The sequence below is a fragment of the Oryctolagus cuniculus genome, chromosome 8 (genome assembly GCF_964237555.1).
Source record: "Oryctolagus cuniculus chromosome 8, mOryCun1.1, whole genome shotgun sequence".
In the NCBI taxonomy this organism is placed as follows: Eukaryota; Metazoa; Chordata; class Mammalia; order Lagomorpha; family Leporidae; genus Oryctolagus; species Oryctolagus cuniculus.
In genome coordinates, this window is record NC_091439.1 from 101773034 (window position 1) to 101845122 (window position 72089).

Here is a 72089-nt window from a genome sequence, read left to right on the forward strand (position 1 = left end):
AAAATTGGTAACATATGTGTGCATATATCTAAAATAATGAGGGTATGTACTCTAAGTAACATGAATAAAAAATCATGTCACTGCTATATTTCCAATCATCATTTTTACTAACAATAAAATATATACATTGATACTTATTATATGTAGTGTAATCCTTTCATTATTATTAGCTATTATTCATAATGACTTTTGGGTGAAAAATATACAACTGGTGACATAAATTCAAAATATATTTTATTATCATAATAATTATTTTATATGCATACTTGAATGAATGTTCAATAAATATTTCAAAAGACATTTTAAAAAAATCTAATATTGAGGGGTTGGCATTATAGCATAGAAGGTTATGCCACCTCCTACATTGCCAGCTTCCCCTATGGGCACTGCTTCAAATCCCAGCTGCTCCACTTTTGATTCAGCTCCCTACTAATGCACTTGAGAAAGCAGCATCCGATGTTCCCAGTGCTTCAGCTCCTGCATCATGTGGGACATCCGGAAGAAGCTCTGGGCTCATGGCTTTGACCTGGCCCAGCCCCTGCCCTTGTAGTCATTTGGAGAGTGAACCAGAAGAAGAAAGATATTCCCTCTCTCTCTCTCTCTCTTTATCTCTCTCTTCTCCTTCTTCTTCTTCCTTTTCTCTCTGTAACCCTACCTTTCAAGTGAATACAAAATAAGTCTTTTAAAAAATTATGCCCTTAGAAAATCATTGATGATGGTGAAAATATGGTCTGTGACAGTGAAGTGAACTTTAATCTGTTTTAGATTTCTTAAGTAATTTGTAACACTAACCATTCTAATTATAATCAGTGCTCAATATTTTCAGCTCTTGTTTCTTTTCACACATTTGTATTAAGTTAAATTATGTTTTTGGTGTTCAATATTAATTTTTAAAAATTCTGAAGGAAAACAGAATTCTTTAGTGTGGCCAAGTCTGTAGAATTATGACTCATACCCGGAAAACCTTTAATAAAAAGTTTCATAAAGTTGACTACATATACAAATTGCCAAAGAAGAACAAATTCTAGGCATATAATGACAACAAACGTCACAGTTGAGGGGGGCATACACATTGGTCATGGTGCTATGATTGTGATTCTCCTGTTAGCCCTTGCCAGTGTATTCTTCAGTCACATGATAATCTTGAATCAATATTTAAACTCCATGTAGTTTTTCTTTTTCCATTCTTGGTAACTGGAATCCAGTCTACTTTAACCTGAGATATAATAACAAGCAATATTGGTAGTACTCCAGTCTAGTGTACACACCTTGGAACTTATCTTATAGTTCTAAAACATAGTTCTATCACTGAAAATTGACATTCATCTGCTAAAAATAAAAGCTTAAAACTATCAATATCAAAGTGAGATGATTAAAGAAAAGTCCAGTTTTTAGCTGTATCCTCTTTATCATTTATTTTGTTAGAATGTAAACATTTTTGAATTACAAACTAAAGGAAACTAAAGGAAAACCTAGTGATTCTGACACAGAATTGATGCAATACTTAAGTAAACCACTATGTTAGTACATTAAATTTAAATTAATGTATTAAATTAATGTTAATACATTAAATTAAATACAGAAATCTACCAACAACAGATGCTGGCAAGGATGTGGGGAAAAAGGACACTAACCCACTGTTGGTGGGAATGCAAACTGGTTAAGCCTCTATGGAGGTCAGTCTGGAGATTCCTCAGAAACCAGAATATATCCCTACAATACAACCCAGCTATTCCACTCCTTGGAATTTACCAAAGGAAATGAAATTGACAAACAAACAAGCTGTCTGCACCTTAATGTTTATTGCAGCTCAATTCACAATAGCTAAGACCTGGAATCAACCCAAATGCCCATCAACAGTAGACTGGATAAAGAAATTATGGGACATGCACTCTATAGAATACTATACAGCAGTCAAAAACAATGAAACCCGGTCATTTGCAACAAAATGGAGGAATCTGGAACACATCATGCTGAGTGAAATAAGCCAGTCCCAGAGGGACAAATATCATATGTTCTCCCTGATCCATGACAACTAACCGAGCACCAAAATGAAAACATGTTGAAGTGAAATGGACACTGTGAGAAACAATGACTTCATCAGCTCTTGTCCTGACTGTTGATGAACAACTTAATACTTTATCCCTTTTAGTATTTTTTTGTCCTACTTAATACTATTGGTTGAACTCTTTAATTAACACACAATTATTCTTAGTCGTTTAAATTTAACTGAAAAGTGATCCCTGTAAAATATAAGAGTGGGAATAAGAGAGGGAGATGTACAATTTGGGACATGTTCAATCAGACTTGCCCCAAATGGTAAAGTTAGAAACATGCCAGGGGATTCCAATTCAATCCCATCAAGGTGGCATGTACCAATGCCATCTCACTAGTCAAAGTGATCAGTTTCAGTTCACAACTGATCATACTGATAGGTTTAAGAGTCAAAGGGATCACAGAAACAAGACTAGTGTCTGCGAATACTAACTGATAGAATAAAAAAGGGAGAGAACGATCCAACATGGGAAGCGGGATACACAGCAGACTCATAGAATGGCAGATGTCCTAAACAGCACTCTGGCCTCAGAATCAGCCTTTAAGGCATTCGTATCTGGCTGAAGAACCCATGAGAGTATTTTAGGCATGGAAAGCCAAGACACTCTGGAAAAAAAAAAAAAAAAAAAAAAAAACCACCTAAATGAAAGATCTCTTGTGAGTAAGATCCCAGTGGAATGAATGGGCCATTAAAGAAGGAGTTACCTTTCTCTGAAGGGAGGAGAGAACTTCCACTTTGACTATGACCCTGTCTGAATAAGATTGTAGATGGTGAAGTCAAAAGGCTTCCACAGCCTTGGCAACTCATGACAAGAGCCTAGGGAGATTACTGATGCCATAAACAAGAGTGTCAATTTGTTAAGTCAACAACAAGTCACTGTGAACTTACTCCCCATGTAAGATCTCTATCCTTAATGTGTTGTACAATGTGAATTAATGCTATAACTAGTACTCAAACAGTACTTTACACTTTGTGTTTCTGTGTGGGTGCAAACTGTTGAAATCTTTACTTAAAGTATACTAAATTGATCTTCTGTATATAAAGGTAATTGAAAATGAATATTGATGTGAATGGAATGGAAGAGGGAGTGAAAGATGGGAGGGTTGCTGGTCGGAGGGAATTTATGTGGGGGAAAAGCCACTATAATCCAAAATCTGTACTTTGGAAATTTATATTTATTAAATAAAAGTTAAAAATAAATAAATAAATAAACAGATTACAACAAAAGAGAATGAAATAGCTCACTAGTGTATGCACTTACTATTGTCCTTGTATATTCTGCAATGGAATAAACTTAGCAGCCGACTAGTGTGCCTAGCGCATTAAATGAAATCTTGCCCAATGTTTTTCACTGCTTCCTTAGGCCTTTTTTTTCCTATTTTACCTTCAAGTATTAAAAGATAATTTAACATTTTTTTTTTTACTTCTTGATCTGTAATAAGAGCAAATGTTCTTTAAAACTTTTGATTCTATTTTGTTGCAGATGGAGGGAAGGAGTAATGTACTACACTGCCATGCAAGATTGTGTTTCTTACCCTAAAGTCTGATTGAAAAGCAAATTGAAAGTCAATGGTTTGTGTAATCCTCCCCCAAAACAAGTCCCTTTAGAATGGAAACTCATGGGGCTGGTGCTTTGGCATGGAGAGTAAAGCCACCCCCTTGCCAGCATCCCATTTGGGTGTGGGTTCTAATCCCGGCAGCTCCTCATCCAATCCAGCTCTCTGCTATGGCCTGGGAAAGCAGTGGAAGATGGCCCAAGTCCTTTGGCCCCTGCACCCACATGGGAGACCCTGAAGGATCTCCTGGCTCCTGGCTTTGGATAGGCTCAGCTCTGGCCATTGCAGCCAATTGGAGAGTGAACCATCAGATGGAAGACCTCTCTCTCTCTTGCCTCTCCTCTCTCTGTGTAACTCTGACTTTCAAATAAATATATGTCTTCAAAAATTTTTTTGATGTAGAAAAGTTATGAAATAGTGTATAAAATGGTTAAAAACAGGGAAATAATGTGAAATTCAATCTATCAGAAAAATAATAGGGATATTAATTCAAATTATTTTAAATAAGTTACTTAAATTCTTATATGTATTTATCTGATGGCAGTATGAATATAAATATGAGATCAAAATGAAATTTATTATGTTGCAAAATACTGAACTATTTCATTTTTTATTCATCATTTTATTTTTACAAATGTGCAAAAAATTTCATCAACAGGATCATTTTTGACTATAATAGCACCTCCCTATAAACAAAGTTTCTTCTGCATATGAAGTGAAAGATTTTAGCTTTGTTTTATAAAACCAAATTTTGTGGATAAGATATTTAAAATCAATGGAAAAGAATTGGACAATGGTTATATTATTCATGGCAATGCATTTCTAATTTGTAAGAACTTTGAGTGTCATTTAAATTACTATTCCACCAATTAAGCCAATTTAATTAATGACAGTGATAATTCTACTTTGTCAGAGAACGATTCAGATTCAGTGGTTTACAATTGAAAAGGCAAAATGTACTACTTATTCTTTGTGCTCTTTAAAAGTGCTTTCAGTTTTAAAAATAATTTCCTGTAATTTTCTCTTCAGTGACCATCAAATATATGTTGTAAAAGTATTCAATTTCATTATTGCAATCTTTAATTGTGTTATATTACTGTGTGTATATAAATCTAAATATTACATATTTAAAAATACCCTTTTAGTGAAATACTGATATTACTTCTACAGATTAAGTTTTATGTTTTAAAAAATATTAAAATATGAAATATTTGTGGTAATGTGAATGTTGGGATCATATGTCATATCCTTAATCACATTTGAAATTGTTCCTGAATTCCCAATAAGCACTTCTATCAATAAACTTTAATATTACTTATTGAATGAATTTATTTTCTGATAATTATGAGATAATTTACCAAGGGATATAATATGATTTCTAATCTTGTAAAAACTATGTAATAGGGACTGACACAATGGATTAGTATGCTGAACCTATGCCTGCAGTGCTGACACCCCATATGGGCACTGGTTCTAGTCCCTGCTGCTCCACTTCCAGTCCAAATCTCTGCTGTGGCCCAAGTGCTTGGGCCCCTGCACCCATGTGGGAGATGTGGGAGACCTGGGAGAAGCTTCAGATCAGCCAGCTCTTGTTGTCTTGGCCACCTGGACCTTTCTCCCTGTCTCTCTGCTTATTGTCTCAAATAAATAAAGAAAATCTTTATAAAAACTAAAACACTGTGTAATATTAACCTGAAGGAAGACTTCATGTTTACCTGTGTGGAGCCTCTAAGAATGTTTTTTAATACTTAACATCTCTATGCTTTATTAATTGTTCAGAGAAATATTATCTTTGAAAATAAAAACGAACTGTGTCAGTTTAGGAGGAAGTAATTTTTAATCCATTAATTATGTTAACTGCTAGGACTGAACTCTTGTATAAGGTGCTGCATAGGAACTGCTGCAATATTCATACAAAAACGCAGATTAAATGGAAAAAGAAAGCCCTAAGCACATTAGACTGAGTCCCGTGGAATTGCAGCACTACTTTTTTTAATCTGCAAGAATGGCAATTATGTGTGGTTTAACCTATTACAATATTGAAAATATAAATTTGACATGCTAAATTTCAAGTATTGGTAAGCATTAGTGTACGAAAGAATAAAAGTTTTTCTTTTGCTGTATTTCAAAATTAGCTGATAAGAGAATGATGTTAGGTATTAACAGTTTTTAATATGTATCATGCAACTGAGTAGGTAGATACCAGAATGACTTCTGACAACTGTCTATAGTCTAACTTTCTCACACTGTATCATAAAACGACTACCAACTGACACCTCCTCATATTCAGCTGTCACTATTGCCTATTATGGGACAACAGACCAATAAAATCATATTTACAGTATGAAATGAAATATAATGACTCTGCCAATTTAAAAATCCCTATGAGGAGTTGTTTATACTTCTGGTGTTTATAGATAATTACAAGATAATTTCCTTAAGGCTGTGTCATTAAATAAAAGCACAGGTTGGGCATCTCTAATGAATGAAATTCCCTCAAATACAAAACGTTTTGAGCCCTGAATGATGTCACAAGTGAAAATCCCACTCCTGGATGCACCCAAAATGCGGATTTACTAGAAGTATTGCAAAACATTACATGTAGGCTGCACGTTTAAATGTGTATGAAACATAAATAGACTTCGTGTGAACATGGGTCCCATCCCCAAGATGTCTCATTATGATTATGCAAGTATTCCAAAATCTGAAATGTTCTGGTCTGAAGCATTCCAAATAAGGAATACTCAGCCTACAGCAGGTTTCTTTTTAAAAAATGATGTGGTTATTCATAAAATACTCACCAGGATATCATGAACTGTAGTCACCCAACAGAGCTGTGGAGCCCCAGAATTTATTTCTTCATCTGGTCATGTGTTGGTACCTGTTATCCAGTCTCCCTACATATCCTTCCCCACATCTCAATCTCTGGTGATCACTACCCATATTCAGCATAACCCTTTTTTTAAACTTCAACATGTGAGAAAGAACGTGCAGCATTTGTCTCAGCATGTCTGACTCACTGTTTCTAATGTCCTGCAGATCCACACATTTTACATCCAATGACAGGCAGCTTACCTGCTCCAAGCATAAAGTAATAATGAATAGGAGATGGAAATGTTAATTACCCTGATTGATCAGTGACACATTCTATATATGTACTGAAATCTCATACTGAACCCCAGAAAATATGCAATTGTTATATGTTAATCATTTTTTAAAGTTTGAGATGAAAATGTTAACTACTTTGTTGATCATTACATGTATCAAATTATCACATTGTAGCCAATAAATATGTACAATTAAAATTAAAAAGGGAAAAAAAACTTACTGGGTTTCTGCCGTTTTCAGTATTAGGCAGAATAATGTTTTTAGGTACTTGTAGGGTTTAGGTTTAATTACTCATACAGTGTTCCCCCTATTTTACATAATTATTGTAGATTAATAATAGCTGCTTTCTGAAAATTCGACATGATGGAAATTACCAGTTATTTAGAACAGATAATGAAAATTAACTTAGGAATTATTCATTTGCTGGCATATTCTGTAGAAATAAAAATTTTCTATTTCCCACGTGGCAAAAAAGCATTATAACCAAAATCATTCAAACTCATAGATTTTACTGCAGGTATCAAAGAACTAAATTGAGGTCCTGGTCAGTCTAAAAATAAAAGTATCGATGATATGGAACTTTATACTTGATCAAAAATGCAAGATGGAGAGAGCAATGTCAATGTCAAGATATTTCTGGACTCATTATTATAAATCAAGTAATAAAGAAGCACCTTGTCTGAAAATACCTCCAATTATATAGGACATGACTTCTCTTTGTCAGAATGACTGTGATGCTAATTTATACCAGTTTCTGAACCTGCTATCTGTAAGTATAGTGGATACCTTGGACTTGTCAGTGGTAAAATAGGGACAGTGAGAGACGTGTCCGTGAAGTTTCTACCTCTAAGCTCACACAGCTATATGAGTGAATTCATAAATTTTCTTTTATCTTTTATGTTCTCATTATACTGATAGACCAAAGCTGTAACAGCTCAGGAGTTTTTAAAAATTTAATAAAAATATCACAGTGGGCTTATTAAGTCATAAACAAAAATTAGAAACCTGGGAACACCTGTTTGCCATAGCAGCCGATACCATGCAGGATGTCCATGCCTATATCACAGTGCCTGGGCTTGAGTTCCTGCTTTGCTCCTCACTCCAGTTTCTTGCTAATGTGCACCCTGTGAGGCAGCAAATAGCTCACATAATTGGTTCCTTGCCACACACGTAAGTAGACTTATGTTGAGTAATTGGCCTCTGGCTTTGGCCTGGCCCAGCCACAATACAGTAGGCATTTGGGGTATGCACCAATGAATGCAATGGGAATACTCTCTCTCTCTCTTCCTCTCTCTCTCTTCCATTTCCTCTCTCTCTTGCTCTCCTCCTCTCTCCCTTTCTCCCCTTTTGAAATAATTTTCTTAAAGAACATGTGTTTTATAGTTTGTAAGTTATTTGCTTAAAACTATGGTTTCAAATAATGCCTATAATAATTTATTTCCAAGTAAGCCTTAGAGCCTGTTTTATATGTATTATGCATTCCTAGTATACTTTTTTGGTTGAAAAACAATGCTAGATGATTTCTAATCTCTCTAATTTAGATGGCCTTCTCTTGATTCTCTAAAGAGTTTGGGTCAATATGCAATATTCTGACTTCTGCAGTTTAAATATATGATGATTATTTTCAAACATTGTGTTGGATACAACTGGAATGTCATTCATGGTAAGAAACATAATACAAAAACCAAAAATACTATTCCTTTTAAAGAAATTTAAAAGTTATGTCACAAATAACAAAAACTAGAACACTGTTGGAAAATTACCCACAATTAATAAGAAAAATAAATTATTTATTCTAGAGCATTATCATATATAAAATAATTTATATCTGGATGGATTTTCTTGAGTCCTGTTTGGGAAAACAAGCTACATCAGTAGGCAAAGTATGCATAGATACTTGCCCTTTTCACCATAAAGGGTTCAATAAAATGGAAGAAAGACATAAGAAGCAAAACATCTATGCAAAACAATAGCACATAACATGTGTTGGGTCTTTGATTTTCAACACTGTAGCGGCATACCTCAAACTAGGCAACATATAAAGAACAGGCATTATTTAGCTTATCATACTACAGGGTAGAAGTCCAAAGGCATGGTGATGGCATCCACTGAGCATCTGGTGGAGGTCTGCTTGTTGCATCAGAATATGATAAGGGGCATCAATGGTGAGGCATAGCAAGCTTGGTTCTCCTGTGTTAGCCCTCAACCCATGATTCCATGATTGGGTCAATCTGTCCCTGAGAATAGAAAATTTTTAAAAATATTTATTTGTTTATTTAAAAGGCAGAGCTACAGGGAGTAGGGGATTAGAAAGTGAGAGAGAAAGAGAGAATCTTCCATCAATTGGTTCAGTCCCCAAAGGGCAGAAACAGTCAGGCTGGGCCAGACCAAAGCCAGGAGCCAGGAACTGAACTCCATCCACGTCTACCACCTGGGTCCCAAACATTTGAGTCATCTGCTGCTGCCTTATCAGGGTGCTGGACCAGAAGCAGAGCATCTGGAACTCTGATATAGGACGCCAGGTGTCACCAGTGGTGGAATAACCTGCTGTACCACACCATTTCATTGTGCAGAGTTGGAATATACCAATCTTTTCCTAGACTGGCTCTCAACCCTGCTACTCTGTGCACCTAGTTTCCAACACATGAACTGTTAAGGGAAAATTCAAGCCATGTCATACACATACCAGAGTAGAGACATTATGCAGGAGCAGAAATGTGCACGTTCCAGATAGCAGAAGGACAGCTAACAGTAGAACAGTGGGCTGCTTGTTCAAAAACATTGACCATACTCATTGTCTTGCAAACTCATTCGCAGAAACAGCATGCTATGCCTTTAAGTGTGGTTTCACCTCGTGGCTGATGCTACTCACCGAACATAGCTCTCCAGCTCTCATAGACTAACCAAAAGCACCAGTGAGCTTTCTTACCAAACACCTTCATAGCTTTTCTCTTTTCCAAGGCAAACTCAATGTTTCCTGTCCCTTGGGCATGCCAGAGGTCACCCTGACCTGTCCGTGTGTATCCTCAATTTTAATCTTTGTTATTCCCCAAATATCTTTTTGCATGGAGATTCACCTATTTATTTTTCTTAGTCTCTGATGGTGGCTTCTGGGAATTGGTGTGGATGTAAAGTTTGCCTTGAAGGAAAAATTGGCTTGCATAACATTCTCATCAATACATTTCTTTTCTTAAATAAGATGAGCAGGCAGCAGGGAATAAAGATCCAGTGTTACTCAGAACATCTCCCATGGGGTCTTTTTCTGCAAAGGACCAGAAAACTAAATCAGAGGCTTTATCACAGTGAAAACAGCAGCATCACTACAGGAAACAACTTCTAACATTAGGCATGTACACAGGAAGAATCATGTATGTAATTTTTTAAATTGTGTTTGCCCAAGTTCTGTTGGCCTTCACATCGCAAAGATAAGTAAACAGAAGAAAAACATCATGAACACTTGAAAACAGTTAGTAAAATAAAAAAAAATAGGCAAAGAAAAATTGAAAATATATTTCTTCATTTTAGAAGTCATTTGTGTTTTAATACCATTAAAATACTCCTGCTATGAAAGAAAAGATTTCCGAATACAGAAAAACTGTTGGAAATTTGAATTTGCTTCCCAAAACCCTTTCATCACCTCTGTCTTTCTATCAGCTCAATGCTTCAGTCTTTAAAATATGTTAATTATTTGCATTCAAAATAATGCTATATTTTCCCTTTCACTGATAATGTTTTGGAATCATAGGCATGAAATGCAGTGGTATTGGGGAAATTGCATGTCTTTCTTGATGTTACATATTCTTGCAAACTTCATATTTTATGTGATAAAATAATGATTAAAAAGAGATAATTCACAGTAGAATTAAAATCTCTGCCACTAATTTGCTAAGTAATTTGCAGTAAGTCAGTTAACAGTCCTATTCTTCAGGGTCCCAGCTCATAAAATAACAACATAAACTTTGTTACCCCATTGTTCCATGCCAGTGTTGTAATGTAGCATAAAATTGGCTTCTACTAATTAATTGGCAATTCCTGAACATTCTTTTTCCAGTGTGAGCTTCTTTTAATATGCTAGATTACTGTAAGACCAGTAGGTACAGATTTTTAGTTAAGCTGGCTGAGAAATACCAGTGATTATATATTACAAATACCCATAATTTTTAGTAAGTACAAATTATAGAACAGTTGTAAAAATTCACCTTTAGTCAATCTATTAAAATACAAAAATTTAAGGCAGAAATATCACTGATCACTAAACTTTTAAATTGCAAAGTTAAAGACACTCGCTGTATTTTGTTCAACACAAGTGAAAGCCCAAACTTGGATTTTAAAGAACCCTCTTTTTATAAAATCCCAAAACTATAATTAATTGAGTAATAATGCATCTGTAGGATGCATAGGCATATAAAAGCACATCATAGCTAATTTATCAATACACAGAAAATTTGACACTATATGATAAATTGAGAGTTATTTTGAAAAAAATAAAAATTTTAGAGTAAAAACCACACAAAGTAGTATTCAACAAGCATATGTTAAACTGCACTTATACTACCCAGTGTATTTACCACGTAGTAGGCATTAAAAAGAAAACCACTCATAATCTTATTTTTCTATTTTTTTGTATTTCCAATTGTGTATGAAAATAAACTTTATAACTATATTTAACTGATATTGAATTAACTGATTTTTAAATCAAATTTATGTAAGCATATAGAATTATCAATACTAATATAGATGACAATAGAATCTTTTTTAAATAATTTATGATATTCCACACTACAGTTACGTAGTTCTCATACATTTCACATATTATTTCATACATATATATAATTCTTACAACTAATGAGAGTTATATATTAATTAATGATGAAACATAGGTTAGGAAAAGAGATTCAACTTTCTAAAAATTTTTTAAAGATTTATTTATTTATTTATTTTTTTTGAAAGGCAGAGTTACAGAGAGAGGCAGTGGCAGAGAGAGAGGGAGAGGTCTTCCATCCACTGGTTCACTACTCAAATGGCTGCAACTGCTGGAGCGGGGCCGATCTGGAGCCAGGAACCAGGAGTTTCTTCTGTGTCTCTCATAAGGGTGCAGTGAAGATGCACTTGGGTCATCTTCTACTGCCTTCCCAGGCCATAGCAGAGAGCTGGATCAGAATTGGAGCAGCTAGGATTTGAACCAGTGCCCATATGGGATGCTGGCACTCCAGATGGTGGCTTTACCTGGTACGCCACAGCACCAGCCCCTAGAATCTACTGTTTAGGGTACAGTAAAAGTAAGTTGGAGTCAGAATTTGACTTCTGATCATGTATGCTTTCATCATTGGTGGCATCATACCATACCACCTGTTCACACAGTTCTCATATTTTATTAACAGAACAGGTACTGTATGTTGTACTTAGGATGATGTAATTAAAAGGGATATCAAGTGAAAAAGATTTTGCAAAGTTGGATTCAAAATAAGTATCATGAAAATTGACTAAAAAATAGTACTTTCATTAATTAAGTTTTTTAAGTTACTTATATATTATATATAACACTTATTTACATATCAGGAAGCTACAAAGAATAGTTTGTGATTTCAGATAGATACTAACATTAGCATATGAATAAAATCTTCCATCAAAATAATCATGCTTACCCGTATGCTTGCTGCATCACTGGTACCTCTTGCTGGAATGACAAAAAGTTGTCCTAAGGATGAATATATGTTAATGAACAGCATCGCAGCTGAGCAGGGAGAGAACTGAGCTGCCAGTGTCTGAGTAACCACTTACAGTCAGCCAACAATGGAAGAATTAAACCCATACGCACCTACTGCAACAGCAAGAGCAATTGTGTACAATTAGAAAAGACAAGATGTGTCCCATTTCATTTTGCCCATGAAATGGTGCTTCAGGCCAGGGTCATGTGGAACAGCAAGAACAGGGGGCTCATCCTACATTGAAACAGCCTCCCAAAGCCTCCATTAGTTTTATGTTTGGCAGGACCTGTGGCTAACATGAGGGGAAGGGGGAAAGACTAGGGGTGGAACATCACCGGCACTAATGGGAGTGGGGACTGTGTCTTCAAGACACCCCCATCCTATTCTCTCTGCACTGGTATCAGCAGAGACTCCTGAAGACACTTCTTCCCATGGCCTCCCAGGTCCTTCTGAATGAAGTCCCGGTCCTGGTGTGAGCAGAGGCTTCATATGATGAACATGGGTCCTCAACACCAGAGAAGTGTTACACTGGTTTTCTTTCCTTGAGTACTCAACAAAGACACAGATGGACCAAGAAGCATCCTTTATTTTACTCTCTGACATACCTTTAGAAAATTTACCTTTTGTTTCTCTAAAAATGACACTATTAAATGTTAACTTATGAATCCAGCATTGTCACTCAGTGGATTAAGCTATTGTCTATGATGCTGGCACCACATATGAGCACTGGTTGGAGTCCCAGCTGCTCCACTTCAGATGCAGGCAATCTCTCTCTCTCTCTCTCTCTATATATATATATATATAAAAAATTATATATATATATAATTTATATATTAAATTTATTTCAAATAATTTGCTATCAGTAAAAGTTTGCTTCTTTTTCTTATTTATTGTTCTGAAAATTTTTATTAGCCTTATTGAAAACTTATTTTAGAAAATGTGACGGGTCACATGTTCATGTCACCAATATCTCAAATAATTCTAATCGTCTGAACTTTTGATCACATAGAAAATAGCTGCTTTTATTACTATCTTCCTTATTGTTCTCCTTTAATTGTGCTTATCATTTTGAGATATTATGCATTGATAAGCTAGAATATTTTGCAATTGCCACTTTCCAGCCATATAACCAGTTTTGAGTTTATATTGTGGGAATCAGGTATGGCTAATGTATCTATGCACTGTTTTTTCCCTACAGATATTCAGTCTGATGTGCAATCATTGCTGCACTAAATCAGGTTGTGATGTTTACTACATTGAATTTATATGAGTTAGCATTTAGTAATAAAGGCAGGATGCAGGTTATTTTAAAAGAACTTCTTATGTGTGTATCTATTACCACTTGGAAAATACACAAACCAGAATGTTTTCTTCCAGACCGGGGATTTCAACAAGTTTTTTTTTTTTTTCTTTACAAGGGAAAAATCCTCATTTAATACTCTCTTATCTTGATTTTCAAATTAAATACATGATTCTAAATACCCGAAGAAAATTTAAAATAAAAACAATTATTTCCACCAATCATATATATAAAGGTAATGTCACCACTGTGGTCATCATCAGGTGAAACAAAATTCCACATGAAAATGAACAGTTAAAAAAATAAAAATAAAATAAAAAAAGAAAATGAACATTTTATAACTCAAATTATTGTTTAAATATTCATATAGTGAATGAGAATAAGACTTGAAATGATGGTAAGATGATACAGTTGCAGTTGTTTTCTTTCAAAAAGGTATTGTTTGACAGTCTTGTGGCTTATTTTTATAATAAAAGATAAAATATAAAGTAGTAGCTAAATGGATACATTTTAAAAATTTACAGTTTAGACCTTAAATTAGGTCTGGATTCTCAGCTTATCTGTGGCTTATTTTCCTCATGTTAAAGTGCAGATAACATTGTAGCAGCAGGTTGTAGTAAGTATGTAGGTTGCATAAAATGGATGCTATCAATCATGATGGAGCACAAAATTATGGAGTTGGTCACCTTAGGTCAATCCTTACTGCGATATAGACAGCCTTTGGTCTTCACAATTTACAACCACACTCACACCCTTCATAGGTTTTCGTCTCACTTTTAAATCAATCTAATAGGACTAGCTTCTCTTAGGACATGCATATCTCAAAGCAGAACAGGAAGACAAATGTGGAACCTACAGACTGGCTCCTACCATGTATTGATGAACATTTACACACTTGTTTCATTAGAGTGAATCCCGTGGTATAGGGTAAATGCCATAGGAGTGGGACATGGTAAGGAGCAGTAGGAAACATTTAATGAGACAAGTAACCATCCACAATCAGTAAGTGCCTATTTTATCATTTTGTTCTATATCTCACACCCTTTATTATCTTAATAGCCTATGCATGCCTAGAATAAAATATTTACATTTATTTCAATTGTCTTTAGAGGATAAAAAAATATAAAATAAAGACAAACACAGTAGATATGAATTTCTAAATTGACATTGTACCCACATAATATTAATGAAAAACTAATTCTGATTGAATTTTGTGAATGTCCACATTGCATAGAAAACACAGGTTCAAAAAACATCTTACTATGAGAAAAGCACCTGTTGAATTCCTGAATTTTAAGTGAAAATATAGTTACGGGTCATATCTCTAGTGTTTTGCACAGCATCTAATATTTAATATGACTGGGATAATGAGAAGGGAAAACAGTCAACTAGCACAGCTACACAAGATTGTAAATGGAATTTTGGTTATTGAGCTTCTCAGGGTGTGTAAAATGAATTGAGGAAAATGGAATAATGCACAGAGAAAGTGGTAAACAGAGGCCTACAAAGGCTTAAAGCTTCGGAGGATGGGTCTCATCCTTTCTTAAACCTGTAATTAGAGGTTCATATTCCAAGCCCGTTGTGCAGTAAAGCCCCTTAAGATACTCTTTTCTGTTTTTTCTCCCTATATATCTCTATATATAGGTGCTGTCTGACATCAGTAATGATGAGAAGATATAGCATGTTTAGACTCTGTTCATGTAGAAAGAGAAATTACCTTCTGGTACCATATTCATTGGTCTATGTTTATTTTCTATCCAATCTCAAAAGACTTGTCTAAGGGCTTCTAATTTTATTTCTTTAAATCAGGCCAAAGTATATATCAACTGTACCTTTTGTTTAGTTTCCAAATACACCCACAGAAGTGATTTATTTTATCATGCTGTAATGATAGTTGTTCAGATTGCATGATGCAACTTTAAAAAGAATAAATGACATGTAATGCCATTCATTAGAAAGCAGATCATAGCAGAACAAAAGACTTACTGCATGCTACTTTTGCATATAACTTTGACATTACTTTTTGTTTGTTTTGCCTCAATTGGAATACATTCAGCTGCAAATAATATAACCTAACTCCATGGACCCAAAATATATTGCATCATGTGGTAGCAAGGTAATTGTAGTTGTTTTGCCATTCACTTCCACGTTTAACATGGTTCATTTTATTTTCTTTATCAAGAAAGAGATACTTGCCAATATTTCTTAGCAAAGCACTGCATGGATTCAATGATCTGGGTCATGTGATAATTATAAACCAATCATTGGAAGAGGGATGGAATTACCTGTGCACCAACAGGAATCATTGCGTGAACCGAACGTGAAGTTACCTTTAAGGGAAAACATGGGCTGAATGATAAGACATCATAAAACTGAGGGACACTGGGAATGAGGAATGGAGGGCACACGCAGGGCTGACAAGGGAGAATCCTTGCTGTAACACCTTCTAAAATATTTCCTGTTACTCATCCCTTTTTCTCTGATACCTGTTTTAAATCTTTCTATTTAAGAGAGAGTGGCGTTTTATATATATATATATATATACACACACACACACATATATAAATAAATTCAATATATGTTTCAAATTGTTGCTTAATACAGGGTTTCTTGTGTGCTCTTATGGAAAAACAATTAAAAACAGAAAACTATTAAATTTCATTTCTGTCAGGTTTATTTCATTAGCACATTGAAAACAGAAATATACTGACCAAGATTTTATCCATGTCATAAATTAAACAATGATTTGACTCAAAATATTAATAAGATTTATCTTTAGAAGAAAATATATTTGTTAATATTCAGAAACTCTTGAAGAACTCTTTTATTGCAGGAAGAGATGCATAAATTATTCCCTTTAAAATGGAAAATGACAAATATTCTTGTATATGGTCAAAGTAAAAACCCAATAGTTTTTCTTTGTGATAATTACAAAGTTTGAATCTACTTTGATTCCTGCACAACTTTAATGAGTGTTATTTGAAGTGTAAATCACATTTAAATATATTCATAAAATAAAAAAGAAAATGTTATTGCAAGTAAAATTTCATTGAAGCAGAAAAAAGCAAATAGAATTTTGACTGGTTTCTAGTGAAATAATACTTTTCTCTAAAAAGCAATATCATAAATCTAAATAAAATTGCTGAAAGAAATATTTCTTCTCTTAAAGTAAGGAACAGATCTTGTGATTTCTGGTAAATTAGCTTATTTATGATCATGCACAAACATAAATATTTTAATATGTGGTATAGAATTCAAATATAGAATAAACTTAAGAATAAGAATTTTAAGTATTTTCAGGGTTTTTCGCATTTTTAAGTTAAAAAGATAATTTAATTGTTATAGCTTCAAACAAATACATAAATACTTAACGTAGATAATTGAACATGCATGTTTCAAGTTAAACATGTTCTGGATTTGCTTTCCAAGTTTTTCAAACACTTATGTGTAAATTATTGGATTTCTTATTAATACATAAATAAAATTTTACACACAGTTTTATTTGAGTAATGGGCCAAAATAATCATAAAAAGGCCCGAAAGACAAAAATCAAGTGGATTCCTGATCCAAGTATAAACCATGTATTAAGCTATTGATCATTAAGTTTTGTTGACTGTTATACAGATCCTTCTGTTTTTGTCAACAACTTTTCTCTTCTCAATATCACTATTTTAATTCAACCCTGTGATCTAGTTGTCAATCTCTTTCTCTCTATAAGTTGCTACCCATAAAAATAAACAAAAAATAAAACAAATGAAAGTAAAAATGTCTTGAGTCTACCCCCTCCAAATATTGTCCTGCTTTCCCCTTTAGTAACTGAAGTTGTCCAATGAGTTCTTTTCCTCTGGTAACTATTTCAGCTCATTTTTACTTCCTTTTCTATCAGATCTTTTTCCTATTCACTCCAAATTGCTTTTTGATAGCCACAGAGCTCAACAAGTTGACTACTTCCTCTTACTTAAACACAGGTGTCTGATGCCCGCGGTCCTTCTTTTATGTCCGACACTTCCTTTGCAGTTTCCACAGCCAGCTCCGTCTCCTTTCCTGAGCCTTGTACACAGTGGGGTTTTTAGGGCCCAGCTCCAGCCTCTTCTCCTTTCGCTCTACACCTCATTCCCACGGGACCTTATCTATTTCTTTGAATTTGAATAAAAATCTTTACAGTGGTTGCATTTACTTTATACATGGGCCCAGGAAAAATATGCATTGGGTTCAGGGTCACTTCCTCTGTGAATTTCTATATACTTCCAGTGGGACAATACAGATGTTTCTCAAAGTTATGAATTCTTGATCCCCCCCTCCATATATATATATATATATATATGATATAAGCTATATCATATATATATATGATATAAGAGATCTTCTAATCATGGATTCACTTACCAAATGCCCACAACAACCAGGGCTGGAAAAGACTGAAGCAGGAGCCAGGAGTTCTATTCTGGTCTCCCCCATGGGTGGTGTCATCTGCTGCGGCTTTTCAAGTGGCATTATCAGGAAGTTGGATTGGCAACAGAGGGCCAGGACTCACACCTACACTCAGATATGGGATGCTAGCCCTACAAGCAGCAGATTAACTTGCCATCCCATCCCACAGCACTGGTCCTAATGCTGATGCAAACCCAATCATGTTCAGTTCAATGAATATTATCATTAGTGGTTTAGTGTTATTTTTTTTTTTGCCAAGTCAGTAAACTAGGTGTTATTTTTCTTTTATTTAAATTTCACAGGTGTTACTCTTTGTTTGATTATGTTTTGGTCTCCCCTGCTCCACCCAGACTAGGGTGTTTGTTTGTTTGTTTGTTTGTTTTTATCCTTGACACTGTTGTTTAGGGCCAGATAATTCTGTGCTGCTAGGGGCTGTCATGTGCTGCAGTATGTTTAGCCACTTCCCAAATCTCCACACCTTAAATATCAGTAGTGCCTTCCCTAGTTAAAATAGCTACAAATCTTTTCAGACATTGTCAAATGTCACCTGGAGACAAATTGCTTCTAGTTGAAAACTGCTCCCTAGACTGTAAACTCCCTGAGAATAGAGATTGTTTTTCTTCTTCACGACATTTTCAAAAGTGTTGAACAACAACCGATATAAACATATGTTCTAGATACGTTGGCTTAATTAATTAATCATTGCCAAAATATTGTGCATAGAATACAGAATGCATTTCAATGCCCAACAAAAACAAAATGATACAGATACTATTTCCATGCAATTATAGAGCTATTTATTTTTTGTTTTCATGTCTGTCCTTATCAATTGTTTAGTATCATACTCCAAGTACAAAAGTCACCATGATTGCAAGCTCTGCATCATTAGCTTATGTATACTATCCAATGTAAACAAATTTCTCTCTTAATGTTCATGCTGTTGATACTCACCTGATAAATGTAACCTGTGTACAGAATATTATTTGTGATACACAATTTCAAAGTATCATCCCTTTTGTTACTTAGCAAAGGTATTAATCATAATATTAGACTACTCTTAATTTTTGTTTATATTGTTTCTATGATCACTACTTTTACATTTTTGTAAGATTTATTTATTTGACTTTTTTAAAGATTTATTTATTTACTTATTTGGAAGAGTTACACAGAGAGAGGAGAGGCAGAGAGAGAGAGAGAGAGAGAGAGAGAGAGGTGTTCCATCCACAGGTTCACTCCCCAGTTGGCCGCAAGGGCTGGAGCTGCACCGATCCAAAACCAGGAGCCAAGAGCTTCTTCCGGGTCTCTCACATGGGTGCAGGGGCCCAAGCACTTGGTCCATGTTCTACTGCTTTCCCATTTCATAGCAGAGAGCTGGATTGGAAGAAGAGCTGCCAGGACCAGAACCGACGCCCATATGGGATGCCGGCACTTCAGGCCAGGGCTTTAACCTGCTGCACCACAGCGCCAGCCCCAAGATTTGTTTGTTTGAAAGTCAGAGTTACAGAGAGAAAGAAAGAGACAGAGAGAGAAATCTTCCATTCACTCGTTCACTCCCCAAATATCTGCAATGGCCAGCGCTGAGACAAGCCGAAGCCTAGCTTCCTCCAAGTCTCCCACATGGTACAGGAGCCCAATTACTTAGACCACTTTCCATTGTCCATTAGCAGCAAGCTGGGTCAGACATGGAGCAGTCAAGACTCAAACCAACACATAAATGGGATGACAACTTCATAGGAGGCAGCTTAATCTGCTACATCACAATGCAGACCCTATAATTTGTACATTTATAAGCAATCACTCAGCCTGTCACTGTGAACCATATATTCATGTACTATCACCAGATCTCAGTGCAGTATTCAAATATTATTTGGTCATCAGCTAACAGTTGTAATATTTTGCCATTGTTTTCTGCTTTCAAGAATAGCAACTATAATGACAAATGGTTACATCTAATATGTATAGAAACCAGAATTAAAATTAAAAAAATTTCACGTGGCTTATTTATATTAAAGTTTATTACACTTGGTAAATCTTTACAGGGAAAAAAAAAAACCATTGGATTAAGTATAGTTTTGCCAAAAGCAAAAGCCTATCACTTTTTTTTTTATCTTTTATTTAATGAATATAAATTTCCAAAGTAGGACTCATGGGTTACAATGGCTTCCCCCCCCCATACCGTCCCTCCCACCCACAACCCTCCCCTTTCCCACTCCCTCTCCCCTTCCATTCACATCAAGATTCATTTTCGATTATCTTAATATACAGAAGATCAGCTTAGTATACCTTAAGTAAGTATTTCAACAGTTTGCTCCCACACAGAAACTTAAAGTGAAAAATAATAGATGATTTTTTTTAAATGATGATGAAATCAGATCAGACCTATTGTCATGTTTATCCCAGTGAGAGTCAAGTTGGGAATTGATAATTTCTTTTTTTTTTTTTTTTACAGAGGATCAGTTTAGTGTACATTAAGTAAAGATTTCAATCGTTTGCACCCCCATAGAAACAAAAAGTGAAATATACTGTTTGAGTACTCGTTATAGCATTAAGCCTCAGTGTACAGCACATTAAGGACAGAGATCCTACATGAGGAGTAAGTGCACAGTGACTCCTGTTGTTGATTTTACAAATTGACACTCCTGTTTATGGCATCAGTAATCTCCCTATGCACCAGTTATGAGTTTCCAAGGCTATGGAAGCCCCTTGAGTTCTCCGACTCTTATCTTGTTTAGACACGGTCATAGTCAAAGTGGAGGTTCTCTCCTCCCTTCAGAGAAAGGCACCTCCCTCTTTGAAGACCTGTTCTTTCCACTGGGATCTCACTCACAGAGATCTTTTTGCCAGAGTGTCTTGGCTTTCCATGCCTGAAATACTCTCATGGGCTTTTCAGCCAGATCCGAGTGCCTTTAGGGCTGATTCTGAGGCCAGAGTAAAAGCCTATCACTTTTTGGAAAATAGTCCTGACTCCAGCCCTGGGCAGAGCTGTAGGCGATAAAGGTGAACTTGGACCATGACGGAGAAGTCAGTGCCAGCTGTGCCCAAGATGCCTAGAATCCACCTCCAGGAGAGCGTGTCCCCAAGCTGATACCAAAGGCAGGGAGTGCTTCTGGGCCCCCCGCCACTACCCCACCCCCCCACCACCCTCTCTCCTTCGATTAATGAAGTATGAATTAGACTTAGATAGGGACAGTGACAAGAACGAGGACAGTGATGAATGATGGAACTGGTTGGGAAAAGTGCTGGAAAGAGTGTGACTGAAAGCTCAGAGGCAAAGGGGTCTGGAGAAGAGAAGTGTGCCTCTGAGTCTGGGAATACTTGGAAGTCTTTGCCTGCAGCATATTGCAAGGAAAATTTGCTGTTCACTTTATTACTGTGAATAGTGAGATGTATTTTGAATAGCACTTGTTAAGGGAATGTCTGGCTCTAAGATCAGTTCTATGTAATTTCTCTTTTTATTCCATAGGAAATCTGTCAGTGTGCTGAAAAATATTAACCACGAATAAAGTGGTTATAATAGTACATAAAGTACTATGGTTGCTCAAAGAATTTTGCTGATTAAATATTGATGGGAACATGTAGAAAAGAAACAATGTTTGTAAGTGAAATGGGTAACCATTAAAATACCTTTTACTGGTTATCTATTGTGGGACCTTCCTATTGACACGTTTTTGTAAACTTCACTGAAAATGTTTAGATGTACTTAAAGAAAAAAATAACAATAGCATTACTTGATATTTTACTTAAACACAGCATTAAATAAATGTAGAAATCCTGATTCTTGGGGTAGAAGAGCTGGGATAATCTAATTGCCAAATGCATATGCAATATGACCCTGGTCTAGTCATTTAGCCATAGGTCATCATATCTATAATATATCAGGGTTATTTCCTTCAGTGGTGCTTTGAAAACATTTTTTTCTTTGTGAACAATCATCATTGTTTTCCTGTTAACTTAAAATTCATTTTAAAGAGTGTGACACAGAAAAGAATGCTAACCAGAAAGAATTAAGATTTTATTTGGATATTTCAACAGGCACAATTAAGAACTTGAATTTGGCTCAAAGGATACATAGTGTAGAATACCATGCATGGTACTATTTTTCTAGGTCTTGATTTTGAAAAAAGATACACAAGCACTACTCAATTGTTTAAACAACACCATGAAGGAATAACATGAATCTTAATATGTTTTAACTTTCCATTTTTGCCCCCAAAGACACAGGTAGCTATAAAACCCTAACTAATAAGTTTATTAATATATTCTTTTCTTTTGCATATATAATAACTGTCAGTGCATAAAATGTGACAACTAGTCATAACAAATAATCAGAAGAAAAATTAAGGAAATTCGATTTTAGAAACAAATTTTTTCAGTCACTCTCAACTTGTCACAACTGGCAATGCTTCATTACAAAAAAAGATGTTACTATACTGCTCTAGATTAATTAATAGTAATGAAAATTCAAAGAAGCTAAATAATATGAATGGATTTGCCACACAAAGGAAGAGGGTAGGCTTTTAAAAATTCTAAACAGGAATTTTATAGCAATAATTATCTTACTCAGTTTTAAAAACGTTTATGTCAAAAGTTCAGGCATGCACTTTGTAATTTTAAATGGAATTGGCTCTTAAGAGTAAGAGCTGTTATTTAGGTGTAAAACAATAATATTGCAATTTTAGAATAAGTAATTATCTGATCAAAAGCTTTAGAAATGCCTTCCAGCTCTTCTGTCAGGCTTTGGTAGCAACACAAGGCTACCAGGGGGAAATATGGATTCTAAAATCTGCACTTTTTCTTTAAAAATTACTTTTGTCAAAACTTATGACTTTGTAATTTTTATCAATAAATTGGAGATAATATTTTTCTATGATCTATGAAGATGAAATTTCACCACCATTATTTCCTCAAAGCCCCCCTCACTCTTTCTCTCTCTCTCTCCCTTTCCTCCGCCTTGTCCTCTTTCTCCTCCTCCTCCTTCTTCTTCCTCTCTCTCTCTCTCACTCTCTCTGTCTTTATCCCCCCCCCCTTTCTTTCTATTTGGAAGGCAGAGTTACAGAGATAGAGAGGGCTATAGAGATGGAGACACAGAGAGACAAAGAGAAAGAGACAGATCTTCCATCTGCTGTCTCACTGCTCAGATGGACATGACAGCCAGGACTGGAACAGGCTGAAGTCAGGAGCTTCATCTAAGTCGCCATGTGAACAGCAGGTTGCAGGAGTGGCAGAGGAAGAAACACTTGGACTGTCTTCTGCTTGTTTTCCAGGCCATTTGCAGGGCGCTGCATCAGAACTGGAATAGCCAGGGTACAAACAGGTGCCATACGGGAGGTGGGTGTTAAAGGTGGCCGCCTTACCCTCTGTGCCACAAAGCTGGCTCATCCTGCAAAGCCTTTTAAAAACAGCATTCATTGCTAGTGTGTATGAAACAAAAGCACACAAACTAGAGGTAAAGGGCTCCTGCTGCTTCCTAAGAGTATTTTAAGGGGGGAGGAAAAACTCAGGAGTCAGAGTGACAGAAGGGATTACTGGAAGCAACAACTGCATATACCCCAACCTAGAGATGTTTGCTTTCATCATTAAAAAGCACCTTTAGGGGTCAGTGCCATGATGTAGTAGGTAAAGCCACCACCTGAGTGCTAGCATCCCATATTGACACTGGTTCAAGTCCCAGTTGCTCCACTTCCCATCCAGTTCCTTGCTAATGCAAGTGGGAAAGCAGTAGAAGATGACCCAAGTCATTGGGCCCCTGTAACCATGTGGGAGACCTGGAAGAAGCTCCTGCCTCCTAGCTTCAGGTGGACCCAGAGCTTGCTTTTGCAGGTATTTGGGGAGTGAACCAGCAGATGGAAGATATCGCTCTCTCTCTCTGCCTCTCTTTCTCTCTGTCTTTCCTTCTCTTTAACTCTGACTTTCAAATAAATTAATACATCTTTAAATAAAAAGATCACATGTATTCTGCCTTGAATTATTTGAAAGTCCAGGATTTTAATAGTCTACAGTGGAAACAGTGAGCACTAAAGTTGCAATGTAAAATCTAAATGCATTCAAAATGTTTCCTTTTGTAGATTAGATTTTCTAGTATTCAGAGGCTCTCTTGGAGAAAGTATTTGGAATCTTTTCATATAACATGTAACAGGTAGACCTCTTGTTCTAGTTGGCAGGTTGTAAAGCCAAAACCTTAACCTGTCCCTTACTATGTTATCTTGGTTACTAATATCAACTTTGCTGAATCTCAGTCTCTCACTGGCAAATTATATTAACTATGCTATTTTACCTATTTCTCAGACATAATGTAAGGTAAAATAATACAACGTAAATATATTTGGGGAATGTTATTCTATGATAAATATTATAAGATACTATAAGTATAACCTGTACCTTATACCAATTTATCCTCATTTTTATTTACTTTCAAGTCACTATGATGTTTTAACATTCATTTCAGCTTTTATACAGCAATTTATCTTGGAAATATTTCTGCTTTGGACTATAAGGAATGTATTTTACTATTTACTATTAGAGAGACAAAGAGACAGATCGACTGATCTTCCATCCACTGATTTAATAGCAAAATGTTTTCAATGGCAGAGACTGGGCTGGGACCAGAGCCAGGAACTGGGAACATAATGGGGATTTCTTACTAGAAGAACGGGAAACTGAATACTTGGGCATCACCATTGTTTCCCAGTGTCTGCATTAGTGGGCTGCTGGAATCAGGAGCCGAAGCTGGGAACTGAACTCACGTATTCCAGTGCAAGATTCAGATGTCTTAAGCATTAGACTACATCCGTGCCCCTATTTTATTGTTTTCAACTGTTTAACAATATGGAGAAAATATACTGCATTTAGGCAATTCTCTATCTTACCAATACAGTAAATCTGAAGTAAACATTCTATGCTGTTCAGTTCTGAAACAATAGAATATTCCAATTACCCCATCATGTGATGTAATGTGACCATAATAGTTTAGCACACATCCAATTGTGTATAAACATCTTTATTCCACAGTATTACTATAACTGAGAGTATAAAAATTTCAAATTTTCTTTTTTTTAAACTTCTATTTCATAGATATAATTTCCAAAGTACAGTTTATGGATTACAATGGTCCCCCCCCCAACATAACTTCCCTCCCACCCGCACCCCTCCCATCTCCTGCTCCCTCTCCCATTCCATTCACATCAAGATTCATTTTCAATTATCTTTATATACAGAAGATCGAATTACTACATGTTAAATAAAGATTTCATCAGTTTGCACCCACACAGAACATAAAGTGTAAAATAGTGTTTGAGTACTAGTTATAGCATTACTTCACATTGGACAACACCCTAAGGACAGAGATCTCACATGAGGAGTAAGTACACAGTGACTCCTGTTGTTGACTTAACAATTTGACACTCTTGTTTATGGCATCAGAAATTTCCCTAGGCTCTAGTCATGAGTTGCCAAGGCTATGGAAGCCTCTTGAGTTCGCTGACTTTGATCTTATTTAGACAAAGTCATAGCCAAAGTGGAAGTTCTCTCCTCCCTCCTCCCTTGGAGAATGGTGCCTTCTTCTTTGATGGTCCATTCTTTCTACTGGGATCTCACTCCCAGAGATCTTCCATTAAGTTGTTTTTTTTTTTTTTTTTTTTTTTTTCAGAGTGTCTTGGCTTTGGCTTTCCATGCCTAAAATACTCTCATGGGCTCTTCAGCCAGATCCGCATGCCTTAAGGGCTGATTCTGAGGTCAGAGTGCTGTTTAGGACATCTGCCATTCTATGAGTCTGCGGTGTATCCCACTTCCCATGTTGGATCGTTCTCTCCCTTTTTTATTCTATCAGTTAGTATTCCCAGACACTAGTCTTCTTTGACTCTTAGACCTATCAGTGTGATCAATTGTGAACTGAAATTGATCACTTGGACCAGTGAGATGGCATTGGTACATGCCATCTTGATGGGATTGTATTGGAGTCCCCTGGCACATCTCTAACTCCACCATTTGGGGCAAGTCAGCTTAAGCATGTCCCAAATTGTACATCTCCTCCCTCTCCTATTCCCACTCTTATATTTTACAGGGATCACTTTTCAGTTAAATTTAAACACCTAAGAATAAATGTGTGTTAATTAAAGAGTTCAACCAATAGTATTAAGTAGAACAAAAAAAAAATACTAAAAGGAATAAAGTATTAAACTGTACATCAACAGTCAGGACAAGAGCTGATCAAGGCACTGTTTCTCATAGAATACATGTATTTCTAATCAACCAATACAACATTATATAAGATGGATCATATTTTGGGCAACAAAGCATTTTTTTTTTAAATTGAAATTGAAACATGTGTCCTTTCCGATGACACTATTTTGGATGCCAATGGTCTCTATGTTCACTGTTTAAAAAAATTATTTATTTATTTGAAAGTCAAAGTTACACAAAGAGAGGAGAGGCAGAGAGAGAGAGAGAGAGAGGTAGAGACAGAGAGAAAGATCTATATGCTGGTTCACTCCCAAGATGACTGCAATGTCCAGAGCTGTACCGATGCAAAGCCAGAAGCCAGGAGCTTCTTCTAGGTCTCCTACATAGGTGCAGGCGCCCAAGGCCTTGGGCCATCTTCCACTGCTATCCCAGGATATAGCAGAGAGCTGGATTGGAAGTGGAGCAGCCAGAACTAGAACCAGCGCCCATATGGGATGCCAGCACTTCAGGCCAGGGCATTAACCCGCTGTGCCACAGCCCCGGCCCCTACATTCACTTTTGATGTTGTTCTATAATTCAGGTAAATTTTCCCTATTCCTTTTATTGTTTCTCTTATTTCTCCTCTGTGTTTATATTGTCAAATAATCTGTCTTCAATTGCATAGGTTCTTTCTGTTTGATCAAATTTCTCTTGATGCTCTCTATTGTAGCTTTTCATTTCATTCATTGTATTTTTTTCAGCTTTCAGGTTTGTTTGATATTTTCAAATTATTTCAGTGTCTGGTAAATTCCTCTTCTAAATTTCTGAATTGTTTATCTTCATTTCTCTGAAGTTTGTTGAGCTTTCTTTAATAGATATTTTGAATTATTTAAAAATTCTCTTGTGAGACTGTCACTGGCACTTTGTCAGTATGTTGAGGCTGTATTTACCGTATCTGTTTTTTTTTAACTTTTATTTAATAAATATAAATTTCCAAAGTACAACTTTTGGATTATCGTGGCTTTTCCCCCCCATAACCTCCCTCCCACCCGCAACCATCCCATCTCCCACTCCCTCTCCCATCCCATTCTTCATCAAGACTCATTTTCAATTATCTTTATATACATAAGATCAATTTAGTGTATACTAAGTAAAGATTTCAACAGTTTACACCCACACAGAAACACAAAGTATAAAGTACTGTTTGAGTACTAGTTATACTGTTGGTTTTTGATGCTGGTGGAAATATGCCACTGTGTGTAGATTTAGCAGTTATGCATTTGTTTCAGTTTTCATAGTCTAACATTTTTTCTACTCATCCTTTTCAAATAGCCCTGCTCAGGACTTCTAAGCAGATTGGATTGCTTCCTAAATCTAGGTATACTATAGCCTCAGCACTGGAGGATTCTCTAAGCTCAGTTTTGCTGCGAGTCTTGTGAAGCATGTTTAACTTGGTAAAGCATTTCATTCCATATGAATCTGGGAAAGACCCAGGGGGAGTGCCTGTCCTCTGTGGCAAGGCTCCACAGGGACGTGGTACCTGAAACCTCTACAGTGTTTCAGACAAGCCTGCCTCTCATAAGTTTCCTTCCTAGATGTGACACTTCCCCAACAGAAGTGAAAGTGTCTAGAAATGAATGCAGTCTCCCTGACGATGTTCTCTGGGACAAAACCTGGTTAGCCCACCACAAAGACATAAATAGTGGATTTTAAAACTTGTCTATTGTTAAAATGATTTTAAATTTTGGTTGGATGAGCATCATGCTTCAATAATTATATTTGATTTTTTTGTATGAAGTCATTAGGGCTTTGTATTTTTAAATATGCTACTTGACAAATATTGTCATATTTACCTACTTTATATAGGATTATTTGTCCTGATTTTATTTTTGTTTGTTTTTAGAAAGTAAATTCTGCACTTACATTTTGTCTGAGATTTTTTTTCTTGAGTTCAATTATTCCACAGAGAACAGAAAGAATCTTAATTTTATTAGACAGATAATCCAATACGGACCTGAAGATTATTAATTGATGATATGTATACTAGCCTGGCAAGCAGTTCATGCAAAGCTGGTTAGATTAGTCATGTGTGACATTGAGTTTCCCACTCACCATCAAAAAATACATTTCTTTTTGATTCTTAAAAAAAGAATGCATAACTAATATTATTTTTTAATTCAAGCTTAATATTTTTCAACCACACATTTTAAAAGAATATGGCTTTATTTAGTGCAGCTTTCAGAATCAACAATTTCCAGGTGAATAATCATATTAATGTATTAAAGCTCTGCTTTTGACCCCAAGCTTGATAAGATACTTTTCTAAAATAGTCGTTACAGTGGCCAATTTTGACAGACTTAACTGCCCTCCTTCTTTTTTGTTGTAAAATTTTCTATGTGAAATCTATAATCAAATCCAAGTAGTAAATGACAAATGAACTCTTAATATAACCCAAACTTTCTTGGAAAATAACCAAATCACATTTAAATTGAACAATAAAAGTTACTTAAAAAAATTAAATCAAATGAATACATTTAAAAATAATTCTAAAAAACTGGAAAAATAATGTTAAAGTTTATGTAGTATCCAAAACTTCTAGTACTGTGATGAATCAGAGTGCTAAGGATGCATATCCATGACAAGTTTGTAATTTTAAGCAGAAATATCCAGCTTTTAATCATTAAGCATTACATTAATTTCAGGGGGTCTGTTTTCATAGATGTCTCTTTCCAAGTGCAGAAAATTTCCATCTATAGTTTGCTGAAAGAGTTCAATGGGTGCAAGACTTTCTCACATTCTTTTTCTACATCAGCTATGTGATCCCTGTTAAACATAAGAGTAGGAATAAGAGAGGGAAGAGATATATAATTTGGGACATGCTCAAGCTGACTTGCCCCAAATGGTAGAGTTAGAAACATACCAGGGGACTCCAATTCAATCCCATCAAGGTGGCATGTACCAATGCCATCTCACTAGTCCAAGTGATCAATTTCAGTTCACAATTGATCATAATGAAAGGACTAAGAGTCAAAGGGAGCACATAAACAAGTCTAGTACCTGCTAACACTAACCGATAGAATAAATAAAGGGGAGAGTGATCCAACATGGGAAGCGAGATACTCAGCAGACTCATAGAATGGCAGATGTCCTAAATAGCACTCTGGCCTCAGAATCAGCCCTAAAGGCATTCGGATCTGGCTGAAAAGCCCATGAGAGTATTTCAGGCATGGAAAGCCAAGACACTCTGGCAAAAGATCTCTGTGAGTGAGATCTCAGTGGAAAGAACAGGTCATCAAAGAAGGAGGTACCTTTCTCTGAAGGGAGGAGAGAACCTCCACTTTGATCATATAATTTTTTAGCTTCAGTTCCTTGATATCTTGAATTATATTAATTTTTAAGAGCTGTACCAAACTTACATATCTCTAACTTGACAGTAACATATAATTTTTATAGATTACTGTATTTAAATTGCTAATATTTTGTTGTTGAGAATTTTCACATACAAATTCATGAATAATACTGATCGTTAGTTTTCTTTCTTTATTATTGTATTATCATTGATTTTGCTACCAAGACAATGCTAACCTCATAAAATCAGTTGCAAATTTATTTTCTGGAAGAGAACATGTAATATCCTGTAAATTCTGGTAGAACATTTTACTGAAATCACCTGCATATGGAGGATTTAATTTTGGAATATTTTAAATCATTTAGTTGGTGTCTTTGATGGTATAAGCCCATTCAGATTGTGTACTTCATCTCAATATATGTCTGGGGGTTTATCAGTTTTCTATTGCTGTTGTAACAAATTGTTATAAACTTTATGGCTTAATAAAATGCATTGAATTACAGTCCTGAAGTTCAGAAATTCTTGAAATTCTTTTACTCAGGGCAAATTCTAAGGCAGGGCAGATAAAGGTGGCCCTATGACAGTGGGGTCATCTTTAAAGAAGCAAAGCTGGCATTGTAATCCGCCAAGAGCCAATGCTTTCTATTCCTTCATCTAAATGTCTTTGAAAAATAGCTTCTGTATTCAGTCATACTGCTGTTATTTACTTGGAAAATAGCTCAAACTCTCCTACTAACAGTGCAAAAGTAAACTTTTTTGTTTGTTTTTACTTCCTAAAGAAAGTAATGCCATTTCTACTATTCTGACAGCAACTATCCATGAAAAACCGAAGTAGAAAATAGTACTTTTGTATACAATGACATATGTTCTATGTTTTACAATTATATGTGAGCACATTCACATTTTAGAAACACCTATTATATTAGAAAAGACAGAAAAATAGCAGAAATAAAGAGGCATAGATACACAATGGATATGCAGGCAGAATATATATGATAATAATTTTCTTTGTTGGGATATATATATATATATATCCCTACAAAGGAAAATAGCACAAGGAAAACTGGAAACTAAGAATAACAGGATTAAAAGTTTTTTTTTTTTTTTAAGATATAAGAATATTTGCGGAAAGATGAGGAATTAGACAATAGGCAGCTACTAAGAGCTGTTACCACCAAGACCATTGAAGATAATAATACGCAAACAGGGCAATGTCACAGAAATAATAGAGATGTGTGCACAGGTGATGAGCCAAACTGTCCACTTAAGAGGGAGAGAACTGAAAAACCAATAGCTCATCTCATTCTCTTCTTGCCTTCTCATGCTCATGCTCAGCCAGTAGCAGGAGACTAGTGGCTGACTAATGTGGCCCTTTATGGCACACTTACCGGTTAGAAGCAGAATGGAGAAACATGGAGAGGACATCATAATAATGGGGAAGATACGCTAGTGTGCATATGAATGTGACATAAGGTTGTTTATGGGTAAATATCAAAAAGATAATACTGATTACAATTTAATTTGTGACAGAAGGCATGCTTTTTTAAGAAGAATTTCAAATGTTGCCCTTTGTACTCTCATTTGCATTATATAACATAAATTTTATAAAATAAATTAAATGTATACCTCTTAATGCATGTTTAGTATTTTAAAAAGCAATCCTTCAGAGGGATACTGAAATATTTTATGTATTTTTTACTTCATTTCTAATTGTAGAAAGTTAGTTATTTAACTTATAAAATGAGCAGGCATTTGGGAATTTAACAAATGAAAAGGGTATCTATCTGTAACATCTCTATATCTCTTTCTAGCTGTATCTCTCTGACTCCCTAATGAGTAAATAACTTTTAAAAAGCATTTAAAAACATATATACTATGGTTTATAATTTCAATAGCTCCCACTAAGTAAAACATTAATAATATTAATGATAGAAGCATTCATTCATAAATTGTATAATTTTCACTTTGTCTGAAAAAATATTATTTTAATCTTCTAGTGGACTTCATTTGCCATTCTGGTCTATCCTGCCCAATTGTTTGGACCATCTTCCAATGCCTTCCTAGGTACATTAGCATGAAGATGGAGTGAAAGCTGAGCAGCCTGGGCTGGAACCCAGGATGCTGTTGTCACAACAACCAGCTTAACCTGCTGCATCACAATGTTGGCCCTTGGCTAAAATTTTCAAAGCATACATTTTCTGGAATGATGATGATATCAAGCAGAGGCAGAGAACATTTTTTTTTTTCTACCAAGGGCCATTGAAAATTTACAAAATTATTTGCTAGCTATACATAATTATAATCTTATTAAAAATTATCTTGCTACAGATTTATTGAATTTTGAGACCCACATGTGGTTGTCCCTACAGGGCCATAGGAAATTATTTCAAGATCTTTGTAGGACCCATGGGCTGGACATTGACCATCCCTTATTACGGAGTACCCAGAGCACCATACCTTCCTAGACAAAATGAGATCCGTGGATTTGTGATACTAGACTTTGCAAAACGTCACGTAAGCTAAGTTAACATCAAGGCACAGAGACGTTTTATTACCTATCATGTCTGTACTGTGTAGGGTGGACATCCAATACTAAGAAAAAGTCATGATTATTCATAGACCAATGTCAATGTGCTCAATGTGAAGAAGAACCAGGAAAAAACATTTAGTGTCTGGGACCTCTTGCTGATTTCCTCATGTCTCTCAATTGTTTGTATGTTACAGTGTATTAGGAAAACTATGATTTGTACTGTATGTGAGTTAGATCTTTTCTGTTAACCCAGCAGCATGCTTTTTAGCATGAGAAAACCTCTAGTAAGAGAATAAATTCTAGAGTCTCTTGGGACAGAAGCTAGCAATCTCCAATTGCTTTACATTTATAAACAACATTTTTGCCTAAATTATACAAGTACCCTCACTCAACTCTACAATTACTCTTACTCTTTTGCCTGCAGGCAGACATTATGAAATGACTCAGTTTTGCATTTTACTATTTGAAACAGTTTTATTATTTATAATTGCATCATTATGTTTTGAGATTGTAGTCATACATCAAAATAGAAAAATTTTTTGTAAGGATTAGTATATTATGAAGTTCACCATAAGTCTCCCAAAAACAAGGAAACAAGTGGTCATAAAAGTGGTTTTTAAATGCCTACGCCCCAGAAGGCAGAGCTATTCTACAAATGAGGAATAAATGGCAACCAAAATGTTAGAATTATATAACTAAAAGGAAATGTTGTCATTTCCTCCAATGTTCTCTTATCTTTACACAGCATCAGAAGAGTAGAAAACATAAGATAGAACCAGACAGAGAAAAAAGTAAGTGAAAAAATCAGTTGTATTCTAATTTTAGTACAATACAAGAGAACAAAATGACAGTGAGGATAGAGGAGAGGAGAGTAATATGGAATTGGGTATTAATTCTATCTGGACCTGAGAGTTCATTACATGAAAATGGTAACTAGAAAAATAGGACCTGTTCTTCGCCTAATCCTAACTGAAAAGCTTTGTTACTGCTCAAGAACCAACCATGAGGATGAAGGCAGGCAATTCCAAAAGAATATGTTTGAGGGCAGCTAAATAAAAGTTAGGCTTTTCGGCTGGCGCCGCGGCTCACTAGGCTAATCCTCCGCCTAGCGGCGCCGGCACACCGGGTTCTAGTCCCGGTCGGGGCGCCGGATTCTGTCCCGGTTGCCCCTCTTCCAGGCCAGCCCTCTGCTGTGGCCAGGGAGTGCAGTGGAGGATGGCCCAGGTGCTTGGGCCCTGCACCCCATGGGAGACCAGGAAAAGCACCTGGCTCCTGGCTCCTGCCATCGGATCAGCGCGGTGCGCCGGCCGCAGCGCGCCGGCCGCGGCGGCCATTGGAGGGTGAACCAACGGCAAAGGAAGACCTTTCTCTCTGTCTCTCTCTCTCACTGTCCACTCTGCCTGTCAAAAAAAAAAAAAAAAAAAAAAAAAAAAAAAAAGTTAGGCTTTTACATGTCTGTCATCCACTGAGAAGATATTCACTAAACTCTTCATTTAATCAATAATGAAAAATATGAAGTTCTACCCTTATTGCAGTTACACTCTCACCAAAAATTCAAATTGTTGAATTTCTTTTCCAAAAGAAATATGATAAACATGAAGGCAAAAAAAAAAAAAAATGTAGGACTCTACAGCAGTTTCTTACAAGGATGTGAGAAACCTGAGGGGATATTTTAGAAGTGGTATCTAAATCATGAACTGAAGAATAAGGAAGTAACATTACCTAGGTAAATAGTGATAGAAAAAATGTATACCAAAATGGACAGATTTTATGAGAAAAAGATAACAATTAATAACACACTATTTTAGATAAATATAATTAAATTGCACATATGTCGAGCATCAATTCTGGATGTTGGAAATTTTCCAAAGAATGTGGAAGGAGGACGGACTTCAAGACTAAACACTTTGCAAAACATAATGATGCAATTGTAAATAATAAAACTGTTTCAAACAGTAAAATGCAAAACTGAGTCATTTCATAATGTCTCTGCCTGCAAGCAAAATAAGAGTAGAGTTTGCCTGCAAGCAAAATGTAGAGTTGAGTATGGGTACTTGTATAATTTAGGCAAAAATGTTGTTTATAAATGTAAAGCGATTGGAGATAAAGAGAAATAAGTTAATTCAAGTTTTTTGTAGGACCTGGTAAACTACTAGTTTCCAAAAGGGCAAAATAATGAAGGAGAATATTACAGATGGAATTATATCTCTCCCAAGTTCATATGTTGAAACCTAACCACCAACACCCCAGAATGTGACCTTGTTTGGATACAGGATTACATCAGATGTGAGATTTGAGAATCCCCTCTTCATCTTTAACCTTGGACAACTTGATTATAATGTCTTGGGGTAGATGAGTGGGTTAGGGCAACCCTAAATCCATTCTGAAGGGGATCCTTACAACAGAGGAAGTTTGGTCACAAGCACACACACACAGAAAATACATATATGGAAGCCAAGAGAAGAGGATGTAACTGTAGACCAAGTAACATCTACAATTGCAGGTGGACCACCAGAAAGAGGAAAAGCAGAATGTATTCTTTACGACAATTTTCTGAAGGAACCAACTCTCTTATTTTCATATTGGACATCGAGCCTCTAGAACAAGGAGACAATAGTTTTGTTGTTTTGACACCCAATTATGACCGTCTCAGCAAACTAATCAAAGTGAGAAGGTTCAAATTTGGTAATGTCTTCATGGTTATGAAACTGTACCATTTATGGTGACTCTAACTTAAAATTAAATGAGGGGCCGGCACCATGGCATAGAGGGTAAAGCCACCTTCTGCAGTGCCAGCATCCCATATGGGCACGGGTTCTAGTCCTGGCTGCTCCACTTCCCATCCAGCTCTCTGCTGTGGCCTGGGAAAGCAGTAGAAGATGGCCCAAGTCCTTGGGCCCCTGCAACTCTGTGGGAGACCCAGAGGAAGCTCCTGACTCCTGGCTGCTGGCTTTGGATCAGCTCAGTTCCAGCAGTTGTGTCCATCTGGGGTGTGAACCAGTGGATGGAAGACCTCTCTCTCTGTCTCTCCTCTCTCTATCTCTGCCTCTGCCTTTCTGTAACTCTGCCTCCCAAATAAAATAAATCAATCTTAAAAAGTAAAATGAAAGGGATGGAATCAGCTTGAGGGAATAAACATTAGGTTTGGCATGTTTGGGACAATTGAGTTGGAGATATCACTGTGCTATAACATGTATTACAGAAGTATTATCCTGTAGAAGTATATTGAATTATTTTTAAGATCTATGTTTTTATTTACTTGAAAGGCAGAGTTACAGAAAGAAGAGAAACACAAACAGAGAGAGAGATGTTCCATCTGCTGGGTCACTCCCCAGATGGCAGCAATGGCAGGGGCTGAGCTAGGCCAGAGCCAGAATCCTCATCTTCTTCTGGTTCTCACATATGAATACAGGGTCCCAAGCACTTGGGCCATCTTCTGTTGCTTTTCCTGGTGCGTTAGCAGGGAGTTTGAACACAAGTGGAGCAGCCTGGACTCAAGCCTACACCCATATGGAATGGCAGCATCATCTCAGGTGGAGGCTGAACCTGCTACATCACAGGGCTGGCTCCACGTATTGAATTATTTCCATTGCCTGAGTGTGTGGGATTAACAGAGATAGATATCCAGAACAAAGTCTTTACTATAACCACTGGAAGTGTTAGGCACATACAAAAAAGGAGTTTTCTTGTGACAACCAGAGAAAAAAGTCAACAAAGAAATGAGAAAATGGAACATTTCACTCAATTATCCATTGGAGAAATGTTTGAAATCTGATGAATTTATGTAGATACACAGCTTTAATAATAGGCAGATAAGAATGTTCTGGTACACATTCATCTTTTTCTGTACAAACAAGAAGGAGATTCTTCTTCAAAAAATAGAGAGTGGTGCAATCTTTGAATACTATGGATTTACAGATTTACCACCTGGCACTACCCTCTATCTAAGGTTTATGACTAGGTTGGTAGATAGCTCAGAAAGTAAAACAGCAGAAGACTGAGGTGAAAAAAATTGAGTACACTGACAAGAAGACAATTACAGTTATGAGACAAAACAGAGAGAGAGAGAGAGAGAGGGAGAGAGGGAGGGAGAGAGAGAGAGCGAGGTCATCCACTGGCTGGTTCACTCCCCAGATGGTTGCAATGGCCAGGTCTGGACAAGACCAAAGCCAGGAGACAGGAGATACTTCCAAGTTTCTCATGTGAGTAGCAGTATTTGATCCATCTTCCACTGCTTTTCCAGGGATAGTAGCAGGGTGCTTGATGGGCAGTGGAGCAGCCAGGACTTAAACAGTCACCCAGATGGGATAGCTGTGTTTTAGGTGGTGGCTTGAACCACTATGCCACACCAACCCCAAAAGCCCCATTATATGAACACAGCTTCCTACTGCCCTGCCTTCTTGGCCTTTTGTTCCACTTTGCAGAATCAACCATTTCCAAATATTTTAGCTGTGTCTTCATTTTCTTTTGGTTTTCATTGAAAGTTTAAACAATATAATAACATTGCTATTATTGGATATTTCATTTTAGGAAATTATCTAAATGTTTCTGTTATCATTCAGAGAAGGATAAATGGTTATAGGTACCCCCAAATCTTAATGGCTTAACTAATTTTTTTTCATTTCATTCATTAATATTTTACCATTAAATTATTATTTATAAATATAAATCAAGTTTAAGAGTTGAATAGCAAGTTAGGTCAAATTCAAAGCAAGGATAATCAAATATTTTTAAATGAAATTTAAATTTTTTATTGTTCGGACTCAGAGGACTACTGGGAGAGCAGGGTCACCCACCACGCAGAAGCCGAACCGCGGGAGCCGCAGAGTCTGAGTGCCAGTGCGGGAAGGGGAGTCGATGTGACTCAGACACCAGCGGGGAGAGGAGGGATGCCCAGGGCTCTGAGTCCACACATCGGCGCTGGAAGCGGAGGTGAGCTCAGTAACCAGAGACATTGGCGGGGAAATGGCAGACAGAATTTTAGAGGGAAGCAGGCTTTGAAGCGGGAAAGTTCAAGAGACTACAGGACAGAAGGGAAAAAAAAAAAAAAAAAAGGTGGGGGCATACTGGTACAGACAAGTTCCTTTCTCTGCCAACCTTGCAAAGGCCAGCAAGAGACAAAGAGCTGGGATATACATAATAAAAGGGGAGAGTTAAGGCTACAATTCAGTAGCCTAGACAACTCAGTGGGAGTCCGCAGGAGAAATGGAGCCTGCACAGACTCTGGGTAAAAGCCAGAGATCTGAAGCTAAATACCATCCATTCTGCTCAGCCTTGCAGTATTACTTACCTCCTGAATAAAAAATAAAATAAAATAAATAAATGAATAAATAAATAAATAGAGAATTACCACGCATAACCTTTGCACACCTGTAAGCCTGAAGAACCAAGCAGAGTTCTCAGGTCACACCCATTTCGAGCCTCCAAGGCCCCTCCAACAGCAGGCAGTCCACTTAACACGGACATAGTATATATATATATATATATATATATATATATATATATATATAAACAGCTCACAGTGAGGGAAAAAGAATTAACCATGCCAAGCAATAAACACAGAAATTGAGGGAACAAGATCAACGATGACACTATGACGCCTCCAAATAAACAAAACACCCCAAGCCAAGATTATGAAGATGATGAGATAGAAGAAATGCAAGAAGTGGATCTCAAAAAATTTATGATAAGAACATTTAGAAGTTTTCAAAAGCAAATCCTTGAACTACAGAAATCCTTATTGGACAGGATTGAAAATCTCTCTCGTGAAAATGAAATTTTAAGGAAGAATCAAAATGAAACGCCGAAATTAGTAGAACAGGAAAGTGTGATAGTGAAGAGAAATCAAAATGAAATGAAGAGCTCAATAGATCAAATGACAAACACATTAGAGAGCCTTAAAAACAGAATAGGTGAAGCAGAAGAGAGAATATCAGACTTAGAAGACAGAGAACAGGAAAGGATACAGTCAAACCAAAGAAAAGAAGAAGAAATTAGAAATCTAAAAAATATTATTGGGAATCTACAGGATACTATTAAAAAAACCAACATTTGGGTTCTAGGAGTTCCTGAAGGCATGGAGAGAGAGAAAGGATTAGAAGGCCTTTTTAGTGAGATACTAGCAGAGAACTTTCCGGGTCTGGAGAAGGACAGAGACATCCTAGTACAGGAAGCTCATAGAACCCCAAATAAATATGACCAAAAGAGATCCTCACCACGACACGTTGTAATTAAACTCACCACAGTGAAACATAAAGAATAGATCCTAAAATGTGCAAGAGAGAAACGTCAGATTACTCTCAGAGGATCTCCAATCAGACTCACAGCAGACTTCTCATCAGAAACACTACAGGCTAGGAGGGAATGGCGAGACACAGCACAGGTGCTAAGAGAGAAAAATTGCCAGCCCAGAATATTATATCCTGCTAAGCTCTCATTTGTGAATGAAGGTGAAATAAAGACCTTTCATAGCAAACAGAAATTGAAAGACTTTGCTGCCACTCGTCTGGCCCTGCAAAAGATACTTAAAGATGTGCTACACTCAGAAACACAGAAACACAGCCATCAATATGAAAGAAGGGAAAGGAAGAACACCTACCAGTAAAAGAGCATGGGAAGCTCAAAGCATATATTAGAACTTATCTTTGGCAAATGGCAGGGCAAAGTCACTATGTATCAATAGTCACATTAAACGTGAATGGACTTAACTCTTCAGTTAAAAGACACCGATTGGCTGACTGGCTTAAGGAACAACACTCAACTATTTGTTGCCTACAAGAAACACGTCTCTCTAAGATGCATGCAGACTGAAAGTGAAAGGTTGGAAAAAGATATTCCATGCCAACAAAAACCAAAAAAAAAAGCAGGGGTAGCCATATTAATATCAGACAAAATAAACTTTAATACAAAAACGGTTAAGAGAGACAAAGAGGGGCATTATATAATGATTAAGGGTTCAATTCAACAGAAAGATGTAACTATTATAAATGTATATACACCTAATTACAGGGCACCGGTCTATTTAAAAGATATGTTAAGGGACTTAAAGGGAGACTTAGATTCCAATACAATAGTACTGGGGGACTTCAATACTCCACTCTCAGAAATAGATAGATCATCCGGACAGAAGATCAACAAGGGAACAGCAGATTTAATCGACACTATTGCCCAAATGGATCTAACAGGTATCTACAGAACTTTCAATCCTACATTTAAAGACTTTACATTCTTCTCAGCAGTGCCTGGAACCTTCTCTAGGATTGATCACATACTAGGTCATAAAGCAAGTCTCAGCAAATTTAAAAGAATTAGAATCATACCATGCAGCTTCTCAGACCACAGCGGAATGAAGCTGGAAATTAGCAACTCAGGAAACCCCAGAAAGTATGCAAACACATGGAGACTGAACAACATGCTCCTGAATGAACACTGGGTCATTCAAGAAATCAAAAGAGAAATCAGAAACTTTCTGGAAGTAAATGAGGATAACAGCACAACATATCAAAACTTATGGGATACAGCAAAAGCAGTATTGAGAGGCAAGTTTATAGCAATAGGGGCCTATACAAAGAAATTGGAAAGACACCAAATAAATGAGCTTTCAGCGCATCTCAAGGACCTAGAAAAACTGCAGCAAACCAGACCCAAATCTAGTAGGAGAAGAGAAATAATTAAAATCAGAGAAGAAATTAACAGGATTGAATCCAAAAAAACATTACAAAAAATCAGCCAAACGAGCAGTTGGTTTTTTGAAAAAATAAACAAAATTGACACCCCATTGACCCAACTAACTAAAAAAAAGAAGAGAAAAGACCCAAATCAATAAAATCAGAGATGAAAAAGGAAACGTAACAACAGACACCACAGAAATAAAAAGAATCATCAGAAATTACTACAAGGACTTGTATGCCAGCAAACAAGAAAATCTATCAGAAATGGATAGATTCCTGGACACATGCAATCTACCTAAATTGAACCAGGAAGACATAGAAAACTTAAACAGACCCATAACTGAAACAGAAATTGAAACCGTAATAAAGGCCCTCCCAACAAAGAAAAGCCCAGGACCAGATGGATTCACTGCTGAATTCTACCAGACATTTAAAGAAGAACTAATTCCATTTCTTCTCAAACTATTCAGAACAATCGAAAAAGATGGAATCCTCCCAAATTCTTTCTATGAAGCCAGCATCACCTTAATCCCTAAGCCAGAGAAAGATGCAGCACTGAAAGAAAATTATAGACCAATATCCCTGATGAACATAGACGCAAAAATCCTTAATAAAATTCTCGCCAATAGAATACAACAACACATCAGGAAAATCATTTACCCAGACCAAGTGGGATTTAGCCCTGGTCTGCAGGGATGGTTCAACCTTCACAAATCAATCAATGTGATTCACCACATTAACAGACTGCAGAAGAAAAATCATATGATTATCTCAATAGATGCAGAGAAAGCATTCGATAAAATTCAACACCCTTTCATGATGAAAACTCTAAGCAAACTGGGTTTGGAAGGAACATTCCTCAATACAATCAAAGCAATCTATGAAAAACCCACAGCCAACATCCTATTGAATGGGGAAACATTGGAAGCATTTCCACTGAGATCTGGCACCAGACAGGGATGCCCACTCTTACCACTTCTATTTAACATAGTTCTGGAAGTTTTAGCCAGAGCCATCAGACAAGAAAAAGAAATTAAAGGAATACAAATTGAGAAGGAAGAAGTCAAACTATCCCTCTTTGCAGATGATATGATTCTTTACTTAGAGGATCCAAAGAACTCTACTAAGAGACTATTAGAACTCATAGATAAGTTTGGCAAAGTGGCAGGATATAAAATCAATGCACAAAAATCAACAGCCTTTGTATACACAAGCAATGCCATGGCTGAGAAAGAACTCCTAAGATCAATCCCATTCACAATAGCTACAAAAACAATCAAATACCTTGAATTAAGTTAACCAAGGATGTTAAAGATCTCTATGATTAGAATTACAAAATCTTAAAGAAAGAAATAGAAGAGGATACCAAAAAATGGAAAAATCTTCCATGCCCATGGATTGGAAGAATCAACATCATCAAAATGTCCATTCTCCCAAAAGCAATTTATACATTCAATGCAATACCAATCAAGATACCAAAGACATTCTTCTCAGATCTGGAAAAAATGGTGCTGAAATTTATATGGAGGCACAAGAGACCTCGAATAGCTAAAGCAATCTTGTACAACAAAACCAGAGCCGGAGGCATCACAATAGCAGATTTCAGGACATACTACAGGGCAGTTGTAATCAAAACAGCATGGTACTGGTACAGAAACAGATGGATAGACCAATGGAACATAACTGAAACACCAGAAATCAACCCAAACATCTACAGCCAACTTATATTTGATCAAGGATCTAAAACCAATTCCTGGAACAAGGACAGTCTATTCAATAAATGGTGCTGGGAAAACTGGATTTCCATGTGCAGAAGCATGAAGCAAGACCCCTACCTTTCACCTTACACAAAAATTCACTCAACATGGATTAAAGACCTAAATCTATGACCTGACACCATCAAGTTATTAGAGAACATTGGAGAAACCCTTCAAGATATTGGCACAGGCAAAGAATTTCTGGAAAAGACCCGGGAGGCACAGGCAGTCAAAGCCAATTCAACTATTGGGATTGGATCAAATTGAGAAGTTTCTGTACTGCAAAAGAAACAGTCAGGAGAGTGAAGAGACAACTGACAGAATGGGAAAATATATTTGCAAACTATGCAACAGATAAAGGGTTGATAACCAGAATCTACAAAGAAATCAAGAAACTCCACAACATCAAAACAAACAACCCACTTAAGAGATGGGCCAAGGACCTCAATAGACATTTTTCGAAAGAGGAAATCCAAATGGCCAACAGGCACATGAAAAAATGTTCAAGGTCATTAGCAATCAGGGAAATGCAAACCAAAACCACAAGGAGGTTTCACCTCACCCCGGTTAGAATGGCTCACATTCAGAAATCTACCAAAAACAGATGCTGGCGAGGATGTGGGGAAAAAGGGACACTAACCCACTGTTGGTGGGAATGCAAACTGGTCAAGCCACTATGGAAGTCAATCTGGAGATTCCTCATAAACCTGAAGATAACCCTACCTTTCGACCCAGCCATCCCACTCCTTGGAATTTACCCAAAGGAATTTAAATTGGCAAACAAAAAAGCTGTCTGCACCCTAATGTTTATTGCAGCTCAATTCACAATAGCCAAGACCTGGAACGAACTTAAAAGCCCATCAATGGTAGACTGGATAAAGAAATTATGGGATATGTACTCTTTAGAATACTATACCGCAGTAAGAAACAACGAAATCCAGTCATTTGCAACAAAATGGAGGAATCTGGAACACATCATGCTGAGTGAAATAAGCCAGTCCCAAAGGGACAAATATCATATGTTCTCCCTGATCGGCGACAACTGACTGAACACCAAAAAGGAAACCTGTTGAAGTGAAATGGACACTATGGGAAATGGTGACTTGATCAGCATAGCCCTGACTGTTAATGAACAACTTAATTCATTATCCCTCTTAGTAGTTTTTTTTGTCTGTTCTACTTAATATGACTGGATTAATTCTGTAATTAATACACAGTTATTCTTAAGTGTTGAAATTTAACTGAAATGTGATCCCTGTTAAACATAAGAGTAGGGATAAGAGAGGGAAGAGATGTACAATTTGGGACATGCTCAAGCTGACTTGCCTCAAATGGTAGAGTTAGAAACATACCAGGGGACTCCAATTCAATCCCATCAAGGTGGCATGTACCAATGCCATCTCACTAGTCCAAGTGATCAATTTCAGTTCACAATTGATCATAATGAAAGGACTAAGAGTCAAAGGGAGCACATAAACAAGTCTAGTACCTGCTAATACTAACCGATAGAATAAATAAAGGGGAGAGTGATCCAACATGGGAAGCGAGATACTCAGCAGACTCATAGAATGGCGGATGTCCTAAACAGCACTCTGGCCTCAGAATCAGCCCTAAAGGCATTTGGATCTGGCTGAAAAGCCCATGAGAGTATTTAGGCATGGAAAGCCAAGACACTCTGGCAAAAAAAAAAAAAAAAAAAAAAAAAAAAACACACACAAACCCTAAATGAAAGATCTCTGTGAGTGAGATCCCAGTGGAAAGAACAGGTCTTCAAAGAAGGAGGTACCTTTCTCTGAAGGGAGGAGAGAACCTCCACTTTGACTATGACCTTGTCTAAACAAGATAAGAGTCGGAGAACTCAAGGGGCTTCCATAGCCTTGGAAACTCATGACTGGAGCATAGGGAGATTACTGATGCCATAGACAGGAGTGTCAATTGGTAAAGTCAACAAAAGGAGTCACTATGCACTTACTCCTCATGTAGTATCTCTGTCCTTAATGTGCTGTACATTGAGACTTAATGCTATAACGAGTATTCAAACAGTATTTTTCACTTTATGTTTCTGTGTGGGAGCAAACTGTTGAAATCTTTACTTAATGTATGCTAAACTGATCTTCTGTATATAAAGAGAAACGAAAATGAATCTTGATGTGATTGGAAGGGGAGAGGGAGTGGGAAAGTGGAGGGTTGCGGGTGGGAGGCACGTTATGGGGGCGAAGCCATTGTAATCCATAAGCCGTATTTTGGAAATTTATATTCATTAAATAAAAGTTAAAAAAATTTTTGTATTGTTCCGCAGGATGAACGTACTAAGTAAAAATAAAAGTTTTATTTTAGGACTTACGTAAGTGTAAAAAGTTCTTTACCTGTAACTGACTGAAGAAATTATTGACCTGCTCAAAAATGTATGTAGGGTTAAATTTTTATGCAGTCTCTGAATCCAAAGGACAGGTGTGCCCTCTCCTGGAGAGTGGTAGTTGTCCCAATATGTCTCCTAATTACTTTCTACTTATATAATGTAGTTACAAAAATAATATTCTCTAAATTGCCAGGTTTTGGGCTCCACTGTTACCATTATCAAGCAGTAGGACTTTGGGTAGCTTGGTTAACAGCTGTGTGTCACTTTTAAAATAATAATAATGGGGCCAATGCTGTGGTGTAGAGAGTAAAGCCACGGCCTATATTGCTGGCATCCCATATGGGTGCCAGTTCAAGTCTGAGCTACTTCACTTCCCATCCAGCTCCCTGCTAGTATGCCTGGGAAAACAGTAGAAAATGGCCCAAGTCCTGGGGCCCCTCTACCATTTGAGAGACCCGGAAGAAGCTCCTGGCTCCTGGCTTTGGCCTGGCTCTGCCCTGGCTGTTGCAGCCATTTGGGGACTGAACCAGTAGATGGAAGATACCTGTCTCTTTCTCTCTGTCCCTTTCTTTCTGTGTAATTCTACATTTCAAATAAATAAAATAAATCTAAAAATATAATGATGATAAAACATATCTTCTAAGAGTGTTGCCAAGACTGAGTTAAAATATTAACAAATTGCTTAGGCAACTTAGACATGTTTAATTATTATTCCAATCAGTATAATAAATAGGCAACCAAGTTATTTTGTATTAACAAACTTTTTTTGAAGTTTATAAACTGTACTGTGCTAAGTAGAATTTTTCAAAATTGCGTGTTAGTGCTCACCACTGCTTGGTTAGACACAGAATGCAATGGATCTCAGAAATCTCTCCTCCTTTTATTACGTAGGAGCTCTGGCTGGATCTCCTAGGTAGAACATAAGCAGCATTCTCCACTTTTTCCAGGAACTAAGATCGGCATAAAAGTAGTCAATTCCTATTAATAGCTGCTATATTCACCCAGACAGTGTAGATCCATGTAGTCTGAATTCCAAAATACCACTTTGTTACTTTGCTTTCTCATTAAGAAAGGAGAACAGGGGTCATCGTTGTGGTGTAGCAGGTAAAGCTGCCACCTGCAGTGCTGGCACCCCATATGGGTGCTGGTTAGAGTCCCAGGTGCTCAACTTCCAATCCGACTCCCTGGTAGTGCACCTGGAAAAGCAGCAGAAAACAGCCCAGGTACTTAGGCCACTGCAACCACACAGGAGACCCAGAAGAACTCCTGGCTTCTGGTTTTGGCTTGACCCAATCCTGGCCATTGTGGTATTTTCAGGCATCAACCAGTGGATGGAAGATCTCGCTCTGGCTGTCTCTCTCTCTTTCTATGTGTGTGAGTGTGTGTGTGTGTGTGTGTGTGTAATTCTGGCTTTCAAATAAATAATCTTTAAAAAAAAAAAGGGATAACAATGAGTGTGGTAGGATAGGGAACAGTCAAAAGAGCATCACTGGACAAATATCACTCAAGTTGCCAAATGGTTTTATTCCTAAGAGGAATCGTTGGCCACAGCACGCATCTCTGAAACACAATACATGTTGAGACGATCATGTTCCTTTTGGTTGACCCTTGTTTGATGAATCTTCACTACCACCAAAAAGAAATCTGTTACTTAATGCACAAAATACAAAGTCTTGCTGCCTGTCATCTGCCCATAGCAAATAATAATATTAATGCACAGTTCAAATCATAAAATCCTAGTTGAATAGGTCTCCCGGATCATTCTCTGCTAAGACATGATCTTAATCCAAAACTCAGAATCTGTTTCTGAGCTTTATACAAGGTTAGCTAATGAAGGAACAGCTGACGGCCTTATATAGTGTGGAGTGTTTGCAGGACAAGATTTGGAAATATTGTCTACCACTTCTGGTCATGTTTCAATGCACAGAAATAATCAAAGACCCCCCTCTTGGCTTTAAAATAAATTGTGCACTTGTTATTTCACTTTTTTTTTCCCAGAAAGAGTGTTTAATGACAATCTAGCCAGACTTTGCCCACATCCTAAATGGAAGGACTGAACACATTTGCTAATCTTCCCATATATGTACAGAGGTGTCAATCATCCACATTCCCTAGTATAACCTGTAACAAAACATTACCAGCCATTATTTCACATTTGTATGAGATATTTACAAATAGAATTAATAGGAGACAGTACTCATTTCCCAAAGGCAAACGTAACAAATACCCCACCCAAAAGAAAATTTATTTTCTATCAGTTCACGAGGCCAGAGTCAGAATTCATGTTGCTATCAGAGTTGGTTCCTTTCGTAGGCTTTGTGGGAAAGCCACCCCACTCCGTTCTCCTAACTTCTGGTAATCAGCAGCAGTCCGTTGCATTCCTGTTTTGTAGAAACATCTCTCCAATCTTTGCCTCCATGTTCATATCACCATCCTCTCTGTCCATATGCTAGGATAGGATGAAGGCAAGATCTAGGAACTTCATTCATGTCTCCCATTGTGAGTACCAGGGGCCCAAGCATTTGGGCCATCTTCCACTGCTTTTCCCAGTCCAATAGAAGGGAGTTCGATCAAAAGCGTAGCAACCCAGATACGAACTGATGCCCAAATGGGATGCTGATGTCGGAAGTGGCAGCTTTACCTGCTAGGCCACAACTCTAGCCCTGAATATGGGCCACTTTAGTCATGTTGCATAAATGCAATTTTGGAACTCCCTCTGTTATAGCTGGGGAATAATTATTCTGATTCACTATTTTCTGGGTGATGTATTTTGCAAAAGTGTGTGTAGGAGTAAATCTTTGATATTAATGTACTAACTAGTTGTGTTGTTGTTGAAATTTTTGTGGTTCTCACTCTTCCTTCTTCTGATTTTTTTGGAAGCTTCTATTCACACAGATTAATTGGATCCAAATTAAATCATTGAATTTAAATCATCATTCATTTCTCCAGTTATGTACATAAGTTAAATTTCTGCTAGTGGAATTACTGTGCAAAATCTCATTAGTCATCTTCACAGCTTATTGCCATATCAGTTTTTATCAGTATCACAATTTGTATTCCTAGAAGGCATCTAAAGTCTTTTAATAATTGTAAATATTGTAATATTGCTTCATATAATTTATTTAAAAATTTTCTCACTCAATATATGTTGAACAACATATAATTTTATAGCATTTCTTACTCATGCCTGTTTGTCATTAGTATTGTACTTGTTTTTCATATTTTCAAGAAGTTAAATGTCCAACTCTGAACATAAGCACTTTTCTGCACCTATTAGTTTAATTGAGTTCTAACTTGTGTGTTCTTGTTTTAATAATTTATAATAGATATATTTCTAGTAAATACTTCAAAAAATATCTCCAACTTAATATCTCCTTTTTAATGTTTCCATGCTGTCAAATACAGCAGTGTTTTATATTGCTTTTCTTTGGGATTCTCATTTTCTGCATTACCTCATACAAAGGCCATGATGTTGAAAGGATGGGTGGGTCTTATCTCTTGGTGTTTGCTCTTTGGGCACCAACTGAAGTCAAATACTAACTTAGCTTCTAAATTTACCTCTCTGTCAATTAAAGAATCTCTAAGTGATTTGACTTGTGGCTACTTAGATGGGCTCTTGGCTGGTCAAAAGGTAATTTTCTTTTGCTTTGTGATAGTATCTTTTTCTTAAACATTACAATTTGTTATTCATACTGGCTGTATTTAATGAATGCCTATGTTGACTACACTGGTTGAATGAAAAAGGATTGCATATGATATAATCTACCTTTTGTTCAGTTTAACAGAATGGCCTAGATGTTATTTTCAAATTATCACTGATTCATATATGCCAATTCATGTTATGAATTCTGTATAATGATATTCAATAAACTATTTTACAGTTATTGTTTCAAAGTAAATTTTATGTTACCTTGACAATATTGTACTGTATCTATGAGCTGACAATTGGTAAAGTACATCATTTGGAGTATGAAAGATATTGGAATCTAGATTCGGGTGTCCTAATTTTGTATATGATTTCTCTGTCACTTAATAGATATAAACTTACATAAAAATTTGGATTCTTTATTTCTTCATTGCTAAAATAAAATTATTGACACCTGTATTATTATTTAATTAATTAATTTGTGCACCTATTAATTCACAGATATTTATTAAAGATTTTCTATGTGTCATATGCTACATTAATTATAAAGGATAAAACAGTAATGATGTAAAATATGATTTTTGCTATTTTGGAGCTTAAAATAATAAATAATAATAATAAATAAATTAAGTATAATTATAATTATTATACTTATTTCCTTATTTAGGAAAGCTATGATGTTGTGCTTCCCAGGTGAGAATATTCGTGCTAATTGTGCTAATATTATTGATATGTTTGAGCCGAATTCAACACTGATAGAAGACAAATTGGAGGTCCAAGTATTTGTGAAATAAATAAAATTTTTTGTGTTTGAGAAATAAGTAAGATAATGAATTTAGTTTGCTATCAATTAACACAAAATGAATTTTACTGGTCACCCATATAACCACTATTAGAATCTTCATTAGCAAATCCCCAAAATGACCTCCATTTCAGATTCCCCCTACAGTTGGTATGAAAGGGATAAATGTCTTTATCCTATGTATATTCCCATGTCCTGCTCTTTTATCCTTGTTACTGAACCAGTCATCAATTCTGAAAACTCATGCCCTCTTGTCATTCCAGTATTAGCATCCCTTCTTGAAAAAATATGGCTACCATTCTTTTTGCCTCAAAAGAGGGACAATGACCTCTCTAGCAGCATCCTATGAACGCTCTTTCATTATCCACTACACCTCTGAGTCCTGCTGGCAATGATGAATGATGCCACAGGGAGGGTTTACAGAAACAATATATGGAATGTTAAAAGTACACTTCCTCACTTAGTAAATTATTGCGAAGATCTATTCACAGACCTTCACTCTGCCCTTTCTTGCAACTACTGGTTCATGTGGTGAAAAATCATGACATACTTAGATTTCCATTCTCATAAATAATGGATAGTTTATTAATAAACATGTTACTGAATTAGTCATCAACCAGCATAGTGTCCGAAGAGCCTTGTGTCATCTGGGTCTTCTCTACTATCATCTGAGTGGAGCTTCTAAGACCCTCCTGACTGCCTTTGACACAGCTCCAGCAGCCCAACACACTGCATTTGTCCCGCGCTATGTGCACTAAAGGTGAAAATACTTTAGAATAAGGAGCCATTTTCCTCAGTAGTTCCTCTACAAAGAGTCATTTTCCCCCACAGGAAAGTATTGTCATATACAAGAAAAACACGATTTAATGATCATCACTGGTTTCTACTGAAGATCCAAGAAAGAAAAATTACCACATTTCAAGAAAGAAAAGACAAGACTGAGGCCAAAAATACAAGCAATATGTTTCTTTTAATCCATATTTTGAATATGTATGTTCATGTGCATGCATGGCTAATATTTTTAAGATGTTTGCAGTGTTTTTAGACAATGAAAGGCTTAATCAGTGATGCCTTTTTGATCAAGCTAATAACCGAATTCATTCGTGATGCTCATTCTCACTCCCACTCTCAGGTCAATCTTTCAGAAAATTCCCTTGGGCTTACCCAGAAAATATACTCCACCTGTGGTACTTTCTTAGCGCTTCCACCTGCCCACTTCTCTTATCTCTCACCTTGACAATTACATTTGTCTCCTGCTAAGGCAGGTATGATTCGGAGTCTACTATTCAAAGGCAGCCAGGATAAATCTTTTAAATATAAATTCTATTTATTTATAACCCTCGCAGGCTCAGAATAGGTTGGGAATGATCTGGCTTCTGGCTGTCCACTCAAAATCGGCTGCTGGGACTCTGTTCCAGACTTGCTATATTACCTGACCAAATTGGCTTCCTTGCCTTGAGCAATTCAAGCATGCTGTTGAGGAAGGAAGGATAGAGGTTTTTGTTTTTTTGTTTTTTTTTTTTTTCACTTTATTTCAGCATGATCTTCAATCAGACAGCAACATGACAGCTTGCTTTATTTAATTTTGGTCTTTGTTCAATTTTTATTCCCTCTGAGAGATCACTAAATCCTTGTCATTCTCCAGTGCCTATCTGGTTTTCTTTTTCTTCCCTTTTTTCATAGTATATGTTCTTCCCTTGTTTATACTGCTGTCTTTGTGTCCACATTTTCTTTTAATATACTGATTTATGAGAGATAACTGAAAGAGAGCGAAAGAGACAGAGAGACAGAGACAGAGAGAGAATCCTTACTTCTGCAGTTTATTTCACAAATGTCTACAAGCGTTGAGGCTAGGATGAGTAAACAGGCAGTAGCTGAGAACTACATCTATGTTTTACACGGAGGTGGCAAGAAAGGGATTACCTAAGCCATTATGGTTCCCTCCCAAGCTTATCTTTGGCAGAAAGCTGTAAAAGAGTTGGGTATCAAACCCAGATACTCCAGTATAAGATGTAGGTGTCTTAAATGATAAACCAAATGTCCACCCATTCCTGCCCACATTTTGGTATTTTTTTTCTTCTCTAGAGAAACCTCAACGTCATGAAAATAGAAACTTTCTATCTCTTGTTTCCTGCTGTATCTACTAGCCTAGAATGAAGATTTAAACGCAGACAACCCTCAATTTACATTTCTGTCATGAATAAGCAACTAAATATAAAATAGAAATCTATGTTAAAAGTTAAGTAGATAACAATAATATCCATCTCAACTCCTTTAAGGATTAGAAAATATCATTTACATTTCTGTCATGAATAAGCAACTAAATATAAAATAGAAATCTATGTTAAAAGTTAAGTAGATAACAATAATATCCATCTCAACTCCTTTAAGGATTAGAAAATATCCTGAAACTTTCACAATTCATGGTCAAGGCAATGACATAAGGGCCATACTCATAAATTATGATAATATATGGAGCTTGTTTCAAATGGGACAAAAATAGAAAAATGAATAGCAAGCATGTTTTCCAGTATTTATTCAAGGTACTACTGTTAGGTCATTCATTATTTCTTAACTCTTAGTTTTGTACCCAGTTTGCCCTTAATGATGCCCTTTCTGCCTGTGCACAGCGTGTGCCCTTGGGTCTCACCTTGTTTTCAGTATTTTGCCTGAATAGCTGAGGTGGTAGAAAACATTCCACTTTTCTCTCCTCTGCTAAACTTCACACCTCCAGCAACCTCTGTGATCCTCATTCATCACTGAACAGAGAGATACTGAAGAACTGTGGGGCTCAATGCTGTAGCTTTGGAGCTGGGCAAGCTTTCTTTCCATACAAAGGATCACCTCAATAAGGAGTGCTTCAGGGAAAGAAAAGGCATAGCTCAAGCCACCAAGAAACAGGTCTGCACAGTAAACACCCTCACAAAAATACTTCTTTAATGCATTGTCCTGTTTCACTAAAAGCTATATTAAAATAAAAAACTTAGAGTATAATGCAGCCTTAATTTTTTGAGAGTTTGGCATCTGGCACAGCAGATAAGTGATCTCTTGGGACCTTCATCTCATAGCACTTGCTTTGGAATACCTGAGTTAGAGTCCCAGATCCACTCTTGAGTCCAACTTTCTTCTAATGTACACCGCAGGAGGCAGCAGGTGATCATTTAAATAGCTGAGACCCTGCTACCCACATGGTAGATTGAAAAGGAGTTCCTGGCTTCTGGCTCTGGCTTGGCCCAGTCCTGACTGCAGTAGGTGTTTGGGGAATGAATAAGCACAGGAAAGGATTCTCTTTGTCTCTGCATTTCTGTATTTCTCTGCCTCTTCTTTGCCTTTTTTTTTTTTTGGCATAGACGTAATCTTAACCCACTGTATTTTCACTGGCTTAATTCAACACTAACGATAATACTCAACAAGTAAAATATAGGTAGAGCACATTTCCATAGAAATATATAAACAAGGGCTAAAAATGGCAACCATATGCTAAAATAGCCATTTCCTTCCTATGCATTTTTTGGTATTCTATTAAATTCCACACATCAGTAAAACATGTGATGATTATTTGAGAATGGCAATTTCACTAAGCGTAGTGGTCTCCACATGCATCCATTTTGTTGCAAAGGACAGGACTTCATTCGTTTTTATGGCTGACTACTCTTCTACAGTGTATATATATACCACATTTTCTTTATCCAGTCACCAGTTGATGGACATCTGGGTGCATTCTATACCTTAACTATTATGAATTGAGTTGCAGTGAGCATGGGGGTACAAATATGCTGATTTTGTTAGGTAGGAAGTCAGGAATGAGCTTATGTGTGTGACAAAGGCCTAAGGAGTTGCCATCTAGGTCCAGCATCCGCAACTCAGAGTCATCCTGATAACCTTCCAGGTGCAGCCCAGTATCTGCACTTCAAACACCCTGCCCCTTTCACCCAATAACTATCCTTCCTCTAAGGTGGGGCAATGCCAGCCAGGCTTCCCCCTGTCTGATAACTTCAGGGGGAAAACTCAGAAAGGAATTTTTTGTATTTACATCCAAAAAGTCCTTTGTTCCTGAGGAGAAGGAGAGGGGGAAGGGAAGGCAAGGCAAGATCCATCCCCTTAAAAACCCTGGCTTCAACTGGACTGCGCGCTCAGCCCTCTCCCTTCTGCTGAGCCGCCCACCTGGCCTGCCCAGGTGTATTCTCTCCACTCAACCATGTAACCTTGCTCTCCCCGAGTCTGAGCGATTGGGCACTCCCTCTCAGGTTCTATCTGGAGAGGTGCCCATCCGTTCTTACGTATGTCCCTACCCTAATAAACCTTGCTATTTTGCTTTTCACTTACTCTCTGTCTCATGCCTGAATTCTTTCTTGCGCAAAGACAAGAACCCTTGCCTTCTCTGGTAACAATTTCATTTCCTTTGGGTAAATTCCCAGGAGTGGGTTGGCTGGGTAATATGGTTGATCTATTTTCAGCTCTGAGGAATCTCCATATTGTCTTCCATAATGGTTGAACTTGTTTGCATTCCCAATAACAGTGGATTAGGGTAAATATTTCCCCACATCTTCACTAGCACTTACTGTCTGTTGATTTTTGGATGATAGTCAAATGAACTGATGTAGCTGGTAGATAATTGTGGCTTTAACTTGCATTTCCCTAATAACTACTGATCCTTAGCATGTTTTTATGTGCCTGTTGAAGATATGGATTTTATCCTTTGAAAACTCTCTGTTCATGTCCTTTTTTTTTGGGGGGGGGCAGGTAAAGTTAGACGGTGAGAGAGAGAGACAGAGTCTAGAAAGGTCTTCCTTCCTTTGGTTCACCCACCAAATCGCCACTTCAGCTGGTGCACTGCGGCCAGCATGCAGAGTCGATCTGAAGCCAGGAGCCATGTGCTTCCTCCTGGTCTCCCATGCAGGTGCAGGGCCCAAGCAATTAGGCCATCCTCCACTGCCTTCCCAGGCCACAGCAGAGAGCTGGACTGCAAGAGGAACAACCGGGACAGAATCCGGAGCCCCAACCAGGACTAGAACCCAGGGTGTCGGCGCCTCAGGTGGAGGATTAGCCAAGTAAGCCGTGGCACCAGCCTGTTCATGTCCTTTTCTCATTTCTTAATTGGATTGTTTGTTTTGTGATTTTTGAGTTTCTTAAACTCCTTATAGATCACTTATAATTTGCATAGTTTTCAAATATTTTCTCCCATTCTGTCCATTGCCTCTTAACCATGTTAGGTGTTTCCTTTGCAGAGCTGAAATCCCATTTGTCTATTTTTTCTTTATTGCTCATGCATCTGGGTTCTATTCCAAGAATTCTGTGTCAATGCCAATGTCTTGCAGAGTTTCCTCGATGCTTTCCTCTAGTAATTTGACTGTATCATCTCATAGATTTAGATCCTAAATCCACTTAGTTAACTTTTGTATAAGGTGTAAGGTAAGGGTCCTGTTTCATACTTCTACCTATGGAGATCCAATTTTCCCAGCACAATTTTTTTGAAGAGACTGTCTTTTCTCCAGGGATTGATTTCAGCTGATTTGTCAAGGATTTGTTGATTGTAGATGTATGTATTGATTCCTGGTGTTTCTATTTTGTTCCATTGGTGTACACATCTATATTTGTGCCTGTACCATACTGTTTTGATTATAACTGCCCTGCAGTATGTCTTGAAGTCTGGTATTGTGATGTCTCTGGCTTTGTTTTGTTGTTTAATGTAGCTTTAACTATTTGGGGTCTCTTGTGCTTCCATGTGAATCTTAGCAATGCTTTTTCTAGATCTGAGAAGAATGCCTGGTACTTTGATTGGGATCATATTGAATCTGTGAATTGCTACAGTAGTATGGACATTTTAATGACATTAATTCTACCAATCCAAGAACATGGAAGATTTTTCCATTTTTTTTATTGCCTCTTCTATTTCTTTCTTCACGGTTTTATAATTTTCATTACAGAGATCTATCATAACCCTTGTTAAATTTATCCTAAGGCATTTAAGGTTTTCTGTAGCTATTGTGAATGGGAATGATCATACAAAGTCTTTATAAGCCATAGCATTATCTGCATATATGAAGGCTATTGATTTATATGTTGATTTTATATCCTGCAACTTTCCCACACTCACCTATGAGTTCCAATAGTCCCTAGTGGAGTCTTTTGATTCCCCTAAAAGTAAGATCATGTCATCTGCAAACAGGGCTAATTTGACTTCCTCCTTTCAAATTTGCATCCTTTTGATGTCTTTTTCTTATCTAATGGCTTTGGCTAAAACTTCCAGATTTATACTGACTAGCAATGGTGAAAAGTGGGCATCCCTGTCTGGTTCCAGAACTTAGTGGAAATGCTTCAAACTGTTCCCCATTCATTCTGTTGCTGGTAGCGGATTTGTCATAAATTGCCTTGAATGAGTTGAGTAATGTTCCTTTTATAATCATTTTGCTTAATATTTTTATCATGAAAGGATGCTATATTTTATCAAATAATTTCCCTGCATCTATAAGATAATCACATGGTTTGTGTTCTTCAATTTGTTAATGTGATACATCACATTTATTGATTGTGTATGTTGAACCATCCCTTCTTAACGGGGACAAATCCCACTTCATCCAAGTGAATGATTTTTCTGAGATGCTGTTGGATTTGAACAGCTAATATTCTGTTGGGGATGTTTGCAACCATGTTCATCAAGGATATTGTCCTGTAATTCTCTTTCTTTGTTGCATCTTTTTTCTGGTTTTGGAATTAAGCTGAATGCTGGTCTCATGAAGGAGTTTGGGAGGAATCCCTCCCTGTCAATTGTTTTGAATAATTTTATGAGAATTGGAATTACTCTTTAAAAATTCAGTTGAATTCAGCAATGATGCCATCCAGTCTTGGGCTTTTCTTGGTTGGGAGAGTCTTTATTTCTGATTCAATTTCTATCTTGTTTATCAGACTATTTATGTTTTATACTTCATCATGACTTCATTTTGATAGATTGTGTGTGTCTAGACATTTAATCCATTTCTTCTAGATTTTCCTGTTTTTGGGCGTACAGCTCTTTGTTGTATTTCCTGATGATTCCTTTTATTTCTGTGATATCTGTTGTAATATCTTCCTTCTCATATCTGATTTTATTATTTTGGGTCTTCTTTTTGGAGGCATTATTGTGCCAATGGTGAAATTTTGTTTACTTTTTCAAAAATAAGACAGCTCTTCATTTCACTGATTTTTGTATCTTTTTTTGGTTTTCATTTTGCTATATTTTTCTCTAATTTTAACTATTTCTTTCCTTCTATTACTTGGGGTTTGGTTTCTTATTGTTCTAGTACCTTGTGGTGCATTGATAGATCATTAATTTATATATATATATATATTTTTTTTTTTTTTGACAGGCAGAGTGGACAGTGAGAGAGACAGAGAGAAAGGTTTTCCTTTTCCGTTGGTTCACCCCCCGGTGTGCAGCGCTGTAGATCATTTATTTAGTACCTTTTAAATTTCTTTATGTAGTCACCAATTGCTTTAATGCCCTCTTAATAGTATTTTTTGTTGTTATTGTTGTTTCTAATTTTTTTTCTGAATCCCAAAATTTTGATATGTTGTGTTGTCATCTTCATTCATTTCCAGGAAATTTTGATCTCACTTTTGATTTCTTTGTTGACTCAGTATTCTTTCTAGATCGTGTTGTTCAGTCTAATGCATTTGTATGTTTTCTGGTTTCTCTAGTAGTTAATTTCCAGCTTCATTTCACTCTTGTCAGAAAAGATACATGGTATAATTTCATTTTTTTAATTTGTTGAGACTTGCTTTATGGACTATCCTAAAAACAATTCCATGCACTGATGAAAAGAATGTGTGTTCTGCAATTCTAGAATGAAATTTTCTGTAGATATAAATTGAGTTCATTTGGTACCTAGTGTAAATTAGCTGTTCTATTTCTTTGTTGATTTTTCTGTCTAGTTGATCTGTTCATTGATGAGAGTGGGTTTTGAAGTCCCCCATATTTATTATATTTAGGACTATATCCCCCTTTAGATCTATTAACATTTGTTTTAATTAACTATGTACTGTGGCATTGGGTGCATATACATTTACTATAGTCACATATTCCTATTGAATTGATCTTTTAATCATTATTTTATGCCATTCTTAGATTCCTTTAGCTTATGATCTTGTTTTGCTGTGTTTCTGAGTAATCTTATGATCATTTTTTAATTAATTTTGAGGCATTTTATTAGTCTCTTCATCTTCAAATTCTGATATTGAATTGTTGTGTTTTTGGATGGAGAAATGTTGTCTACCTTGTTCTTATTTCTTGTATTTCTGCATTTTTTTTTTAGACATTTGTGAAAACTCTTCATTTTGTCCTCTGATGGCTTTTATCTTTGAAGTATTTTTCTATAGCTTAGTGGATTTTCTGTTCCTTTAATGGATATTCAGAGCCTTGTGCTGAACAGGGCAAGGAGCTCTGGAAATTGCTCAAGAGTAGAGCAAGAGTACAGGGTGACGCCCAAGTTGAGCTTGGTGAATCTATTGCCAGCACGACAGCGGGTGTGATCATGTCTGTAGTTGTAATCACAGCCTCCCTTCCTCCCTTCCAAGGTGATCAGTGCTCAGGCTTAGCCCACAGTGGGGACAATCCCCACCCATTCTGGCACATGAACTGCAGAAAGGATCTCTGTGGTCCTCAATGTGAGCATGGAATCTCTGCAATGACCTACCCCAAGCAATCATGGAGCTCTGAGCCTCTGAGTCCAGACACAGTAATTGTCCAGGGACCCAGCTGCACCCCATGTCATACGATGCAGTTACAGCATTCGCACGGTCACAGTGTGCCAGGCTCCCAAAGTCACAGGTTGTAAGGGATCCACTCTCGGCTCCTTGACCTGCAGCATCCAGGAAGGGAATGGAAGCATTCCCAGAGTCACCTTGTGCTCCATCTTGGCAGTTAGAGCCCAGGAGCCTGTGATAAGATGGGAGGGTGGGAGTGCCTCCCAGTCCTAAGTGGTATGCCTAGCCTCCTGCCAACTCTTCAGAACAGACTCAAAGTCAGTGGGCAACTCAGATTTATGCCTCTGATAAAACCCCATAGTTAGTGTATAAAAGCCACAGCAGCCTACTTAAGATGGCATTAAGAAAGTACTTTCTCCTGCTGGTTGCCAGTGCCCTTGAAAGAAACTTGCTTTTCTTTCATGGGGTTAGCTGAGTACCCTGCTAGGACTCCAAGCTGTATTCAAAGTCATTGTAGGTTGCAAGGTTCTTCCTCAGGCAATATCACCAGTGATATGGACTGCTGTAGTCTGCTCGCACCTTGCTCCGAGAAGCTGGTGTCTCCCCTAGCCTCCAGCTGCAGGAGTCCTGGGTGATAGCCCCATTTGCTGCTGTGTGATTGTACTATCCACACATCTCTCTTCTTTCTGTGGAATTTACACTGCAAATTTATCTCCAACTCTCCTGTGGGAATGCATTTCCTCTGCTTTTTTTCTGTTATAATCCCTTGGTCAAAATCAGCATTTTTTTTTTTTATTTTTTGACAGGCAGAGTGGACAGTGAGAGAGAGAGACAGAGAGAAAGGTCTTCCTTTACAGTTGGTTCACCCTTCAGTGGACGCTGCGGCTGGCACGCTACGCAGACCCGAAGGTGCAGGGCCCAAGCACTTGGGCCATTCTCCACTGCACTCCCTGGCCACAGCAGAGAGCTGGCCTGGAAGAGGGGCAAGCGGGACAGAATCTGGTGCCCCGACCGGGACTAGAACCCGGTGTGCCGGTGCCGCAGGCGGAGGATTAGCCTAGTGAGCCGCGGTGCTGGCAAGTAGTACAGATTTTTAAAGATTTCTTTATTTATTTGGAAAGTAAAGAGAGGAGAGAGAGAGAATGGAGAGAGATGGAGAGAGTGAAAAAAATAATTTCCATTCACTTTTTCACTCCACAAATGTCCACAATAGTCAGAGCTAGGAAAGGCTGAAGCCAGGAGCTAGGGACCCAACCCAGTTCTCCCATGTGGATTGCAGGAACCCAAATAATACTTGGGCCATCATCTGCTGCTTTCCCAGGCTCTTAGGGAGCTGGATCAGAAGCCAGGAATCCTATATGGGATAATGGTGATTCAAGCAGTATGTTAGCACTTTGCTCCACAATGCCAGCCCCAGCAGTACAGTTTTCAAAATCAAATAGAAAGGAAGTATGGCATTCACATGCATGGCTCCCTTTTTTTACCTAATGCAGTACGCGTGTAGAAAAATTTTGCAAGACTGACCAATAAAGCAAAACCAACAATGCATCATCAACATCACATTTTTGAGATCATTTAGCGAGAGAAGATTTGAAATATTTTTGAGCCAAGATTGTGGATATAATTTCATTAATCTTTTCATTTTTTAAATAATGAATGCACTAAGCTGTAGCAATTTAATAAAGACATTATATTTACAAATCAAATTTCTATTATTAAGTTATGTAAGAAGTAAATGTTTTCAGTAAAGTGCAGATAGAGAAATGGACTTATTACAGATTTTTTACTGCAAGAAGAGCCTCAGAAGTCTTTCAGTTAGCATTTTTTAAAAATGTGACCTGTGTTAAGGAAAAAGGAAAAAGCCAACACTGTGACACGGCAGGTTAAGCTGGTGCTTGCAACATTGGCATCCCATCTTGGGTACTTCTCTGGCTTCTTGTTGCTAATGTTGTGGGAAATCAGTAGAAGAAATGCTTGGGCCCCTGCCACCCACATAGTAGATATTGATTGAGTTATTGGATTCTGACTTCATATTCGCCAACCTTGAATGTTTCAACCATGGCGGGGGGGGGGGGTAATCCAGAACATGGAGGATCTCTCTCTTTCGCTCCCTCTCTTTCTGTCACTCAAACTTTCAAATTGATTTTAAAAAATGAAAAAAATGCTGAAGTAATTAAAACTGTCTTCAATCAGAAAAATAACTAACCTGCAGTGTTTTAACAGTAGGCTATGGGAACAGGATACATAGTACATTAGAGCAAATTGTAATTAAAATAATTTTTAAAATAGTTTTACTTATCTAAAAGCATTCTATTGATAATAGTTTTTATAGATATACCTTTGATTATCAATAAAAACTAGTTATAAGACGTGGAAAGTTCATAAAAAGTCATTCTACAGTAAAATGAATAATATGAGATGATAAATATATAAAATAGAAAAAAAAAGAGAAACTCAAATTCCTTAAATGCATCAAAGCTTATCAACATTATGATAAAGCCTTTGGAAAACATTGTAGTGACTACTTGTTCTAAACAAGGAAGACATATTTTAATCATAGAATATTTAAATACCAATAGCAAAAGTCATCATTATCCACAGCCCACTCCTAAGTTACATCTATCAATGGCAATATCAATGAGACAGGCTATCTGTAGCTAACATATGAGTGCATGGATTCAGATTTTGTACCACATGTTCAATGAATTTCAAGAAGAGGTGGTGATTTCTAATGAGGCTTTTGTTAAAAAAAATAAAATTGGCCAGCTGTGCAGTGTGTCTGATAATTTATCAGAACAGAAACAAGCATACTAAGCACATAACCAGGCAAACAAAGAATTTAATTATATTATGACTGTAAGTTAAATAGCAGAATATATTAGAATACATTATGTTATAAAGCTTGGAATTAGGAATTGTCTTTTATCACTTTTTCCTTTTCTTCTGTTTCATGTGAGTGTTTATTCTGGGAAATAACTATTTTAAGAGAATGTAAGGGGGCTGGTGCCATGGCCAAGTGAGTAAAGCCATGGCCTGCAGTGCTGACATCCTATATGAGCCCTGATTCTAGTCCTGGCTGCTCCACTTCTGACCCAGCTCTCTGCTATTGCCTGGGAAAGCAGTATAAGATGGCTAAAGTCCTTGGTCCCCTGCACCTGTGTGAAGCTCCTGGCTTTAGAGCAGCACAGATGATCCCTGCCATCTGGGGAGTGAACGAGCAGATGGAAGAACTCTCTCTCTTTCTCTCTCTCTCTTTCTCTCTCTCTCTCTCCCTCTCTCTCTCTCTTTCTCTCTCTCTGCCTCTCTGTAACTATTTCAAATAAATAAATAAATATATTTTTAAAAAAATGTAAGGACCCACTGTGTGATGTTTTCTGTTTTTCTGTGTATTATTTCTTTTTCCTCTACCCTTCTCACAAGAAAGGCCATTACTACATTTGTCTATTCCATGGCAGCACCAAGAATACATCCTAAATGTCCTCAAAAGTACTCCAGTCTTTCTTCTTTGCTGTATTACTGTTGATTATTCAATATAAGTCACTATCAGTTGTTTTGGATAAGGGATAGTTGGCTCATTTTTATTGGGTACAGCTCATAATTTGTATATGTCCTCTTTGAATATTGGCTTTTTGGCATTTTATACTTTTATAAAGAACTATCAATAGGGTTTTGAACTTACAGGTAACTATATTAAATTTAATTAAGTGAAAACTGTAACCACCAAAGAAACTTTTCAGGAACAAGCAGAGACTTCTTCTCTGTTGATAACTACAGTTACTAGTAGAGAGTGAGCACGGTTTGAACAAGATTTAAATCTCAAACTTGTCTGTAAGTTAAACCTCAAAGTCCTAAACTGATGGCACTAAGAGAGAGTAAAAACTTAATCCAATTATGCTGGTTAGAAGATGAGTTTTGGGAAGTCCTTGTGTCACTGGGAAGCATACTTCTCGTGAGAGGGCTTGTTCTAAAAACTTAGCTGGGCCTGGCATTGTCACAGTTTCCTGGATCACCATGTGATCGCTCTACTGCATACACGTGGCTGCTGCCAAACTGTCCTCACCAATAGCTGAACCCATAGGGCCTGACTGATCTTCAACTTCAACTCCCAAATTCTGAGCCAAAACAAACCTTTTTCTTGAATAAGTGGCCTGTGTCAGGCATTTGATAGCAATTAAAAAGAAAACAAAAATCAAACAACACAAGGAGACCAATCCGGAGGAAAGCAAAATCGGTAGTAGCAATGTTTCCAGAACTTGTAAATATACCAGAACACATTGAATTAAGACTTTAAATGAGTAAATTGTATGCCATGTGAATTACATCTCAATAAAAATGTCTTTAACAAAAATAATATTAAAATATCCCATTTAACAAGATTTTTTTAGGTTAATATCCTCTATAACCATAGAGCATGGATCAATACTTAGACATTTACCTTAGTCTGATGGTTTTAACAAGATGCACAATTTGGATTACCCAAGATTTCAAACTAGTGTTTTTCGTTCTTTCTCTCTTCCAGATTCCTGCCCAGAATTCCACATTGAATTTAGTTCTCTCACAATCAGTGGCCATTCTTCAGTTCTCCTTTGTCTTTCATGACCTTGATAATTTTGAAGAGTATTGTTGAATTATGTTGTAAAATGCCTGACTTGATTGTGTTGCCTGTTCTCAAAAAAGACACCAGTGAAATGATGTGCTCTGCACCGGATGGCCTGCATACATGAGATAACAACTTGACTGCTCATGTGAGGTTCTTCACTCGGCCAGTGTGTCTACCACCATCCTACAAGATAAAATTACTGTGTTCTCTTTGTCAGTCTTAAATACTTTGAATGAATTCCTTGATATATGTAAATATTCTTTTTGTTTAAATTTTCTTGTTAATCTTGGCATCATGTATTATTGGGAGTTGGGAAACAATCATGGTAGTATTGCTATGATGATATATAATTCCCTTGACTTGTTTTGTACTTGTTAATGTAAATCCTTCATAAAGAAAGATTCTTATTGATGGAACAAAGACATAAGCCTCAGCCATTCTCACTCATTGCCCAAAAGATAGATAAACATTGGGATGTATTCCTTGCCCTTGAATCTCAATGGGGTCTCACACTCTATTGCCTTCATACCTCCCCACTTAGGCCATCTGAAAGACCATTTGTTGGAACACTTGCAAGACCAGTTCTAGGAATTCACCTCTACCTGCAGCCCTTACCCCCCGCCCCCATCCCTAGGTGTCCTCAAATATAAAAAGGCCCCAGCCCCTGGGGGCCTTCTGCCATGAGTTCCATCAATGTGCTCACAGGCAGTAAGTCACCCACCTCTACAAATTTATTTTCTCTGAATAAATTCGGTCTGGCTGTAAATTCGTACACTGCCTGCTCTCTATTCTGCGCCTCTTTTCCTAACATTTCTGGTGCCCCATGTGAGGAGGCACCAATCTGCAACTCTTTTTCCTAACACTTATTACTTCAATTTGTCTATTCAGTTGTGTATCTATATATAAGCTCATGAATGTTTATTTGGGGAAGTGGGCTATAAAACAACACTGTATTTATTTAATTCTATTTGTTCTAACTTTGGCTAATGGAAGATTGTTCAGATGGCTCGTGTGCCCTGCTTATATGCCCTCAATTTTTTTTCTTTTTCCTTTTTCATTTTGAGCTTTTTATTACACTGCAGTATCAAAGATATCCAGATTCATCATTGAATTCAGCTCCAGATGTTCAACAAACCAGTTATCCAAAAACTTCTGATTCTTTTTATTGAAGAGCTTTGGTATTGATTTCTCCCACTTCATTCCAACACTGCATTTTATTTTAGCCAAAAACATTCCTTATATAAATCTCCATTCTCCAATAGTGAGAATTTTGTCTTTCTGTAATAAAATGTTTATTATTCATTCAATTCTATAATAAAAATATTCCTTGAATTCCCAACACATCAATTGTAATAAATAAATTTACAAAAAAACCTAGGCTATAGTGTTTATCAGAAATTCTATTCAGGGTCAGGGTTGTGTCATAGTGGGTAAAGTCACCCCCACAATGCTGGCATCCCCTATGGGCACTGGTTCACATCCTGACTGCTCCACTCCCCACTCAACTCCCTGTAAATGGAGACCCAGATGAAGCTCCTCAAAGCTGACTTCAGCTTATTTGGCCATTGGTGCCATCTGGGGAGTTAACCAGTGGACAGAAGATTCTCTCTCTCTCCCTTGTGCATGCACACACGCTCACTCTCCTCCCACTCTCTCTATAACTCTGACTTTCAAAATAAAATCTTTAAAATAATAGTAATTCTATTTGTGACCTTAATATATCCCGTTGAGTTTTACGAAGTGACTTAGGTCATTCTCTGTGTTTCCCTTCCATCAGTGTAAAAAGTTCTTTGAGACACTTACAAAATGTTTTGTATCACTGCATTCTCTCTCTCCCCCGCCTCCCGGTTGACACATTTAGAAGCATGTATGGAGTAAAGTCCAGTGTTTTATGGCTCACACATCGTTGGGTTATGATGAATATGTTGATGATTATGACCACAATTTGATGCAGTTTCATTGTTGCCAGTGATCTCTTTCTGCTGGCACATGGTAGAACTCCTTTTCATTGATTAAAAATCATCACTTAAATTGTTTAAAATTTTCAGGATTGTGAATAAATATATTATATATATTTTGTACATATTTTTTGTAAAGCTACTAATTTTGAAATTAATAATTATAGGACAAAATAGATTTAATTCATTATTAAGTGTAAGATTTATAATTAATGTGATAGATGTATCTTTTTTCTTTCTAAGAAAATACAAAACTGTTTCCAAAGTGGATCCACTGTTTTATGAGAATTCCCATTGCTTTTCATACTTTTGGGCTCTCAGTACTGACACTATGTGTGCTACCATGTATTTTCTGTTTTTATTTATGTTTATTTAGTGAAAAATAATGTCCAACTTATGCCCATATACTTTTTATGCACCTTTTTATCTTATTTAGCAAGTTGTCAATTCAAAACTTTTGCTCAATTTTGAGTATGAATGAATCAACATTTCCTTCCCCTACAAGATAACTGGAACTAGAACCAAAATATAAGAGAGAAAATTATAAATTTATTAAAATTAGATGTGCAGAAAAATATATTGTGTAAAATGAGATATAACATATCTAAAATAACAACAAGTAAATTTATCTTTGAAACAGGAAATTTATTCTTTAAATGCACCCTATCAACCCCCCCACACATCAATTATTCAAAGTCATCAAGGAAGATGTTATCTTTTTTAATATATATATTTTATTTATTTGAAAGGCAGTGTTGTAGAGAAAGAGGGAGAAACAGAGTGAGATCGTCCATCCATTGGTTCACTCCCCAAATGGTTACTGTGACAGGAGTGGTCCAGGACAAAACCAGGAGCCAGGAGCTTCATCTGGATCTCCCACGTGAGTATAGGGACCCAAGCACTTTAGCCATCTTCTACTGCTTTCCCAGGTCTATTGACAGAGAGCTGGATTGGAACTGGAACAACCTGGTCTCGACCAAGCATCATATGGTATATCGGCATTGCAGGCAGTGGCTTAATAGATATGCCACAATGCCGACGCCAAGGAAAATATTATTTGTAATAAGAGAATATTGGTAGTAGCCTTAGTACTCACCCATAGAATTCATATTAATTCAACAATGGAACATCTCTACAATGGATAAGTATGTAGCTATCTTTTAATAGCTGTGTATATCATAAGTGATTTGATATCAAGAATATATGTGCAAGACAAAAATCAAAGTTGTAAAGTATAAAAAAGTATATATATGTATATATATATATAAGAATAAGAGATATTACACAGGATCCAATTTAACAAAGTAGGTGAAATACAATATATCTGTTTATTTTGAAATGTAAATAGAGAAAAGATAAACCAGAGACAATTAGAAATATTTGGCTCTGTAGTATAAGAGGGAATAGCTTAGGCATTATAAAGATATCATGTCTGATGTGATTTTTGATTTATCTATTTTATCTTTTGACATTGATGACATTGTACATATTCCACAGTAAAACTAAAGTTATGAAAAACAAATTCTAAAGTTTTATTCAACAGAAAAAAGACGACTCTACTTTCATACCAAGTTGATGATATATCACACAGAAAAAAAAAATATATAATTGAATTAAAATTTGTGCCTAGTGATTTTTCCAGATCTTTCTGATTGTCACTATATGACTGTATCCTAAAGAAAAAAGAAATACAAATATCTTGATTGCTTATCCCATTTTTTTATTGCTGTAGTGATTTTGAGATTATTTACTGTGTAGCACAGGATATAGTAGATGAGGAAATACATGGATGTTTTTGGGAAAGAAATTTCAGCAGCTTAATGGGGAAGAAAAGGAAAAATGCTGTGTTTTTTATTTGAATTAATTAGAAGTAGTGATATGAATTCATCATATTTTAGAAACACACACACACACACACACACCCTTCTGAAAGGATTTATAAGCTAGGATATTCTGGTCACAAAGAGCCCCCAGGGGTTGGTGTTGTGGTGTAGCAGGTTAAGCCACTTATAACGCCAGCATCCCATATGGACCACAGTTCTAATCCCAGCTGTTTCACTTCCAATCCAGCTCCCTGCTAATGCACCCGGGAAGGCAGCAGAAGGTGAGCAGAAGATGGCCCAAGTACTTGGGCCCCTGTCACCCATGTGGGAGAACCAGGTGTGCCTGGCTTCTGGATTTAGCCTGGTACAGCCACAACCATGGCCTCTATTTGGGAGTGACCACTGGATGGGGAGTGATACTTCCTCTGTCTTTCACTCTTTCTGTATATCTATGTATGTCAAATAAGTAAGTAAAATATTTAAATAAACAGTCCATCAATCACCTGTAAAATATAGGCTATCTAAATTTTTGAATGGAACAAGACACGACTGTGAGTAAATTGACAGGAGAGCACAATATGAGCCTGCAACATCTGGTTTTGTCACAAAGCAGGAAGTTATTAGAAACCTCAGTAAAACACATAAGAAAAGCTAGATCTGCCTTGAATTCCTTGAACTGGTTCTCAAGTTAGAGACAAGTTAAATGTCCAAGACACAATAAAAATCTCATGTGGATTACAACATACTGATTAAAACAATTCTTGAAATTGCACAGACACTTAAGATTTGGGCAGATGGAGGACTCTTTATAGGAGGAGCACGTTAGCTACTGAATGCAGAAAGAACAATACAATAGAAAATCATCATTGTCAATTCTGAAAATTATCATACCTTGAATTACTTTCAAATAACAAAAGAAAAGAAAAGAAAGAAGGCAACTTTATATTACAGAGTTCTAGGGGTTACCACTATAATCAAGTAATCAAATTTAGCATTACCAATAAGAAGAAATGACATGGCACACCTCCTATTGTGATATAATGGGAAGTAAATAATATCACTTCAGCAGTACTGTTAACAACAACAAAAGTTTGGTTTAAATCTGATCATGGTCAAAGACTTATATAGATTTAAATTGTGAAATTCTACAAAACAGCAGGCCTTTACTCTTAAAATATTTCAATATTAAACACACAGTGTCACACTATACAATTTATTATAATAAAGGATATGAAAGCAACACAAATATTAAATGTAATGATTTAAAGTGGCTCTTAGATGCGGATAATAAAAACTCATAATGCTATTTTTTGTAGTATAATTAAATGAACAAAAAGTTTTAAGAAAATTAGCAAACATTTAGTGAAGACATGTCAGGCCAAAGGTTATGACATATACAGATTAATATAAAACACATAATTCAAAATTCTTTTTTTCCAACTTAATGCTTTGATTTTTATTCATATTTAAATTTCATATGCTTTAAGCAACAGAAAAAGAATCCCAGAAATCAGCAAATTACCTGGAATGTAGCTCTGTGCTGCCATTATTATATTTGCTTCCTCTTTCCCATACACCAAAATCAGGCACACGGTAAACTCTTTCCACACACAATACAAGGTTTTGAATAAAAGAGACCTCGTCAGTGTTGTAGATAATCTGGAGTCCTGAGGAAATCATTTCCACAAGGTAAAGGAGATAGAGGGACACTGCATTTATCTGAGGATGACCATATTCCTCATAAGACAGCAATTCATCTCCTGTATGCACATTGAAAAGAGTGAAGACACGTTGTTGGTCGTGGATCCTGCTTAAACTGCTGGACCTTATCAGCCTGGCGCATATAGCAGTAGAGAATTCCTCTCCTACATTTTATAGCCGAATGCTCCAGCTCATGGGTCCTTCCCTTGTCATCATCAATGCGCCTGTATGCAAGAGCCAAAGCCCAGGCCCCAGTAGCACAGTATAGGCTGTCATGGATCTTGGCTGTCTGATCAGCACCGCACGTTTTAGTGGGAAAGAGACCTGTGGTGGGACTCTGATACAGCAGCAATGTTGACTTAACAATTTTATAATAATACTCTGATACAGCAGCAATGTTGACTTAACAATTTTGTAATAATAATCCAATTTATCCCATAGAGTTTCATTATCCAGTCTTGGAAGATTAATGCTTTTAAGAGGTTCATAAACTGAGCCAGACCTTAAGAAAGCGGGTGGAGAGGAGACGACTGCATCAGCTGAGCTGGCCAATTCAAATTGTTGACTCTAATCATAAGCGTTCCAGGCTAAACTACAGCAATTTTAAAACTGAGCGCTTGATCCGAGCCCTTCGCTCCAAGACCTTCCAGCTCACTTCGGCCATGAGCCCTGTCACCCCCACCATTGCGCTCCGGCCGCTGCCTTCCATAATTCAAAATTCTTTAGATCAAGCAGATATAATGGGGCTCTGGAGCTTGGACTTTGGTTTCGATTTCTTTTTTTTTTTCTTTTTTCCTTTTTTTTTTTTTTTTTTTTTGACAGGCAGAGTGGGCAGTGAGAGAAAGAGACAGAGAGAAAGGTCTTCCTTTGCTGTTGGTTCACCCTCCAATGGCCACCGCTGCTGGTGCGCTATGGCCAGCACACCGCGCTGATCCAAAGGCAGGAGCCAGGTACTTCTCCTGGTCTCCCATGGGGTGCAGGGCCCAAGCACTTGGGCCATCCTCCACTGCACTCCCTGGCCAGAGCAGAGAGCTGGCCTGGGAGAGGGGCAACCGGGACAGAATCCGGCGACCCTACAAGGACTAGAACCCTGTCTGCAGGCAGAGGATTAGCCTAGTGAGCCCCGGTGCCAGCCATCGATTTCTTTCTTATCAGCACATATGTATTTCATACAAATGAAATAAAATGATTTCTATTTAAGTTTTCTTAACTGGCTGATTTGCTTCTAAATTGTATAGGAGTACTATTGAAATTTAGTAAGAGCTAGAGTTGTAGTGCAGGAAGTTAAAGTGCCTGAGATATCAGAATCCCATGGTAGAGTGCTCAGTTCAGCCCCAGCTGCCTCGCCTCCTATCCAGCTCTCTGCTAATGTGCCTGGCAAGACAGAGGGGGAAGACCCAGGTGCTCTGCTCCCTGTCACACACGCATGGAAAACCAGGATGGAGTTCATGGCCTATGACTTGGGCCTGGCCCAACCCCTGATGTTGTGACTATTTGAGAAGTGAACCAGCAGATGAAATGGATGATCCTATCCCTCCTCCTCTCCTTGATTTTTTAACTTTGCTCAGATAAATTTCTCTTTTTTAAGATGTCATCTTCTCAAATTTCTCAAAGGACTTCTGCTATAATCAGCTCAATATCTTTCATTTTATTCATATTTTTTTCTTTTGACATGTTCAATATAGTTCATAGATGCAATTCTCTCTTTTTGATTTTTTTGTTAGTTTTAACAGGTTCAGTATAGTTGATAGATACAATTCTAAGAATATAATGATATTTCCTTGCTCCTATCCTCCCTGACTCCTTCCCTACTCTTTTTTCTTTAGCTTTTGAGACAACATATTTTAGGTTTATATTACAGTAAAAAGACTTAATGGTTCATCAGATAAGAAGTTCAATGAGTAAAAAGGCAAAAAGAACCTAGTTTAGTGCAAATATAGGTAACAGCTATAAACAGTAATTAAATGGAAAGATGACCATTTCACCCATACACAGTAAAGTTTAAATTAATCAGGCAATAAAAACTACATTAGTATAACATTTTAACCATTGGTTTGACAAAGGTTTAAAACAAAGACTTCAAAATTACATTTAAAATTATATTCATATCCACAGCTATGACTTTTTTTCCTTTTTTGTTTTTTTTTTCTTTTTCTAAACTTTTATATAATAGATATGAATTTCCAAAGTACAACTTTTGAATTATAGCAGCTTCCCCCCCATAACCTCCCTCCCACCTGCAACCATCCCATCTCCCACTCTCTCTCCCATCCCATTCCTCATCACAATTCATTTTCAATTATCTTTATATACAGAAGATCAACTTAGTATATACTAAGTAAAAATTTCAACAGACTGCACTCACAAAGACACACAAAGTATAGAATACTGTTTGGGTAGTAGTTTTACCGTTAATTCACATAGTTCAACACGTTAAGGACAGAGGTCCTACATGGAGAATAGGTGCACAGTGACTCCTGTTGTTGATTTAACAATTGACACTCTTATTTATGGCGTCAGTAATCACCCTAGACTCTTGTCATGAGCTGCCAAGGCTTTGGAAGCCTCTTGAGTTCACCAACTCCGATCTTGTTTAGACAAGGTCATAGTCAAAGTGGAAGTTCTCTCCTCCCTTCAGAGAAGGTACTGCCGTTTTGGTGGCCTGTTCTTCCCACTGGGATCTCACTCACGGAGATCTTTCATTTAGGTTTTTTTTTCCCCAGTGTCTTGGCTTTCCATGCCTGAAATACTCTCATGGGCTTTTCAGCTGGATCCACATGCCTTAAGGGCTGATTCTGAGGCCAGAGTGCTGTTTAGGACATCTGCCATTCTATGGGTCTGCTGTGTATCTCATTTCCCATGTTGGATCATTCTCTCCCTTTTTGATTCTATCAGCTAGTATTTGCAGACACTAGTCTTGTTTATGTGATCCCTTTGGTTCTTAGTCCTATCATTATGATCAACTGTGAACAGAAATTGATCACTGGGACAAGTGAGATGGCATTGGTGCATGCCACCTTGATGGGATTGAATTGGAATCCCCTGGTATGTTTCTAACTCTACCGTTTGAGGTAAGTCAGTTTGAGCATGTCCCGAATTGCACATCTCTTCCCTCTCTTATTCCACTCTTAATTTAACAGAGATCACTTTTCCGTTACGTTTCAGCACTTAAGAAGAATTGTGTATTGATTACAGTATTCAACCGAAAGTATTAAGTAGAACAAACAAAAAAAATACTAGAGGGATAACATATTAATTTGCTCATCAACAGTCAGGGTGAGGGCTGATCAAGTCACCGTTTCTCATAGTGTTCATTTCACTTTAACAGGTTTCCTTTTTGGTGCTCAGTTGTCACCTATCAGGGAGAACAAGTGGTATTTGTCCCTTTGTGATTGGCTTATTTCACTCAGCATAATGTATTCCAAATTCCCAACAGGGATCACTTTTCAGTTAAAATTTAAACATCTAAGAATAATTGTGTGTTAATCACAGAGTTCAACCAATGGTACTAGAACAAAAACAAAATACTAAAATGGATAAAGTATTACATTGTACATCAACCATCAGGACAAGAGCTGATCAAGTCACTGTTTCTCATAATGTCCATTTCACTTCAACAAGTTTCCCCTTTGGTGCTCAGTTAGTTGTCACCGATCAGGGAGAACATATGATATTTGTCCCTTTGGGACTGGCTTAATTCACTCAGCATGATGTTTTCCAAATTCCTCCATCTTGTTGCAAACGACCGGGTTTCGTTGTTTTTGACTGCTGTATATTATTCGATAGAGTACATGTCCCATAATGTCTTTATCCAGTCTACTGTTGATGGGCATTTGGGTTGGTTCCAGGTGTTAGCTATTGTGAATTGAGCTGCAATAAACATTAATGTGCAGATGGCTTGTTTGTTTGCCAATTTCAATTCCTTTGGGTAAATTCCAAGGAGTGGGATGGCTGGGCTGAATGGTAGGGTTATATTCAGGTTTCAGAGGAATCTCCAAACTGACTTCCACAGTGGCTTAACCAATTTGCATTCCCACCAACAGTGGGTTAGTGTCCCTTTTTCCCCACATCTTCTCCAGCAACTATTGTTGGTAGATTTCTGAATGTGAGCCATTCTAACTGGGGTGAGGTGAAACCTCATTGTGGTTTTGATTTGCATTTCCCTGATTCCTAGTGATCTTGAACATTTTTTCATGTGTCTGTTGGCCATTTGGATTTCCTCTTTTGAAAGATGTCTATTGAGGTCCTTGGCCCATCTCTTAAGTGGGTTGTTTGTTTTGATGTTGTGGAGTTTCTTGATCTCTTTGTAAATTCTGGTTTTCAACCCTTTATCAGTTGCATAGTTTGCAAATATATTTTCCCATTGTGTTGGTTGCCTCTTCACTTTCCTGACTATTTCTTTTGCAGTACAGAAACTTCTCAATTTGATCCAATCCCAAATGTTAATTTTCGCTTTGACTCCTTGTGCTTCTGAGGTGTTTTCCTAGAAGTCATTGCCGGTACCTATATCTTGCAGGGTTTATCCAATGCTCTCTAATAATTTGATGGTGTCAGGTCATAGATTTAGGTCTTTAATCCATGTTGAGTGAACTTTTGTGCAATGTGAAAGGTAGGGGTCTTGCTTCATGATTCTGCACGTGGAAATACAGTTTTCCCAGCACCATTTGTTGAATAGACTGTCCTTACTCCAGGGATTGGTTTTGGATCCTTGATCAAATATAAATTGGCTGTAGATGTTTGGATTTATTTTCTGGTGTTTCTATTCTGTTCCATTGGTCTATCCATCTGTTTCTGTACCAGTACCATGCTGTTTTGATTACAACTGCCCTGTAGTATGTCCTGAAATCTGGTATTGTGATGCCTCTGGCTTTGTTTTTGTTGTACAAGATAGCTTTA